At 39.3% G+C, this 57,176-nt stretch overlaps 2 protein-coding genes and 1 non-coding gene across 3 annotated transcripts; 1 reads left to right on the top strand and 2 right to left on the bottom strand.

Moving 5' to 3' along the window:
• Nucleotides 1–3,468: 3,468 nt before the first annotated feature.
• On the top strand, nucleotides 3,469–8,240 carry LOC110885759 (zinc finger protein ZOP1). The gene is made up of 6 exons (XM_022133467.2): nucleotides 3,469–3,670; nucleotides 6,023–6,223; nucleotides 6,377–6,452; nucleotides 7,081–7,176; nucleotides 7,261–7,582; nucleotides 8,035–8,240. Coding segments are annotated over exons 1-6 (705 nt in total). The 5' UTR covers nucleotides 3,469–3,661; the 3' UTR covers nucleotides 8,036–8,240.
• Nucleotides 8,241–15,455: 7,215 nt separating this feature from the next.
• Nucleotides 15,456–16,491, bottom strand: LOC110885760. The gene has a single exon (XM_022133468.2). It carries the CDS (start codon nucleotides 16,424–16,426, stop codon nucleotides 15,686–15,688), a length of 741 nt encoding a protein of 246 aa, XP_021989160.1. The 5' UTR covers nucleotides 16,427–16,491; the 3' UTR covers nucleotides 15,456–15,685.
• A 24,323-nt stretch (nucleotides 16,492–40,814) lies between these two features.
• LOC118483604 lies at nucleotides 40,815–40,918 on the bottom strand. Its single transcript, XR_004870891.1, has one exon. It is a non-coding gene; the product is annotated as a small nucleolar RNA R71 (small nucleolar RNA).
• Between the last annotated feature and the right edge of the window lie 16,258 nt (nucleotides 40,919–57,176).

Genomic DNA, 57,176 nt, shown 5'->3' with positions numbered 1-57,176 from the left:
ATCTTCCCAAGGTGTACTATTACCCAACTCTTGAACTTCGGGGTTAAACCTAACTCTCTTGGTTCGGGGTTTCTTTGTCTCCTGACTCTTTTTAAGTATCGAATCCCTTTTCTCTGGGGAAAGTGGATTCTCATAGTTTGCCTTGCGGACAAAGATTCCTTCTTCTAGATTTACCGGATTTCTAGAAGAAGATGCTACATCTAGTTTGTGGTAGATAGCAGACAACTTTTGTTTACCCATACTGTAACTATCAAATAATCAGTTAATAAAACAAATAATCCCAGAATAACAATTAGTAAAATTAAGTATCGTGGTCCAAAATGATTTAATTTAGGCTTAATCAGTGGCTCGATCAGTGGCTCAATTTAATTATTAGCTCTGATACCACCTTCGCTGTCACGGCTCCCCCACCCACCCTGGACGGAGTCGGGGGATCGCGAGACAGTTCCCGTGGTATTTAATTAATGCGGCAGCGGAAGTCTTTTTATAACAGGATCTTTTATCCGTGAAATATGCTCGTTTAATATATTACACCAAGTTTAAGGGATACATCCCATAATTTACAATAAGTTGATTTCACATAGAAATCTTTATTTTTCAAAACACGTTTTATTCATTTATTTACACTGAGCCACTTCTCTGAGCTTGATAGTGCTTTACTGCACTTTTCCTGGATCACACAGATCACCTGAAACATGTTTGAAAAAGGTTTTGTCAGCGGGAAATACTGAGTGAATCATTCTGTTTTCTAAAACGACCCGTTAGTTATAATTTACAGTATTAAGAGCGATTACAATGTTTCTATCAACCAATTATCAAGAATGGGTATTTGTCACTCGATTCATTTCTGTGACTGTGGTCATACCACTATTGGGTCCCGTTGCCCAAATAGTGACGGTGTACTCACACAGAGTAATAATAACTCACATAGAGTAATATTCACTCACATAGAGTGATAATAACAGTACTGTGCACAATACCCCACATACCAGCTGTAATTTGGTGATTACAAAGACTTAATCCCTGTATTTATAACCTTTGAAAATAATTTGAGGTATTGTAATACTTACTCACAAACTGTGAGAAAACAGTTAAAAAGAAGAATGACTCACATTGCAGATTAACGAGCAATAGATATAAGCCTACTGATTAGCCTTGCTTAAACCTAATTTAACACAATGCACACACACAGGTTAGTAACTAATACAGCAATTACATCAATTCACGAGATTAAACCTTCACAACGATTAATCAGTGCAATACTCGATAATTCAATCGGATTCACAACGAATAACAGAGCATAGTCCGAATTCGAACAGCACTCTAATATTCAAGTCGAAATCACGACGAATAATCAAAGTACAAGCTCAATTGAGCAGCACCCGGACTATCGTTGGATAGTTATAATCGATCGGACGTTGAATCGTAATAGCGATCGAGTTATTACCCTGATTGCGGCAGCGTTTCGATAATTGTGTGTGTGTTGGACTGTTTTGCTTATAACTCGACGTATATTATGAATTTTAACGTCGTTCAAGTGCCAGATTTCAAGTCCCAACCCCTGCTATTTATACTGAAAATTTGTCACCGTCGCGTAGCGCGAGGGGGTACCCCTTTAGGCGTCGCGCTACGCGAGTGACCACCCTATTTTCATAGACTAGGTTTTTGCGTGTGTAGGCTTGCTGAGTCGATAGATTTTTAAAATTCTATTTCGACAGAAAGTTATGATGATAATCGTAGCTAGGGTTTTGCCCCCCCTGAGTTTTAGGGGCCCTGATCCTGATTCTGATTATTCTGGAAATTTTAGGGTTAGTGCAGAATTACTTGGGTTTCTCAATTAGGGTTTCCTTATTACCTAATTACCATCCTAATTATGGATTTTAGTGGCAGTTGTTACACTGAGGTTTGGGTACATTTGCTATTTTCGTTCAAAATGACACTTTTGTACCATTTCGCCCCCCACGTTTGTAACTTGTTGCCATTTTCATCCAAAATGCTTAACTAAGTTACTTTATACTGTCAGATGGGGTATTTTTTAAATTTCTCAATTATAAGGGGGTAACTTGTAAAAAAAATACATACATACATCCATACATATATAGATATTCTCACATATAGGTTTTATGATCGAATTTATCGATAATAGTGTATATCGATCTCAAAACACACATATAGATACTGCAATTAGTCAATTGTATGTGTTGATTGAAAGTTGAAACAGAGAACGCGATGTGATGATGAAGATGAAGATAATTTGAAGGTGAAATGATCGAATTCAGTTATGCGTACATCAATACACAGAAATACAGTTATACACACACATGTCTGAATACACACATATAGATACAGAAGTTAATCAATCGTAACTGAAACAGAGCATACGATAGAAATCATATGAATAGGAAGGTGAAGTGATCGAAATTTAGACCTTTGACGTCAACATGAAGGTATATTTCATCGGGGTTAGGACCGAGATCAACATCATTGACGGACTTGTAAACGAGACCGTCGTCCCTGAAAAGCCCCATTGAATATGTGCTTTTCGTGAAGGAGATTAGTCTGAGAGGGAAAGGAAAAGTAAGTTACCCCCTTATAATTTTGGGAGATTTTAAAAATACCCCATCTGACGGTATAAAGTGACTTGGTTAGGCATTTGGATGAAAATAACAAAAGATTACAAACGTGGGGGTAAAATGGTACAAAAATGTCATTTTAGACGAAAATGGCAAATGCTCCCAAACCTCAGGGACGAAAATGGCAATTTACTCTACAAATTATAATGTGTTATGCAATTACGTGTAGAAAAGTTTTGCATGTTTCCTTAATATTTAATTATTATTTTGGTCCTTAATACTTCAAGCTCGACTTGAATTATTTAATTATTTTTTTACTTACTTACATATATGATTATATACATATAACATAACTATTATTATTTAGTTGTTTTTATCATAATCCTATATACATTAACTTATTATATAATATATATGCTATTGAATAAAAACTATATACTCTTATAAATAATAAATTCACTTAGCGGTTGTTTGTTTACCTTTTAATGGTGCTTTTAATGGTTCAGACCCCTTATTGGTTCAGACTGTTTGTTTTGTAAGCAGATGTCTGAATGGTTCAGACATTTGCCTCTGAATGGATAAGACCTTTAATCTGAATTGGTTAGACATTTGTCTCTGAATGGTTAATTATTATACCAACTCTTACTGGGTTCACCTCTTACTGATTCAGCATTTAATGGTTCAGCCCTCTTACTGATTCAACAATTAACCATTCAGAAGTTGTCAAACAACCTCTTAGTCTTAGTCTCCCGAACTTAATCAAGCTTTATAAATGAAGCTCTTGGCTCAATTTAATGCCCAAATTCTAATTACAAGGAAGTAAATGTGATAAAATATTAAAATGTGTAGATGTGTATAGTCAAAGGACCAATATATGCAAATGACACCATTTTTCGGGGGTTTAAAGGAGAGTTCCATCATGTTAGAAAAACAAAATTCAAGTCCACTAGGGCTCAATTCGATTCATCAAATTCGAGCCCTAAATTGCTACTCTCCTGATCAAAATCTACGCAAATTGTGGAGAAAATCGTGGGCCTTTCAATTTCAAAATTTGCCGGTAACTCAGACAACCGATTCGTCTTGCAACCATGACTGAGGTACCATCTTTATCTCCCGAAACTCATTCTGATTGACTCTTTCTAATTGAATTTGATCTTTTGAAAGTATATTGATTGATTTCACTTAAATTGCAATCTGTTTTATTGAGATTCATCGTCTGAATCACATGCTAATTGTGGTTGATAATGATAGGATAAAACTGTAAAACACCAAGCAACTGAAGAGTAATAATAAATCGTTTCATATTAGTTTAATTTAGTTGGAAGAATCACAAATCAAATGGTTGGATTCAGTAAGAAAAAAAAACATAAGGTGATAAACAGAATATCATGTTGGACTGAAATTATATCTTAAATACTTGATTAATGTGTTAAGGCTTCATAGTTCATACTCAATGCCTACTGTCCACATTTGTTCTCTTATATGTTTGATCACGGATACGTAGGATTAAGGTGAAGGACTTTTAGGGGAGGGTATAGTTGTGGTCTAGCTCTGTGATGTATATCGGGTCACGAACCGTTCACAACAAAGTTATCGATGATTTAGGCATTCAACAAGAACCATGCAAGGGCACTTTGGCCGATTGGGTGTGTTCATTTTAATCCAATTTATTAGCATGTCTAGTCCTTGCTCCACGTGATGCTCCAATTTATTTCTAGTTTATTTTCATTTTTATTTAACCATTTCCATTTAGTATATTTTCATGTCTTTTCGTTATTAAGTCTCTACAGTTATGTTAGTGATTAGAGTAGTGGAGTTATGGGCAGTTTTTATTTCCTTTTCTCATGTAATTGCATGTATTAAAACGGAAGATTGGATGAATGGAAGTTAGTGAGTTTTGAGTAAAGAATTTGTTTTCGTTAATTTTCTCTCAATGGATTTTGAGGTGAATTAATTGTGTCTATGCTAGCTCAATTGTGGCATATTGAGTGGTGTTCTTAGACCCGAATTTATAACCGGAGTGGTGATTTCTGTATCTTCGGTAGTGATTCGCAGCCCTACTGTTGGTTTTGGTGGTGTATCTGTATCCAAAACGAACCGTAGATCTATCTTTTGTTTTACCGTTTTATTTGAACCGGTGATTCGAGGGTCCTACTCCTATCACTCTGTCTTAGGGGCTTAGAGTTTTCCTACATTGTATGTGGACTGTACAGATTGTTGTTTACCTTATGTCTATATGCTGTTATCTATGTGTTTATTTAATCTCTCACCGTTTCTTTGGTTTTTGGTAGCTTCCTGTTTTTATGTTTTTTAGCACTTGTTTGTTTTATGAGTCGGGGTCTCTTTTGAAGCAAGCTCTCTATCCCATTCCTCGGGGATAGGGGTAAGGTTTGCCTACATCCCATTCCCACCCTCCCCGTCCCCAGACGCTAACAATAACTTTGCTACGGGTGGTATTTACTGGGTATGGTTGTTGTTGTCTTGGTTTTAAAAAGCGAGAGGCGCACAAAAGCGACGAGGTCTAAAATTGAGGCGCGAAGCGCAAAGTGCAAAAGCGGTGGGCTTTTCGTACCCAAAGCGCAAGATGTTTATATAATTTTTTTTTATATATCCCATACATATCCCATAGGTTTTTAGCTTCCTTTAACCAAAATATAGCTATAAGTAAGGCTTTTATACCATTTTAATTACATGTACAAGTCAAAAAACCCAAGGTACAACATTTTTATGCATTAAAATGCTTAGGGTACATGAGGCGCGCGCCTCAGGCCAAAAATCCCACAAAAAAACATCAAAAATTGCGCTTTTTTGGCGCTTCCTGTAAAAACACAAGGCGAGAAGGCGAAAAGCCCCAAGACCTGCGCCTTGTTGCGCCTTGCGCCTAGGCGCGCCTAGGGCGCGCTTTTTAAAACCCAGGTTGTTGTTGTATAGAGGTTGCAGTAATTACTGTGATGTGTGCCATGAGTATGTGAGCTTGTGAGCATGCACCCACGTCAAAAGCATCATGACAACGTGGGTTACCATGCATGAGAAGTGTGGGTCAACCAATTATGTCTTCCTTATTATGTTTAGTGTTAGGTTAAGTCTTTCATTTCATTTCATGTCAGTTAATTTAGTCATAGTAGTTAGTGGGTTAGTAGTAGTAGTGGGTCTTTTTATCAATCGAGTTCTTGGTCCGGATGTAGTATAATTAGCCATGAAGTCCCTGCTTTAGATTATGAATGGAAAATATGAAAAGTTAGTCTGTCTCTCTCTATAATTTCTTCTGGCTTCTCGTCTTATTTCTTTTGGCCAACTATTATCGGTTGGAATCACAACATAATGTGTATGTGCTCAATGATCCTGTTATATATGTAATTAAGTTGGAATGTAGTGGTTTATAATTTGTACATCTTATTTCTTTGATATCCTTTACTATGTCACTGACATTCCATTTCTTTGTTTTTCAGTATTGGGTTAGCCAGGGCAAAAAATGGTGCGATTTATGCAAAATTTTCATAAACAATAGTACTTCCAGCATTAGAAATCATGAGCTTGGCCAACGTCACAAAGATAATGTTACCAAGAGGCTTTCTAACATGCGCGATGAGAAAGTTGCCAAAGATAAACAGAAAAAGGAAACTGCCCGTGTTCTCTCACAAATTGAAGAGGTGAGTATGATATCTTGCATGAGGATAATAGTTAGTATTTATATCATATATCATTTCACTTCTTGTGTTGTTTCAGATTATACTTAGCAGTGTGTTGACTACATACAATATCTCACTTTTCTTTTATATTTTGTTTTGATAAATTATGGACAGAAAGCAACTCGTAGTTATCAAAAGGACATATCTACTGCAACTTCATTAGCTGCTCCAGCTAGCAGTGAAGGGACAGGTGATGGCTCTACGTTTGGATGTTAGTGATTAAACTAGTAATTTAAAAATAATAATAATAATAAGGGGCAATTTCATATTTACTTGCATAATTTTATATATGCCCATGCAAAATTATAATTATCATCTATACCCTTACAAAGTAGTGAAATATCATATATACCCAATTCACTAAGAAGACAATTTTACCCTTATTTTTCTAAAACTTTGAAATCTCATATATGACCTTTAACTTCAAAATTATATTTACTCATTTCTAGCTTAATTTATTTAGCTTAAATATTATATATGGATAATGCTATTGTTTATGGGAAAAAAATATAAAAAAAATGGGTAAAAATAAATTTAAGCTTAAAATGTGTTATATAAAAATATGAAGTTAAAAGACGAGCATATATGAAAACTTAAAAGTTAAAAAAATAAGGGTAAAATGGTTATTTATTAGATTGTTTTTAATAAATTGAGTATATTTGATATTTTAACTATTTTCTAAGGGTATATATAATTTTTTTAGTTTTGGTTGGGTATATATGAAATTAATCCTAATAACAATGGTAAAAGAACATACATTCTACGTCATATACCATGGTTATTTTTTTCATTAAAACATGTCATTTTATTTGTGACAGAATGGGAACATGACACTTCATCAGGTTATTACTACTGTAAAAGTAATGGTTGTTACTATGATCCAAACTCTGGCTTCTACTATACCGATGCTTTAGGTACACTCCAACAAAATTGCCACGTGCACTAAATCAATCTTTATTGAACTTCTTTCGATTTTAAGATTCTTGATTTTACAACAGGTAAATGGGTGACACAGGAAGAGGCTTTTGCTGCTGCGGCTAAACATTCTTCCGGGCCCATACAAAAGAAACCCATGTTTGCTAATGCTACACCATCATTGACTTCAACAAGTCAAAATGACTCTAAAGTTCAGCGTTCGACTGTAAACCCCACGCGTTCTGTTAACAAGCCATCATCTCTTGCTATAAACAAGAGAAAACGAGCAGATAACAAACCGAAAGTTATATCTGAGGAGGAAGCAGCTGCACTCAAAGCGAGGGAAGCTGCACGGAAGAGAGTTGAGGAGAGAGAAAAAACTTCTCTTGGTCTCTATAAACGTTGGTATGTAACCACACATTTTCTTTTTTTTTTTCTGCGAAAAACTGACGTTTATTAAATAATTATGTAGAAATGGTAAAACTAGTGGGTTGGTGGTCAAAATGAGTAGTTTTATAATTGATAGCGGTAGACCAGAAACACTTTGTCTAAATTTTTTATACAAGCAGTGTGTCGAACATGATTATTAAATATAACTGTTTTAGTGAATTTCTATTTTTTTTCACGGACTGATATGAAGTTTTACATTAAGTATACACTTTGGGAGACTTTGACCCAATTGACTAGTTCTCTTTAAGCTAACTTTTTTAGTTTGGCCCATTTGAGGTAAAACATTGCCCAAATCAACCTGTATGTTTGTATATAGGTCTAGATTTCCGCCTTTAGAATTCAAGGCTTATATACTACTGGTTTGCCTTTTGATCGGTTTTCTTTGTCTGTTTTGTTTTTTAATACAGAAGTTGTGAGCTGGAAATCTGGTGATTCGGGAAACAAACGGCTTTGCTAATGATGCTGTACTTTTCTGTGACCGATCCTTGTTTTGAATCATGAAGCTAAAAACGAAGACAAATTTGTAAAATGGATTCATTTCATAGATTCACATCGATCTGTTTTATGAAAAATCATAATTATATTTTTCCTATATATTAACGGTCTTATCAAAGAGGCCCCGGATCATGCAGTAACTGACAGTAAGATCCAGAGTTGAAACTTCACTTGAAAGGTGGGGGGTAGGGACCTGGGCTTGGTGATTTGAAGTCCAAATTATTTTGGGCTGTTAAAGACTTATTTGGTCATATAAATCAGCTACCGACCAGACATTATAAAATCCCCCGGACCCCCTCCGGTTGCCCACGATACTAATTTTATTTTATTATTGTACAAGTTTCTATACAAAACAACAAAAAAGTTGGATTTGTTTACCTTACTTTTGCATTGCATTGCATACATACATGAGGTAAAATGTACGGAGTGTATAGGTAGCTCAATGTCCCCTGCATCTCATGAAATTATGTTTCATGTATGTATAAATATTTTGGGGGAAATAAATAGGAGTAAGTGCATGTGTAGTGGTAAGGACTTATAAAGGGGGTTATGTAATAAGTGGCGAAAAACGTAAGAAAGAAGGTTATATAACTTGAGTGTCTAGCGGAAAGTGGGTTATATAACATGTATCTATGCATGTGTGAGAAGAATTATATATATAGAAAGGTTCATTTGAGAAGAAAATTAAATTAAGAAGAAAAAGAACAAAGGGTCCAAATGTAAAACATTAAATAGTTTTTCTCTCAATTCATTTATTATTATCTTTGACCAATATTAGTCATAAACATTATCATCCTCCACACTTAAATTTTTGCTTACACACATCAAAATTTATCCTACGCGTTTTGAAATTTATCCTACACGTATTGAAATTTATCCTACACAACTCGTAATTCATTCTACACACCTCGTAATTTATGCTACACTTTAACTAAGATATATATATTTTTTTGGGTAAAGCTAATATATTTTTTCTTTTTTTGAAAAATATGTTTTTTTGAAAATAAATTACAAATTTAATATAGTTAGCTATTAAAAAGGAAGACTACCAATTAATGATCCATCTAAGTTTACCAATATACCCTTACACTAATATTAAATGCAAAAATTAAATGAAGTAAAATGAAGTATTTTTATTGGTTGAAATTTTTTTTTTTTATTCTTACAAAAAATTTCTTTTCATTTGAACTCTCCACCATATATATATAGGGGAAGGTTCATGCGAGAACCACCTTTATTACGATTTACGAGAACCGCGAGAACCAATGTGAACACAACCTAAAATAGCTAAAATAATCTAACTCCCACCCCCTCCCCCCCGAAAAAACCTAACCCCCCCCCCCCCAAAGCTAAAATGCTAAAAACTAAACCCCCAAAAAACCTAAAAAAAAAATCTAAAAAACACAAAAAAAATGTATTTTTAGTATTTTTTACATTAAAATCGCTACTTTTAGTAGCAAAAAAAAAAAAAAATTTGGCTACTAAAAGTAGCGATTTTTTTTATAAAAAATGTTAAAAAAAAATTGTGTGTTTTTAGCTATTTTTAGGTATTTTTGGTTGTGTTCACATTGGTTCTCGCGGTTCTCGCAATAAAGAGTGGTTCCTAGTGGATCCTTCTCCTATATATATATATATATATATATATATATATATATATATATATATATATATATATATATATAGGGTAAGGTTCATTGGGGAACGCTTAAAAAGTGGGGAACAGCGTGGAACCGACTCAAACGAACTCCGATTGGACTCATTCCAGTGGCGTTGGAACCGGATCGTCGAACCCTAACTAAGATCTCTTAACCCTAAACCCTAAATCCTAACTCATAAACTCTAAACCCTAAAGCTAAAAAATAAGGCTAAAACCTAAGCTAAACCGTAAAATCTAAACTATAAACACTAAAAGCTAAACCCTAAAGGCTAAACCTAAAGCTAAACCCTAAAGCTAAATCCTAAAGCTAAACCCTAAACCCTAAAGCTAAACCCTAAACCTTAAAGCTAAACCCTAAAGCTAAACCATAAAAGCCAAACCCTAATATATTTAGGGTTTAGGGGTTATGATTTAGGGTTTAGGGTTAAGAGATCCTAGTTAGGGTTTGACGAGCCGGTTCCAACGCCGCTGGAATGAGTCCAATCGGAGTTCGTTTGAGTCGGTTCCCCACTGTTCCCCACTTTTTTAGTGTTCCCCAATGAACCTTACACTATATATATATGTGTGTGTGTATGTGTGTGTGTGTTTATGTGTGTGTGTGTGTGAGAGAGAGAGAGAGGGAAACAAAAGTTCACGGCGCTATGAATATCATGCCATGGTCAACCCCCCACCCCCATAACGCCCGGCGGGGCAGTGTTTTGGGGTGCCATAAGACGCTATGGGGGATGGTGGCGCCATATAAGCTGCGACTATAGATGGCCTAAAGGAAGGGTGCAAACGAACCGAGCCGAGTCCGAGCTCAACCAAGCTCGAGCTTGAACTCAATTAACTTATGAGAGCTCGGGCTCGAGCTCGGCTCGATTCGAGCTTTGTTTTCAAAGCTTGAGCTCGGTTCGTTGGCATTTTCTCAAGCTCGGCTCGGGCTTGGCTCGTTTATTATCTATTAATTAATATATTAAATAAAAATAATATAAATAATAGACTTTTTAGACTTGCGAACTCGATAAGTGAAGCTCTGGCTCGTTTACTAAATAAGCTTATTTTTAGGTTCGAGGTCAGTTTGTAAACAAGTTTAAATAAGCTCGGATCGACTCGACTCGTTTACACTAAGGCTCGACGAGCCTAACGAGCTTCACATGTGAGTCTTGAGCTCGGGCTTGATAAACAAACAAGCTTTATTTTAGACTCAAGCTTAGCTCAGGCTTGATAAGACTCGTCTCGTTTCAAGTTTTTTCTCAAGCCGATCTTAAGTAGCTTGCGAGCCGCTCGACTCATTTACATCCGTAGCCTAAAGGTAAAAGCGACCACAATAATGCACATATTTTGTGTGGGTCTCCTTAACAATTGATTGGCACCTAGGAATTTTTAATTATATATGCTCATAGGATCTATAAAAAAAAGGTAACGAGTGCATTGAATTTGTATGTGAGTTTTGAGCTGAATTTTATATATATTTGGCCTATGATATGATTGCATTTAATATAAAGGTAAATAATAATAATAATATATATGCGTGAAGGATCAAAAGAGGAAAAGGAATTTGGCGACCGATGAAGGAGACCGAAACTTAAGACATGCAAATAGCAAGGGCAATGATATATACGTGTGAGCAAATGTACCATATACTTGTATTATCGTGTCATCAACGGAACCACTCTCCATCTACACTAGGCAATAATACTTATACACCAATTCAAAAGAAAACTCAATAAATCTAAACCTTCCCCCCCCCCCCCCCCCCCCAATAAATAATGAATAGTACCACAAAAAGTAGCCAATTCCTTCACAATGGGGTAAGCATTCAATACTAATCTCTATATATTCCCGTTAGACCAATTCAGTTGCATACTATAACGTTAGGACCCAATCCTCACGTCAAGGCTAACAATGTTTTTTCATACAAAAGACCAGAGATGGAACACTAAAGACCGAAACACTACTAACAAGTATTTTGTTGCAACATAGCGTGTGTATGCATGTGTAAATATATGTTCACTTTTTCAATCCTAAATATTTTTACAACATAGAAGATTGTTGAAATGCAATGTTATTTATCTATATTGAAATTCATAAAAAAACTAAATTTCGTTTGTTTATACAATGTATACATGTGCAAGTTGTGTATAGATATATTACCTACATACAACTTACATCTGTTAGGCAAAAGTTAAAATTATGTTAAAGAAAAAACACATGAAGTTAATTTAATGGATTTTATTTATATAACATACACATTTCAATGTAAAAAGTATAGATTTAAAAAATTATTGAACTACTAATAAAAAAACTAACGATTTAGGCTTATTCTCCCTCTTGATCTCGAGCATTCACAATGTAGCCCTTATATTTATGTGAGTGAGTTAGTTATATTATAAGTAATGGTTGTGAATGAAGAAAAGAGAAAATTTATGAGAATGCTACTGTTTCTCTGTAAATATATGGGAAACGCTTTCACCCTTATAAATTCTTTAGTATTTTACATGTGGTTGTGAGTAGGGGAGAGAAAAAAGAGAATGATAAATGTATAAAAAATGTTATTTAATTGAAAAGAAGAGAGAAAAAATAGTGATTTTTAGTATAATTATTTGTGTATCGATAAATAATCCAATATTTATATCAATGCTCTAAAACCTTCTACTAAAATAAACCTGAAATCGATTATCCTTAGCTAAAGCTAAACCTAGCAGTGGTAGGTTGTAATTATATGTGTCAAAAGTTTATATATCACAAAAGATTTTTCTAGTAAAATATATGTAAAAGATATTCAAAAAGCTATGGACATGGAGGATGTTTTGTAGCACTTTCTCTTTAATATTGACTATAATAATGTCATGGTCCCATCTAAGACAATGTTTTTCTATCTTTTCTTTACCTGTTTTCGACTTTTCTTTTCCTATTAAAAATGAAGTTACACAACACTGTTTTGTAATATGCACAAGTGATGAAAATAAAACAGTATACATCCTATGGTTCATTGATCATCCCATCCGGTAGCTCAATCTATCTATTTTTAGAGGCACCCAACATTATCTTTTTCTTTAACTTAAAAGTTACCGATATTAGAGTAGTTAAAACGAATATAAAAAACTAGTTTCTTTATGACCCTAGTTGAACTTGAAACAGATGCGGACCCAAGAATTATTAATGGGGGTGCGGATGAATGGTTCAAACACATTTTCAAGGGGTGCGATTGGGTTTTTTTTTTCCTAAAAAATACACTAATTTTTTTTAAGGGTGCGCCCGCTCACCCAGGCAGACACTTAGGTCCGACCCTGACTTGAAACATGTTGACTAACCAAGTCAAAGCACGTTCCTCGCATAACAACCCAAATCCGTCGGTTGCAAATGATAGAGTACGGCGATTGCTATCGTGGCTCTTTAGATTATAGTCATCAAATGTCGATCATCGGATGTCGGTGTTGATGACCGAAAGTATATGGTCGTACTTAAGTGATTAGATATGAGTTGAGGTTGACGTCGAGGGCCCCTCTACACCCTTGAAATAAATAATTAAAGATAAATAATAATAGAATTGAAAATGGAAGCGTCTTGATTGTAGCTTGCAAGAAGGTACCGTACTAATTAATATCTCATATAGTCATATTTATTATTTCCGCAATTATAAGTTATCATAAATGTGTCAATAAAATTTTCATGCTTTGGTTTATTTTAGGTTTTTTTCTTAACACAGAATAAAATATTTATGGGTTTCAACCTTACTTTTGAGAATGAGTTATCCTTCTATTCACTATTATAAATTTCAAAACACGTTAGTGATATATAGGCGAAACATTACATATGAACCAAACATCTCTCTTCTCTTGTTCACAGTCGATAAGAGATTTACCTAGGGTGTTGCAATCAACAACAAAATAACACCTTCGAGCATCAACAACCAGTTACCTAGAGTATTGAGACTTGAGAGGCTCATGTACGCATGTCAGACCTAGAACGTACTTAAAGTTTACCTGAACTGAACACTATAAGAACTCGAAAACAGTGTCAGACACACCAACTGAGCACGACATGTATATTCATAGCTAAACACAAACACGACCAATTCAACCTTACTTTTTCCATTTAAATAAAAATTTTACAACAAACAATATAAATGTTTATAAATAAATTGTGTCTATATTACAAAATTTAACGTCTAATTCTTTGTTTAACCTTTAAGTTTACTTCTAATTCTTAGTTTAACCTTTAAGTTTTAACATAAAAAACCAACTAGTATGAGGCATGACCGAAAAATAAAATACATCTTAAGATAATATTAATAAAATCAAACACATCAACTAACATGATTGACCAAAGCTCACCCATTTAGATAAGACATGTGTAGTGGTACATATGAATAATGTCTTCATCCTTGAGCGTTTTGCGTCATGTGCTAGTTCAGACAGCAATAGGGTATTATGGGGTGTTTTTCATAAATGGGTGTAGTGGGCATGTGGGCATTGTGGAACATTATGCTAAAAGGGGTGTAATATAATTAAATAAGAAAACTAGCCATCAAATACCGGTGATTGGCCAACACACACTGAACAAGGCGTGGAAAAAAGAACGCCAAAAATTTTTGAAAAAAATGCCCATAGGGCAGTTAAGGCGTGTGGGAGCGTTTTTTGAGAGAAAAAACGTCCAAAAACCCTCACTATGGGTGGTCTAAAGTGTTTGTAAATTTGACCCTAACCTATTTTGATTGAATCTAAGCATACAAATTTCGTGTGAAGTTCGTGTTATAGATTCGTCGTGTTATAAATGTTGTCAGTGATAATAATTATATATCATGTAGATAACGCCAAAGACTTAGAAGATGGTTTTGTAACAATTCCACGTTCAACACAAACACAGTTGACTAGTAATTTCATGGTCCCCATCAACAATGTGGAATAAACATTGACCATCCAATTAAAAAAAAAAAACACACAAACAAAAGAAGGTGGGCTGTAGCCTGGTGTTTCCACACAACAAGATGCCATTTTCCCATTGAATGTTCACACAGGCACAACTCTTAACTTAAAAGAAAAACTCACCAATCAAAGCAATTCAGTCGGTTCAACCGTCTAAGGGGCTGTTTATTTGTCTTTTAATGATTTAGACTGTTTGATTCGCGAGTAGATGTCTGAATGGTTCAGACATTTGCCTCTTAGTGGTTAAGCATTATATTGAGTATGAATGATTAAGACCTCTAATTTGAATTGGTTAGACATTTGCCTCTGAATGGTTAAGTATTATACTGACTTTTAATGGTTCAGACATCTTACTGGTTTAGCACTTAATGGTTCAAACCTCTTACTGGTTCAACACTTAACCATTCAGAAGTTGTCAAACAGCCCCTAAAATCTACAAGATTCAGTTTTAACAGTGTGATCATGAACGTAACTATGTTGTTTATATGTTCTCATTTTCAAAAAACGCAATTGTATATTTATATTGTATTCATGAATCATCTTTATTATTTCGAACTTTTTAAAACAAACCAGTGATTTTGAAAAGCATATACACTCAAATCTTCCGATCGTCAAAACGCCAAAACCAGCATGTCCGACCATCCCACTCAATCCGACGGGTTAGGTTTGTCGTTTCCCAAAAACGTAAGTACCAGTTTAGCTTAGAATTTGTGAAAAATGGTCGCCTAATTTTTATTTCTTTATCATACAACTTAAGTCAGTTAAGTGCATAAAGTACAAAAACATCATGTTTGCTTAAAAAAATTCAAAACCTATTGAAATACATTCCTAAAAAATAAAATAAAAATAGAAAGTTACAAACCCAATTACCATGATTAAACAACACATAAACAAGATCAACATTACAAATTACAACATTCACATTTCACTTCGTATGTATATCATGATGAACAAATAATCAAAAACCTTAACACCATTGATCAATCTTCATCAAACTCATCGTTTTATAACAGAACCAAACCCTCTAGAAATCTCATGAACACTCCCAGCATTCTGATTAAACCTCAAGCAACCCATTAACCCCGATTTATACGGCAAATTCCCCTTCCTCGTCGCGCTTCCTTCCGAAGCACTTCGAAACAGCAACAAGTTCTTAAGGTTCCACTTATTATACCACGTTAAAGACTGCTCCTTCGACTCTCTCCCATTGTTTAAAACATCACCAATCTTAAACGGCGATAGCGACCGCGAAACCTTATGTCTAGCGGTTTTCATCGTCCGTTCACGCCCGCGATGCTGCTGGTGATTTGCCTCGGCTTGATTTTCCCAACATGTTTGTTTTAAAGCCTCAGAGAACGGATCAAACTCCTTGTTTTTATTACTACGTGGGGATAACGCTTCTTTGAAGCGTTGTTTCGGCGATTTTGGAGATTTTGGTGAGTCGTTAGAGACGTGTAGACGAGGAGGTGGTTTTAATGGTTTTATCTTGCCGCAGTCGAAGAGCTCGTCGGCTGCGGAGATGGAGTGGCGCTCGAGATAGCCGAATGCGAATTCAGTGTCAGTTTGTTGGTACTCTTCTGTGTGATCTTGGACGTTTTTTGGGATTCCTGGTTTTTCTTCCCAGGTGAATGGGATGGAGGACTGGGGGCTTGATGGGGCGGTGGCGTACGGAGAAGTGGAGGTGCTGTCGAAGTGGAAGTCGACGGGTGGCGACGGTGGTAGCACCTGTACTTCCATGTAAGGACCGGAGAAGATGGTGGTTGATTATTTGGAGAAAGGTTTGTGCACTATATCATGTAAATATGTAGAAGTGATGGAGAAAGTGGGTAGAAGCTAGAAAGAAGTGGGGCTAAAGTTGTGACTGGCTTCACACTAAGCCGAGCCGAGCCGAGCAGTGGAGCCGACCTGGTGGTATTCAAATGTGTAGGTGTGAAATGGTAGACTTCTTTTTTCTTTGATTAAAAATATTACTAGTTTTTTTTTTATCGCGCGTTGCGATGAAACCGAACAAATGATAATATAAAACAAACGTGATTTGAAAATAAAGAATGTTGTTTAGAAAGCGAAACCATTATAACGATTTAGTTTATCATCATAACGTTTTATGATACAAATAAATACTTTATTTTGAGTACAACTTCGTTTTTAACAAAACTTATAACAGAATGTTAGGGAAAGAAATCAAGCACAACTACGTGCTTAAGTTTTTGAAAAAAAGATATAAACGTAAATTATTAGGGGGATATGGGCGTCCATCACTCATCACTCACTCACAACTTTCAATCAAGTTCCGCCATGTCATCAAACATTATTCCATCACTAGTGATGAATTTTAGTGGAAATGCCCATCACTTGTGATAGAATTCCATCACTCACAACCTTTTTTTTATTTTTAAATTATAAATTAACAATACAACACTAAATTATAAATTATAAATTTCATTTAAATAAAACCTAAATTACATACTAAAAAAAAACTAAACATTGCAAATAAAAAAAACCTAAAAAATCTAAGGCATCTCCCACCCCCACTTTTCACATATCTCGCGTTTTCGTTGAATTACGATCGTCTTAAACGATTCGTCGAGATTGTTGTGCAGCTCTAACAAGATTTTTAAATCATTATTTTTTTCTTTTTCGTTCAAGTGTCGACTATACCACTCCTCGTATTTAATTTTTGCCGCCACAAGTTTTTCTCTTCCTTCGGTGGCTTGGGTTATTTCCATCAATTTAGCCTCTTTGATTTCGGAGATCGACTCCGCCACCGATGTAGGATCGTTGTATGACCCAATTGAGTCGATCAGAAGAATTGTTAATCCGAATCAAAGGCGGAATCAATGACATGGACGCTCGATTCAATATAAATGTCTCGTATATTGATCTAATAATGTTTACAGCACCTGGAGACAATTCGGCAGCACTTCCTTACCGAAAAAATGACTAACTCTGTGATTCCGCTCCAAATGAACGAAACTGCTCTATATATAGGCGTGATGATTTCGCTTGAAATGGATAGGAGCACTTTCAAGCGGAATCATATTAATTATGATTTCGCTTGAAATGACTTCTTGCACTTTCAAGCGGAATCACCACCATTTCCACTAAAATCCGTTTCTCGCACCTCGATCACTGATTATCCTATCCAATACTATTACACGACTTGATACAAGACGAAGTCAATAGACATAGTGCACTAATAGACTCCCCCTTGGATATTGACGAAGTCTTCAGTGTTGAATCTTTATCATGACACATCTTCAATCTTGATTAGTCTTCATGCTCTTCCCAAATTGTCTAACACTGTAAGCATCCATCAATCTTCATCTTTTCTTTACGAGTTTAGAATCTCATCCTGACTCTATCTTTATCAGCTTCTTCAGGCTCCCCCTTTCATCAAGCTTCCGTGCTTTAGGGATCGACACCTAGCTTTCCAGTTACAAGCTCCCCCTTGCTTTGAGCTCGTCTTCAAATTCCCCCTTAGACTATGCTGTCGGGATCGTAGTCTGGACTCTTACCTGCAATACTCATACGTTTATGAGTAACAACATTTTAAACTTCCAGAAATCGTAATCTAGCTATACAAACTTTCTAAATCATTCTCCCTATCAACAATCTTTATGGATTTGGCAGTAATAAGCATCCAAAATCCTCACAGTTAATCATCCAAGTCTAAACTAATGACCTTGGAGATATCACAAACTGTTTTTGATTTTTGTTAAAAACATCAATGTAACACCCCGTGTTTTCGAATGTCAAAGTCAAAGTCAAATCCAAGTCAACTTTGACTTCCTTGACTGTTAATATTTCTTTTTACCTTTTTGTATTATGTGGAGCAAGCGTTGTCTAATGAAATGATCGAATGTTTAATCAGTGCGACCGATTTACGACTGTGAATAGTAGGAAGTAACAATGCGATAAAGTTAATCAATCAATAATCAAACTAATCGATTCAATCAAACTCGAGACTCGAAATATGCGAACCCTGGTATTGTTATACGTGTGTGTGTGCTTTATGTGTTACCTGTGCGTGTTCATTTATATGTTTGGTGTGGTATTCAAGCGAATCAATCGAAAATCAAATCGAAACTCGAAAAGCAATCGAACTCAATCGAAACCGTCATCGAAACGTGACTTATAGAAGATTGTATGTTAGATATAGTAGTTGGGACTGGAAGTAATTTGACTAGGAACCCTATCGTGTTCGTATCATCGTTCATCGAAATCGAAACATCGAAAATCGTTACGAAATACTCAAAGTGTGTCGCGGATCGAACAGGAGACATCCTGATCGAACAGGCCAGCCGATCGGCTAGCATCTTCCTAGCCGATCGAGCAGCCCATTCGATCGGAGCTCCTGGCCGATCGGCTGCCACTTTCCTCTTTTGGAGCCTATAAATAGGGCTGTCATTGTCACACTTTCCATTTTTGGAAAGCTCTGACCGAACCAGCCTTCTTCTTCACCTTTTCTCAGATTTCTCTCAACTCCGGTAAGTTTTCACTCTAATTCTTGTACGATTTTGATCATTGCATGATTCTACACCTTTCTATCTTTCAAAACTCGATTTCTAACCGTGAAATCATCAAGATCTAAGTGTTCTTGGGTGATGTCATCATAGTGTTCTTCAAGAACACCAAACTTTGGCCTCATTCAACCATGAATAGCTTAGATCTGACCGATTTCCACATAAACAAGCTAAGATTCTTACAAATCTTAACATTTTTATGAATAATTTCCAACTTTCTTCAACCTTTTACACTCAAAACCTTAAAACCGGTAGAAACGGAGCTTGAATCGGCTAACTAATCATTCTAACAGTTAAGAGGTTCAAGATTCGGGTTCTATAAACAAGGTTCACCGATTTCGGGTTAAACTCTAAACCGACATTTCGAACCGTTCACCGGCCGGACTTGGGTGATTCCTGTCCGAGTCAAAGGAGCGAGTAGGAATGGAGGATATCATAGTTCAACTCGTTATCAAAACTACCTCGATATGACAACAAGTGATCAAACAGCCAAGTGTTAGACGAAAGGCCGACCAGGTCAGAAATGCTGGCCGAACGGCTAGGCTGTTCGAACTGTTCGATCGAGCGACATTCTGTTGAGAATCACTCTAAGGTTCCCAACCGATTAAGCCGGCCGATCGAACGGACCGTTCGATCGATCGACCTGAAAGGTAAGGACATTTTTGTGTTCTCATATACTACAACGAAAACTTCAAAAGTTCAAATCCTCAAACACAAACACACCATAGGAAGAAACAATCCACTCGAATGGCCCAGCCGATCGAGCCTACCGGCCGATCGAACAGGACTGTCCGATCGGATATACCAGCCGATCGAACAGACCGTTCGATCGAACCTGCTGTTCGATCGACCAGCCTATTCGATCCATTCACACTTGTCTTACTTTTCCACGTTACTCATTGTTGTGCTACCAAACTATTCAGGCTAATCCTACTCTCAGCGCTCCCTTCAATCCATAATCAATCACTGTGAGTATACTCGATCCCTTTTTGCTTTTAGCACTTTTGGGTGTTACATACGTTGCTTATATCAAAACACAAACGATCACACTACTCAAGCTATTTGAACGCTAACCAATATGCATGTATGACGTGACTTAATGAATGCTTGTTGATTGTGTTTACACGTGGAATGCTGTCTGCCTGCCTTAACGACGTAGTACTATAGTTTGGACTCAGCACCCGTTCACACGGTGGTTGTTAAGGACAATTACTTACATGGATTACGGTGGTAATCATGTATTGCGAACCGTCTCGGACGGTCAACCTGCAGTCATTGGTATCGATAGGTCTATGTTGATAATTAACATGCTTCATTTTCCTCTGTGTACGTGTTGGTTATGCGTAAACTATTCGAACTCTATATGCTATTATCAAACTTGTATGCTCACCTTTACATTTTATGTATTGACTTTATTTTAACGTATGTGACAGGTAATTAGGATGCTTATTTGCTAGGAAAGCGAGGCTAGAATAAGTTTCTAGAAGCCCCCAACAAATAGTTGTCTGCCAAGAACAAGCATCTGAGGCATAGTTGTCTGTAGATCTTGTCCTCTGGCATTACAGCCAGAAAGTCAACAGAATAGGGGACTAGAAGCAGATAAACAATTGCTGTAATAATATTTGAATCCGAGTTGTCGGAACGAAATTTCTTGTTTGGATGATTATCTGTAATGACATGTTTGTTTATTCGGGATACGGTATGGGACGTATCTTTAACTGGATTATATAAATAGTTGTTATGGAAACTTCTGAACAATCTGTTTCGCTCAGTGCCGCGCCCCGATGATTCCGCCATCGGTTGGGGTGTGACAGATTGGTATCAGAGCCATAACTATAGGGAATTAGGTTAGACACGACCTAGTCCGGGTCGCTGTTTTAGAGACCTATACTATAGTTAGGAACCAACAGACCCAGTTTATGTGCTTTATCCTGCAATTCTTCACTATCACTGCACCCGAATTTCCAATTTAAGTTAAGCGATTGGTCAGGAATAGATGTGAAAACCGCAAACTCCCGACTAAATCGACTGGCTTATGGGGATTTTACTCCTTCATCTCGACATTTTCGCCAATAAACGAGGAGAATTATACCAAATCAGGTGTGAAACCCCCATTTTGACGAAATTTCTCCTTGAATTTTCTTCAAACAAGGAAGGGATTGCTAAGCCAAGGGGTGAAACCCTAACCTTGGCAGTTTGTTCTGGACTTTATTTATCTCACCAAGGCCTCGACGGACTCCAACGACCTGAACTCACAAGTATGACCTAGGGAACGCGTGTGGAATGCCCAAGAATCGAGGTAGAAACACGACCTCTAGAGTCGAAAATGATGACAAGTCTACTGTGAATAGTCAAATTGCCTTGGGTAGTCGATGTCTAGTAGCCGCAGACAATCTATCTCTCGATTTTATGTGTTTCGATTCTGAGAACCGCAACCGTGTACTCTGATGACTCATTGATTTTATGTGTTTATGTGTGCTTTCACTGCCTTTGTGTTGATATTTTGGGATGTTATTCGATTTTGCTATCATTTCAAACGACACACACGACTCGCATTTGCTGTTCTATCCCAATTCGATCTCCAGTTGCTGCAATCCAGACAATATTATGCTATGTTATGCTATACGACTAAGTTAGGCGAATACGATACTATTCGATATACTATACGAACGACACGCGAGCTTTGAAGGATAGGTTTCTGTTTTCTAACTACTTCTGTGATTGAATGCGTATGTGCTCTACGTGCTTATGTGCTTCTGTGACCTATGTGTTCTATGTGCTTCTGTGCTCCATGATTAGGTATATCTGTGAATCTGTGTGTTTATGTGATACGTGATTCGACGTGATTCTAAGCTTTAGATAGTAGTAGACGTGTGAGGTGAGATTCGATTACATTGTGTTGAGTCCTGTGACGATGTCTATTACAGACCATGTCGTCGTCTGGATCACGTCACCGTCTGACTCGCCAGGAAAAGAGAGACAGACGCCTCGCTGCTATCATCTCCAAGCAAGTGGCGAAAGCCGTGAGTGAGGTGTATGAAAATGCCAGCAAAACGTCTGAAGAATCCCGAGCTGAGAACCCTAAGGATTCAAGCAAGACTGCTTTTAGCTTCAAGCAGTTTAAAGCATGCGGACCGAAGGAGTTCACCGGTGAGGATGGCCCTACCGCCATGTTTCATTGGTTTGACTCAGTCGAAGTCACTCTGCGACAAAGCGGATGCCCCGAAAATCTCCGCACTCTCAATGCTACTGGCGTCTTCCAGTCCCTTGCTCTAGACTGGTGGACTGCTGAACGAAACAAGCGTGGGAATGATGCAGCTTACGAGCTGACATGGGAGGAACTGAAGGCAATCATGATCGACGAATTTTGCCCTCCTCATGAACGCCAAAAGCTGGAGGATGAATTTTGGGTCATCAAGCAGAAGGACGGAGACAACGCTGCTCTCACTGCTCGCTTCAAGCAGCTTAGTATCATCTGTCCGGATCAGGTCAAGACTCCAGAAATGACCATCAAAAAGTATATCCGAGCTCTGCCAGTCTGTGTAGCAGATTTTGTTCATGCCTCCAAGCCAGCAACGATCGAAGAAACCTACCTACTCGCCGCTGAGATAAATGACAAGCGAGTTAAGTCTGGGTTTTGGGATAAGCAAACCAAGTCTCTGCACCAAGCTACCGCAACGCCCACCGACTCATCTGCTCAACCCTCCAAGTCGTCAAGAAGAAAGAAGAAGCACAACAACAACAGCTCCAGCAACAAGAGCTGTGCTGCTGCAACCACCGTTGCTCCTCTTCAAGCTGTACCAGTTCAACAGCAGCAGCACCAGCGCTCAGCTCCAGTGATCAATGCACCGCCAGCGAAGCGTTCATACACAGGCCCTCACCCACTCTGCCCGACATGCTCTTATCATCACCCGGTGGGTCTAGCCTGTCGTTTTTGCGCTCACTGTAACCTTTACGGTCATTTCACTGCGAACTGTCGCTATGGTCCCCGTCAAGCCCCAGTTCAAGCTACTGTCAACCAAGCTCTACTTCCCGCCCCTCAAGGCCAACAAGCAGCTCAAGCTCCTGCAGCCAACGCTCGAGTCTGCTTTGCATGTGGTGACCCTAACCACTTTGCAAACAGGTGCCCGAACAGGGTGGCTAAGCAAGAGCCCCAGCAGCAACAACCACAACAGCAGCCTCAGCAACAGCAGCAAGCAGCCCATGCCCGAACCTTCAACATCAATGCCCGTCAGGCTCAGGCGGATAACAACGTGGTTAATGGTACGTTCCTTGTGAATGGTATTTATGCATCATGTTTGTTTGATACTGGAGCCGATAACTGCTTTGTGTCGTTTGAATTCGAGAAGCTCCTTAGTCGTAAGCGCTCTTATCTGTCCTCGTCATTCGAAGTCGAAGTCGCTACGGGAAGAACTTTTGCCATTAATTCAGTACTCCGTGATTGTACTCTCGAACTCAACAATCACATTTTCCCAATCGACCTTATTCCAATGCAACTCGGAAGCTTTGATGTCATAATAGGCATGGACTTTCTTCGTGAGAACCATGCTGAAGTTGTGTGCTTCGAAAAGATGATTCGATTCTCGCTCGTGAATGGTGATCTATTGTGTGTGTACGGTGAAACAGCGTCGAAAGGTCTCAAGCTCATGTCTTGTATTCAAGCCAGCAAGTATCTTCGCAAGGAATACCGAGCCTTCTTGACCAACATTGTAGTAGCGGAGAAGGAAAAGAAAAAGAAAGTTGAAGTCAAAGACGTTCCAGTGGTTCGTGAATTTCCTCAGGTGTTCCCTGACGATCTTCCCGGACTACCACCAAGTCGTGATATCGACTTCCGCATCGACCTCATTCCTGGAGCTAACCCCGTTGCCAAAGCCCCTTACCGACTCGCACCTTCCGAAATGAGGGAACTCTCGAACCAACTCCAGGAATTACTCGAAAAAGGCTTTATTCGCTCAAGCACCTCTCCTTGGGGCGCGCCAGTCCTTTTCGTCAAAAAGAAGGATGGATCGTTCTGGATGTGCATCGATTATCAGGAATTGAATAAGCTAACCATCAAGAACCGATACCCCTTGCCCCGAATCGACGATTTGTTTGATCAACTACAAGGTGCAGCATGCTTCTCTAAGATCGATCTGCGTTCACGATATCATCAGCTACGGATTCAAGAGGAAGACATTCCTAAAACCGCTTTTCGAACCCGTTATGGCCATTACGAATTTGTTGTTATGCCCTTTGGTCTAACCAACGCACCCGCGGTTTTTATGGATCTGATGAATCGCGTGTGTAACCCTTACCTTGACCGTTTCGTCATCGTGTTCATCGATGATGTCTTGATTTATTCCAAAACGAAAACCGAACACGCGCAACATCTACATTTGGTTCTCGAGTTACTCCAGGGGAACCAACTCTACGCCAAATTCTCCAAGTGCGAATTCTGGTTGGAAGAGGTTCAGTTTCTGGGTCACATCGTGAATAGTCAGGGTATCCATGTCGATCCTGCGAAGATTGAAGCTGTCAAAAGCTGGATTACACCTAAGAACCCGTCAGAAGTTCGCTCTTTTCTCGGACTAGCGGGCTATTATCGACGATTCATTGAAGGATTCTCCAAGATCGCTGTGCCACTTAGCGCTCTTACTCATAAGGACAAGCCTTTTGTGTGGGGAAACGCACAAGAGACTGCCTTTCAAACCCTCAAGCATATGCTGTGCAACGCTCCGATTCTTACGCTGCCCGACGGAAGCGACAACTTCATTGTCTACTGTGATGCTTCTAACCTTGGTCTCGGCTGTGTCCTCATGCAGCGAGACAAGGTTATAGCCTACGCATCTCGTCAGCTCAAGATCCACGAGAAGAACTATATAACCCATGACCTCGAGCTAGGTGCGGTTGTCTTTGCATTGAAGATTTGGCGACACTACCTGTATGGCACTAGGTGTACGGTCTACACTGATCACAGGAGTCTACAACACATCTTTAATCAGAGAGAGCTTAATATGCGTCAACGCCGATGGGTAGAACTTCTTAACGATTACGACTGTGAGATTCGTTATCACCCATGCAAGGCGAATGTGGTTGTCGACGCGCTCAGCAGAAAGAGTTACGTGCTCAGTACCCGAAACATCCAAGCCCAGCACAACCTCGAAACCCTTATCCGCGAAGCTCAACATGCTTGCTTTAACGAGCGTACATTGAAGAGAGAGAGAATCTATCACGATGGAGCTCAGTTAGTAAGCAAATCAGATGGGATATTCTACTATCTGGATCGAATTTGGATCCCTAAGCGGACCGAATTGCGAAAGATTATCATGAATGAAGCCCACAACTCCCGGTATTCTATTCATCCCGGCGCGGATAAGATGTACCAGGACCTACGCTACAAGTACTGGTGGCTGGGCATGAAGCGAGATATCGCCCTATACGTTGGAAGTTGTTTAACTTGCGCAAGAGTCAAGGCTGAACATCAAAGACCTTCTGGCTTACTCGAACAACCGCCGATACCTATATGGAAGTGGGAGAGTATAGCTATGGATTTCATAACAAAACTCCCGCCCACGCCATCAGGTCACGACAGTATTTGGGTTATAGTCGATCGTCTAACGAAATCAGCCCACTTTTTGCCGATACGAGAAGACTACAGGGTGGAACGACTAGCCCAAATCTACACCGACGAGATCATTTGTAATCATGGTACGCCTCGTGACATCATTTCAGACCGTGACGCTCGGTTTACTTCGCGATTGTGGGAAACGTTTCAAGCGGCCCTTGGTACGTCGCTTAATCTGAGTACTGCATTCCATCCTCAAACCGACGGACAGACTGAAAGAACGATCCGTACTCTTGAAGACATGCTCCGAGCGTGTGTCATAGATTTTGGCGGTAGTTGGAACAAACACCTGCCATTGGTGGAATTCTCGTACAATAACAGCTATCATGCCAGCATCCAAATGGCACCTTTCGAGGCTTTGTATGGTAGGAGATGTCGATCGCCTATTGTGTGGCACGAGATCGGTCACACGCAACTAACCGGTCCCGAGATTCTACAAGAAACGACTGAGAAAATCCACCAGATTCGAGACAACTTGATAAAAGCTCGGAACAGACAGAAAAGTTACGCCGATAAAAGACGCATGCCCCTTGAATTTGAAGTTGGTGACTACGTACTCCTAAAGGTATCACCTTGAAAGGGTGTAGTCCGATTCGGCAAGAAAGGGAAACTAGCGCCTCGATATGTTGGACCTTTTAGGATTCTGGAAAGAATCGGAAAAGTCGCCTACAGACTCAAATTACCGGAGGAACTCAGTAACGTCCACCCGACTTTCCACGTCTCTAACCTCCGAAAATGCCTTGCTGATCATGATCTAATCGTACCGCTCGACGATATTCAGGTCAACGAAACATTACACTTCGTGGAAAAGCCTGTCGAAATCATGGATCGCCAAACCAAGCAACTCAGGCGCTCTCGCATCCCGATCGTGAAGGTCCGATGGGAAGGCAAACGAGGCACGGAGTTCACTTGGGAACTCGAAAGCGACATGAAGGCCAAGTACCCGTAGTTGTTTAAATAAATAGATCTGAAGCATCAAATTGGTAAATCACGGCGTTGTGTAGCCTTCGACCTAATTTCGGGACGAAATTCCCTAAACAAGGGGAGGCTGTAACCCCCCGTGTTTTCGAATGTCAAAGTCAAATCCAAGTCAACTTTGACTTCCTTGACTGTTAATATTTCTTTTTACCTTTTTGTATTATGTGGAGTAAGTGTTGTCTAATGAAATGATCGAATGTTTAATCAGTGCGACCGATTTACGACTGTGAATGGTAGGAAGTAACAATGCGATAAAGTTAATCAATCAATAATCAAGCTAATCGATTCAATCAAACCCGAGACTCGAAATATGCGAACCCTGGTATTGTTATACGTGTGTGTGTGCTTTATGTGTTACCTATGCGTGTTCATTTATATGTTTGGTGTGGTATTCAAGCGAATCAATCGAAAATCAAATCGAAACTCGAAAAGCAATCGAACTCAATCGAAACCGTCATCGAAACGTGACTTATAGAAGATTGTATGTTAGATATAGTAGTTGGGACTGAAAGTAATTTGACTAGGAACCCTATCGTATTCGTATCATCGTTCATCGAAATAGAAACATCGAAAATCGTCACGAAATACTCAAAGTGTGTCGCGGATCGAACAGGAGACATCCTGATCGAACAGGCCAGCCGATCGGCTAGCATCTTCCTAGCCGATCGAGCAGCCCATTCGATCGGAGCTCCTGGCCGATCGGCTGCCACTTTCCTCTTTTGGAGCCTATAAATAGGGCTGTCATTGTCACACTTTCCATTTTTGGAAAGCTCTGACCGAACCAGCCTTCTTCTTCACCTTTTCTCATATTTCTCTCAACTCCGGTAAGTTTTCACTCTAATTCTTGTACGATTTTGATCATTGCATGATTCTACACCTTTCTATCTTTCAAAACTCGATTTCTAACCGTGAAATCATCAAGATCTAAGTGTTCTTGGGTGATGTCATCATAGTGTTCTTCAAGAACACCAAACTTTGGCCTCATTCAACCATGAATAGCTTAGATCTGACCGATTTCCACATAAACAAGTTAAGATTCTTACAAATCTTAACATTTTTATGAATAATTTCCAACTTTCTTCAACCTTTTACACTCAAAACCTTAAAACCGGTAGAAACGGAGCTTGAATCGGCTAACTAATCATTCTAACAGTTAAGAGGTTCAAGATTCGGGTTCTATAAACAAGGTTCACCGATTTCGGGTTAAACTCTAAACCGACATTTCGAACCGTTCACCGGCCGGACTTGGGTGATTCCTGTCCGAGTCAAAGGAGCGAGTAGGAACGGAGGATATCATAGTTCAACTCGTTATCAAAACTACCTCGATATGACAACAAGTGATCAAACAGCCAAGTGTTAGACGAAAGGCCGACCAGGTCAGAAATGCTGGCCGAACGGCTAGGCTGTTCGAACAGCCCAGCCGATCGGACATGCCAGCCGATCGACCGGTCCAGCCGATCGGCTAGCACATGGTCCCACACTTTTCGAGTTTCATGAAGTATGCTATTGACGAAGTGATGTTCGATCGAATACGCTACTCGATTGGTAAACATTACTCTTCGGATCATGAGATACTATGCTTCAACACTTAATCGTTTTCACAACTCGTTCGTAGTAGGGAATGCCAGCCGATCGAACAGACTGTTCGATCGAGCGACATTCTGTTGAGAATCACTCTAAGGTTCCCAACCGATTAAGCCGGCCGATCGAACGGACCGTTCGATCGATCGACCTGAAAGGTAAGGACATTTTTGTGTTCTCATATACTACAACGAAAACTTCAAAAGTTCAAATCCTCAAACACAAACACACCATAGGAAGAAACAATGCACTCGAATGGCCCAGCCGATCGAGCCTACCGGCCGATCGAACAGGACTGTCCGATCGGATATACCAGCCGATCAAACAGACCGTTCGATCGAACCTGCCGTTCGATCGACCAGCCTATTCGATCCATTCACACTTGTCTTACTTTTCCACGTTACTCATTGTTGTGCTACCAAACTATTCAGGCTAATCCTACTCTCAGTGCTCCCTTCAATCCATAATCAATCACTGTGAGTATACTCGATCCCTTTTTGCTTTTAGCACTTTTGGGTGTTACATACGTTGCTTATATCAAAACACAAACGATCACACTACTCAAGCTATTTGAACGCTAACCAATATGCATGTATGACGTGACATAATGAATGCTTGTTGATTGCGTTTACACGTGGAATGCTGTCTACCTGCCTTAACGACGTAGTACTATAGTTTGGACTCAGCACCCGTTCACACGGTGGTTGTTAAGGACAATTACTTACATGGATTACGGTGGTAATCATGTATTGCGAACCGTCTCGGACGGTCAACCAGCAGTCATTGGTATCGATAGGTCCATGTCGATAATTAACATGCTTCATTTTCCTCTGCCAAGAACAAGCATCTGAGGCATAGTTGTTTGTAGATCTTGTCCTCTGGCATTACAGCCAGAAAGTCAACAGAATAGGGGACTAGAAGCAGATAAACAATTGCTGTAATAATATTTGAATCCGAGTTGTCGGAACGGAATTTCTTGTTTGGATGATTATCTGTAATGACATGTTTGTTTATTCGGGATACGGTATGGGACGTATCTTTAACTGGATTATATAAATAGTTGTTATGGAAACTTCTGAACAATCTGTTTTGCTCAGTGCCGCGCCCCGATGATTCTGCCATCGGTTGGGGTGTGACAATCAAGTTTCAAATTAATGAACTTGTTTTATTTTCAGAAACACAATCAGCTTACTTAGATTTAAACTCAGCATTTCAGACATCGGTTGTCGAAAATAAAGCAGAATCAAAAATCTTTTTGTATTTTCTAAAATGTAAAACAATAAAGAAATATTTACAAACATATTTATAGACAATATTTTTGTTTGAGTATGCGTCAGAGGATCATATCAGTTTTTGACAAGTCACAAGTACCGTTGAGCTTAGATACACATTAAGAATTAAACAATTCACTTAGATTGTCAATATACTGATCCACTTAAATTTTCATACAAACTTCAACTGATTCAGGATACGAATTAGGTGTTTTAAGAACTTAAACTCATTCATGTGTCCCACCTCTTGAATATACTCCCGTATCCAGATCCCAATATTCAGTCTTACAGGTGAGTATACCTAGATGATATCTGTAAGGGGTTAAATTGCGAAACCGTGAGAGCTCAGGTCAGAACTTCCGTTCAGCAGAGAGATGACGGTTCGACTTTAGGTGTGTCCCCTTTAGAGGATCTTTTCTTCAACAGCAATGATTATCAATTTTGTTGTTTCATCATTTTTGCTGAGGGCGACGCTATATTTCAAGCAAGCAGAAAGTATTATACGGGGACTAGGTCAGAACTTCCATTCAGCAGAAGTCCCGGAATAATACCCCAGATATCACTGAGTATAAAGACCTAGTATCTCAGAAAGAGGGATCCTTCAAACGAGATTTCAGGGGACCTATATATCCAAGTAGTGTTCCCCACGAAATAAGCAAAATTCAAACTTGCTTAGGTTTATATCCTGAAAAAGTTTATTAAATGTATAAAAACCTATCGGCATATCATCAGTGAGACTGTTTAACTCTTTTTAATCATTACATTTCTTTAGCATACTATAACTGTCTACTGATGTACTATCATTTCCTCTTTTTACACAAAAACTCAAATTTTGAATTTTATCATGTTTTTGGCTTTTTCAAATTTTATAATGTTTTTGGATTTTCTGACAATTTTTCTCCCCCTAAAATGCAAAATCATTAAAAGAAAATTTGACAAACTGATACTGATAGCTTTGTCTCGTCATCCATTTTCTGCTAACTGTGCTCTGTTTTACAGAAAATCTAACATAAAGTACCCCCATGATTTACAACCCATTGATTTTCGACAGTTTGAAAACCGTTTTTCAATCTTGTGAAAGTAATCATGTTTGTTCCACCGTGAGGGTTTCGGCATATTCAATCAACATATATTTTTGAATTTTCTATTTTTGACAAAAATTAAAACAAACCTATTTTTGGTTTTTCATTTTTCAAATTTTTAGGGTTTTTGAAATATCGTTTATTTATGTATAGAAAAACAAATAAACTCCCTGTTTCAACCAAACCAGGGTCCAGTAGCAACCTCTTCCTCCTTTGCATGCGCCAGGCTGCTCCAGTTTCCATTTTCACATTCTTCATTTTTCTTGAGCACCTTCACATTCAACTAACTCAATTACTTGAACAATTTAGCCCAGGTCTGTTGGACCTTAGGCTTTTCAACACAATATGTATCATGCAATTTCGGAAAATCTTTGTCATCAAAGACTTTTTCATCTTTAATGTCAACCTTCTCATCTTTTACCAAAGTTACTTGCTTCTTAACACTCCATGTTTGACCTTTTGGAGTGCCACGTTTGTAAAAATGTGAATCTTTTTGAACCTTTTGATTTTGAACAACAATTTTTGGTTTCCAAAACTCTTGGGGTTTTTTCATATCAACTGATGTTTTCCAACTTTGTGTTGTTCTTAATCTGGGTGTGTGAGAATTCCAGGTCTGTCTTGAATCGAACCTGTTCGGGTTTGATTTCCAATTTTGATTCGAAGCAAACTTGTTTGTGTTGTACCTCCAAGTTTGTTTTGAATCAAATCTGGTGGACCTTTGTTTCACATCCTCAGATTTCTGTTGTTGAACATCATCAGACATCTTTTTCATCTCAACATCAACATGTTTCAGCTTTGGACACTTGCGTGCAAGATGTCCAATTTGATCACATTTGAAACATGTTCTCATGGACACATCTTTGACCTGTGGTTGTTGTTTTTTCTTTTGAGCTAAGAACTCGTCATTAGACTGTCGTCTAAATTTTAGTTCTTTCTCTTCTTCTGTCATTGTTCCACGAACAAAACTCATTTTTACCTGATAATTTGGCACCTCATTTTTCTTCCAATTTTGTTTCTTTTTATAACCCAACCCAGCCTTCATGTTTTTCTTCTTGAAACCAGGTTTGTTATAAAAAGTTTTGTGACCTTTTCCAGCAAACTTTGAAATCTCAGATTTTTCAATTTCAACCATTTTGAAAACTTTGTCAATCTTTTCTGAAATCACATTCTGAATTGGGAATACAACATCAAAAAATAATTTGTCTGATCCAATCATGGTATAAACCAATCCTTTTGAATCATCATTCAAATTTTTCTCGGATTTTGTGTTTTTCAGATATCCATCATGAAAATTACCTTCATTTTCATCCCGTGATTCAGATTTACCTGTATCAACCGACTCTTCTTTCAACACACTTTCAACGACTTTACCTACCAGCTCTGAATCATGAGAATCTTCATATTTGGAATAGGTTATGTCAATGTTGTCTGGTAGTTGATCTACTAGGTTGAAATCTTTTTCGACCTTTTCTTCATCATAAAATGCAAACTTTTCCGGTGGTGGAACTTGATGAAACTCTGAGCCAATGCCTTTCTTGTTTTGCTCAGACTCACCATCTCCCGGTTTTATATTGAAAATTCTTTCAAGCACATATGACGACACGTGATAACTTTTTAACTTGTTGTTGTCCTGTTCTAAATCAACAATCTGTCGTTTTAGCTTAGCAACATCCTCAATATAGGAATTAACAACACCTTGTTTTATCTCATACATTCGTTTAAGCTCTTTAGTTGTTTCAGACAGATAATTCATTCTTGATTGAACAAATTTCATTTCATCTTTCACTTTTTCATATGACTCTTTTGTAATGTGATATGCCAATTTCATTGAGTCATATTCTTTCTTCATTTCTTGACAAACAATTTCCTTTTGATCACATTCTTCAGTCTTTTTTAAAACATTTTCTTTCAAAACTTCATTTTTTTTCTAATTTTTTACATTTTTCTGAAAATTTTTCATCATTTTCTTTTAAAACTTTTTCTTTTTCTAGCATTTCTTTGCATTTTTCTTTGAAAATGTTTTCAATATTTGTGAATTCAAGATCTCTTGTTCTGAACATCTCATCTTTTTCAGTACAAGCTTTGCATGTTTCCATGCATTTCTTGCATTGTTCAGTCGGTTTTAAGATTTTAGAATCAGAATTTACCTCAGTGATTGGCACCTCGGTGTTTGTTGCAATCTCTGTCTGCTTCTGATCAGCAACATTCTGCTTTTCCTCAACACTAACTTCATCACCAGCATCACCAGCTTCCAAAATCTCATTCTTTACCTCAGTCAAACTTTTAATTTTCTTCTCTTCTTCTACAATCTGCTGTTCTTCATTAACAACTTTCTCAACTTCTACATTCACAACAACTTCTTCTTTCACTTCTTCAACATTCACAGTTTCGACTTTCACATCTTCAGCAACCTTCTTCAATTCTTCAACCATACACTCAACATTCTTCTTCATTCTCTCTTCATCCCTTTTTCTCAGACACGATGTCATGGCATATCTAATTTCCTTTTCATGCCTTTTTGCATATGTGTCATCTTTCAACACATTTCTATAGTATTCGGCTCTTGAAGGAATTATGAGAAGAACATCTTCAAAGATTATGTCTTCCTTCGGAACAACTGGTTCACCTTCTCTGTTGAAGTAGCACTCTCCCTTTTTATCCCATCTCTTATTGCTGACAGCACTCTCATATTCTTCTTGCATTTCATCCATTCTCTTCAAGGCAATGTTTCTTTCGCGATAAGTTTTCTCATTCAAAATTTCTTCTCTGGTTTTCTCTTTAACTACAGCTGTGTCTTTTTCTCCTTTGTTTTCCTCTTTAATTTCAGCAACTAAAGCAAACTGTCTTTTCTCTGTTATAGCTTTGCCATGAGCTGTTTTTTCGAACATTTTCCAATGGATCTTCTTCTGGACAAATTGTGCTCCAGTCAAAACCTTCGTCATCTTGAATTACAAAACAAGCTCTTGATTTGGGTTTATCTTCAATCATTTTTGGCTCTTCTCTGCTTCGGTGGTAGATCGCCTTTCGGTAGTAATCATCATTGAACAGATGTTCATTTCCACCAACTGCAGAATTAGTGCATTCTCTCTTGAAATGACCTTTCTGCTTACTTTGAAGCAGGTCACTTTGGACTTGTCGAATCCAAGCTTCGTTGACGCACCACCTAACGATTGTTTCCCAGTAATTTCCATATATCTTTGAGCTCTGCGGATGCAACTAGCTAAACACCAGCGGATGTCAATGAGTTCCATCTCTTCCGGATCAATCTTGTCGTAGTCTTCTTTGGTTAACTCTGAGTTTCCAATTTTGCCAACTTCAAGACCTTCATATGATTCCAGAATAGATGCAAGAAAACTCATTTGCTGTTTAGCTGCGTTGATGCTCATTGCTGGAGAATTTTTCAACTTAAGAGCAATGTTGCACAATAGCTCCTCTGCTTCTTCAGAACTAGCTTTTGAAGCCGATGAATGATAACCCGGATTGTAATTTGATGAGCTTTTCTCTGGTTCTTTTGTCCTCTCACCACTGAATGCTGTCTTTGGTGAACTATCAACTTTCATCGAAGGTAAACTACCTTTGTAGTACAGACCAACATTCTGTTGATGCGAAGAACTGCTCATCTTGTTCTGTTTCTGTAATTCAAGCTCATGAGTTTCAATCTTCTCAAATAATGTATCAAGAGAAATTGTTTCATACAAAGCATCATTTTTCAATATAAAAACAAACGTTTTCCACTGATCTGCTCGTGGTAACGCCTCAATCACTTTGTCAATAATTTCCTCTCTTGTTTTCACAATCTCAAATCTCTCAAGTTCAATTTTTAAATGGCAAAACCTCTCAATCATTTGCCTCACTGTCTCTCCTTTTAAACTATCAAATAGATCGAATTCTTTCTTTAGCAAAGCAATTTTGTTCTTTTTAATCTGTTTACCCCCCTCAGCTTTAACTCTTAAAGCTTCCCAAACAGATTTCGATGACCCATCATGGTTAAGCAAAGCAAAAATATCATTTCTAATTGCCGACTGGATCAAAGCAATCATTCTCTATTCAGCTGCAAATTCGGATTTATCTTCTTTGGATAACTTCTTGAATGGAAGATCTTCTCCTTTATCATCCTTTGGTCTTTCATATCCAAATTCCATACAGAACCAGCTTTCATGCGCATACGCTTTTGCCCAGTTGAGAAACCGTTCTTTCCACCAAGTATAATCCTCAATGCTTTCCAGAGTTGGTGGCTTTGAGTGTGTTCCGTAGAAATTATCATGCTTGATGTTCTCATTAATTTCTTTTGTGACGGTTTTTGGTGTAACAGTTATAATCTCAGAAGATTCAGATGTGAACGCATTGAAGAACGTATTGTAGAATTCTTCAGCCATGGCTTGAAGTTCTTGAATAACCTGGAGATAAACAAACAAACAAACAAACAAACACAATTAGTACAAATAATATCAAATTATCTGAAACAGACTGACACTCGTTTGACGTGAAATGATCTTGACACGAAAAATCCTTTTTCAAGCGAAATAAGGATTTCAAGCGGAAACACTTTTGAAGCGAAATCACTTGGATGACACTGCAAGCGAAATCACAACTATTCTTCAAGCGAAATACTGATTCAAGCGAGATCAGAATGATAACTTCAAGCGAAATACTACTTGAAGCGGAATCTGATTGACTTTCAAGCGAAATAGCAGATTTGAAGCGGAATCATGTTCTATTTTCGAGCGGAATAACCACTTGAAGCAGTATCAGCTGAATTTTTCAAGCGAAATCTGTTTGTTCGTTCAAGCGGAATAACCTTTTTGTCCAGTTTTTGTCATTTTTAATCTGTATTTCGGTCTCAAACTCTCAAGGCTTTGTTAAAATTCTGTTTTGCATGTTCGGTGAAAAATTCAATCCATTTTGACCATGAAATCTTGTCCAGTTTGAAAAAGAAGGTGTAGAAGTCAGAAAACTGATGCAATTGAGCTAAACTCTTCTTCCTGAGCTTTGATACCACTTGTAGGATCGTTGTATGACCCGATTGAGTCGATCAGAAGAATTGTTAATCCGAATCAAAGGCGGAATCAATGACACAGACGCTCGATTCAATATAAATGTCTCGTATATTGATCTAATAATGTTTACATCACCTGGAGACAATTCGGCAGCACTTCGTTACCGAAACAATGACTAACTCTGTGATTCCGCTCCAAATGAACGGAACTGCTCTATATATAGGCGTGATGATTTCGCTTGAAATGGATAGGAGGACTTTCAAGCGGAATCATATTAATTATGATTTCGCTTGAAATGACTTCTTGCACTTTCAAGCGGAATCACCACCATTTCCACTAAAATCTGTTTCTCGCACCTCGATCACTGATTATCCTATCCAATACTATTACATGACTTGATACAAGACGAAGTCAATAGACATAGTGCACTAACAACCGATTCCTTTCCTTTACTTGACAAATCACCACTTTTCTTGCGGCGCGACCTTGTCGGTGTATCGTCTTGAATGGGTTCCTCAACGAGGTCGTCGTTCAAATTTATTTGGGGCAAGTTATCCGACGCGGAAGCCGTGTAGTTCCCCGACTCGGAGGTCTTTGATCTTTTGAGACCTCCTCTTTTTTTTGGAGTCGTCGGCCCACCCAAGTTGACCAAATCAACCGGTACCCAATTCGGGTGATGTCTCACAAGATCCCATGCCGCCAAACGTGGAAAACTCCTCTTTTTGTATAGTCGGCAATAGTCGTCGATGGCGGTTTTCAAGATAGTCGCCTAGCTCGCTCCACTTTGTGGATTTCGATTCTACAAAAACAAAAAAATATTTGAAAACAATTTTTCTGTTTTTTTATGAGCCATGACTCGTCTCCAAAACAAGTCTTTTCTTTGCTCGTTGGAATGTTTCTTGTTTTCAGAGGTATGCAAGTACGCCTTGACCAAGGCGACCTCCTCCTCGCTCCTCCATAGTCTCTGAGCGGATGTCGGGACAACTTCAACTTCTTGAACGTCTTCATCGTCTTCTTCTTCTACTTCTTGAACGTCATCATCATCTTCATCCTCATCAAGATTTTGTTGCGGTTCGTGGTACGCAGGTGCAAACTATTGGATGAGGGTGTCATCTTCAAGTGGGTCGACATGGTGGGGTTGGGTTTGAAAGTTTGGAAACAGTTGAGGTTGAAATGGTGGAACAAACGGTTGGTTTTGATATGGTTGTGATTGAAAGGGTGGAAATTGTTGTGTTTGAAAGGGTGGATTGGGTTTGAAAATGTCGGATTTGGTCGGGTTCGTCTTGCAACCTAAAGCGCGCCGGCTCGCCAAGATTCGCTCGAACCTTGGGTCGTACGGGATTTTTCTTCAAACCCGAACCTCTCTTGCTTAAACCTTCCAACTTCGTATTTTTGGTGTTTGTATTTTGTGGTGTTTGAAAGAATGTTGAAAGAAAGTTCGGTAAATATAATTTATATTGTGGGTGTATATATATTTGGTAAAAAAAACGGTAACATGGCAACGGTCAAAACTGTCACACCCCAACTGATGGCGGAAACATCGGAGTGAAATGAAATAGATTGCAAGAGACTTCATAACACTGTTTGTGACAAGTATTTAAACAATAAATTTTCATTCCATTTCTAAAGAGTCAATTACAAGGATTTGAAACAAATACAACATAAATAATGAAATACAATATAATAAGAGTACAATTTAAAGTGTGTATCTAAGCATCCTACTAGATTCCATGCATCGCCAACATCATCGTTAAACCTGCAACATATTTTAAAAGTGTAGTTCAATACAAAAGTATTGGTAAGCATACAAGTTTGGTGCTTAGTACATAAGTATAAAAATGATAAGGAACAATCCATATGGCAAACCTAGTTATCAAGATTAACGTATTAAACTGGCATGCGATTAACAAGCCAACCCTCTGTTTACGCAAGTATGAATGAATAAACCTAACGTGACCTCTCATTCACGGGCGGTGCATTACTCCTATAGCTCTATACATGTTAAGTGGAGGCTTGTACGAAGCTAATGACAAGTTCATCACATAAGAATCACCCAGAAAACACGAATCAAGCATAACAAATAGTAAGCATGTATTGGATTGTTTGTTTATGTATTTGCATAAGAATATGTATAATAAGTGTGTTTTGTATATAAAACATGTTACACCCAAAAGTGCAAAAACGGTAAAATGGGTCAAGTATACTCACAAAATTGCTAAGTCTTCCGATTATCTGGGTGTTGACGAGTGTAAGAGATTAGGAAGTTGAATGTGTTCGATTTGGAGTTTAAAAGATGTTTACATATGGTTTAAGGATTTGGAGTTTGAGGACATGAAAATAAACATATGAAAAGTAATCACCTAGTCACATAATACTTGTTTGACACTATGAAACCCCAAGGGTTAGAATGTTTTCATGGGTTCAAATATGTGACAACTCGTACTTCTGGACCTATCTTTGTATTTAATGTAACGTGTATGAACTTGATGTATAAGAATTTATACATCTTTTAAACGTCAAATACGCCCCGTTTATGCGAAAACTCTTTGTATTTTCATTGATTTTGGTACTCATTTGAGTTGTTTGTGAAAATACAGGTCCGGGCTTCGGCCCGGTGATGAAACGGAAGCTTTTGGAGCAAAATAGAGCTAAAATGGTGCATTCCAGCAAACTGCCAGATATGGCACTACCGTGCCAAACAGTGGCACGACCGTGCCAAGCCCTCCGACATCGGCACTCTCAGCCAGCACTAGCATCTATCAGCCAAATCGTCAAAATTCAGGGGAGCACTACCGTGCCAAACAGTGGCACGACCGTGCCAGGCCAAAATCAACTCCTGATCAGCTTGTTTCCGAGAACGATGCGTCTGTTACCGAGCACTACCGGCTCGCACGACCAGAGGATCTCCGAGCACGGTCGTGCGACCTCGGGAACATTTGAGCGGGATTTTTCCAGAAATGGTTGCAAACAAGATTGACAGACGAAAAGTGACTCTGACACTTGCCAAGCACGACCGTGCCAAAAGGTGGCATGGTAGTGCCAAACGCCCAACAGTTTAAATACGAGTTTCTAGCTCATTTGCAAGGGAGTTGGAGCATTTTGGTGACTTTTTCTCTCAAGAATCTGGTCTTGGAAGCTTGTTGGAGCCAAGAGGAAGCCTTGAAGAGGATTAAATCACTTGAAGATCTACTCAAACACCATTTAAATCTTGTCTTTAATTTGGTTAGCTTACTACATTATGAACAATTTATGTTTCTTTGTGCTTGATTTGGTATTCATGAGCCTTATGGGCTAAACACTTGTGTTGTCTAAACTATGTTGAAGCTTATGAACATATGATAATATGGAAGTAGATGTGATGATTGTTCTTGTTAATCTTCATGTTGTCACTTAGTTTTGTTGTTGGAATTCTTATGCATGCTTAAAGTTCTTGTTCTTGAATGTTTGCTCATAAGTATTTACATGTTGTGTTGGAAAGCCCATGTAGAGATTATGATTATTGAATCTTGTTAACTTGTTAGTATGATTCATAGCATGAAACTAGGAATGGTGAGTGCTAATGTGATATGAACAATGATTTGAGCTTGTGTGTGAATTCTTGCATCTAGATTTGGAAAGATCAAAAGTATGTTTATATGAATTCTATAGTTTGTGTTCATGTTTTGTTGATGATTTAGGCCAAAGTTGTTAGCTAGCATGACCATGCTTGTGGTTCATATCAAGAACATGATGATAGTGCCAACTACTTGAAACCAAGTTAGGGTGATTAGTGTGTTGTTCATATTAGTTTTCCCTAATTTGTAGAGTTAGGAGTTTTGACAAACAAATAACTCATGATTAAAAGATTAACATCAACTTAGCAAGTGAGCTTAAAAGAATAATTTTTAGGTGATTAGAATGTTAATTCATTTTTAATTTTCCTAAGAATTATAAACTAGGAAGCCTTGATTGGGGACTTAGTTAAATCTAGAACTTGCATCATCACAAATCTTCCACCTTGTTGTCATATGTTTGTTAGTGGAAACTTAGTTTAGGCAACCTTTTCTTAGATATTGTTCTTGTTAGAATTTTTAGTAGTTTACTTATTTGCATGATAAGTTAGAAAAATCAACCCAACATTTGAAAAGGCTTTAAAGTAGCAAAAGTTTAGTATCGAGACACCGCATCCACGGATTGATATCCGGTTCTTGCCGATTAGCTATATTACCACCCGACGGGTACACTTGCCCTTTGTGTGTGTAGTTAGTTCCTAGGTGAAAAACCATTTTTAAAACTAAATTGTGTGAAGAAAAACTTAATTAAAAATATATATAATTCACGCACATCAAGTTTTTGGCGCCGTTGCCGGGGATGCGGTCTTCTTGAAAACGATTCGAGTTACTTATTTAGCCATTGTGAAAAGTGTACAAAGTTTTTGTCTACTTGTTTTATTTGTCTTTGCTTGATTATTTGAAATATATATATATATATATATATGATTATTTGCTAGTTGATTTTTGTTTTTGTATATATTTTGTGCATTGTGCTCCTTATTCCCTACAGGTCGTGCATGTCCTCAACCCCTGCTGCTGATATCGTTGAGCCTTCATCGGAGCCGGAGCGCGATCTTCACCGGAGACTGCGGGAGCGGTTTCGCGTGGTAGCTGAGACGATTGAGACAGACACAGCAGACGACGACACCTTCTACGAGGTTCGGGTAGACATGGCGGACGCGGAAGAGAATAGGATCTTGAATGAAATTGGAAAACCGTCACTCGATGGTTTGCCTGCGAGCATCAATGCACCGACAATCGACAATAATAATTTCGAAATCAAGGCTGGCACCATATCGATGTTGCAGAATGCGGTGCAGTTTTATGGCAAGGATCACGAGGATCCTAGTGTTCACATCGCGGGGTTTCTAGAGGTTTGTGCCACATTTAGGATTCGTGATGCATCAGCGGATGCTATCCGCCTTTGGCTCTTTCCGTTTTCCTTACGGGATGGAGCCAAGGAGTGGCTTCTTTCACTTCCAGCTGGATCTATCACTACGTGGAATCAATTAGCTGAGAAGTTCCTTCAGAAATATTTCCCTCCAGAGAAAACTGTTCGGTTGAGAACCAAGATTCTGAACTTTCGTCAGGACGAGGACGAATCCCTTTACGAGGCATGGGAGCGTTTCAAAGAGCTTATGAGAAAGGTCCCACATCACGGGTTGCCCAAGTGGCAACAGTGTCAGATCTTCTACCATGGTTTGGACAGTCAGGGACAGATGATGATTGATACATACTCGGGTGGTGATATCGGCACGAAAAATGCCACCGAGGCATTTGAGATTCTTGAAAAGTGTGCCGTGAAAAACCGGACGCAACAGCCCCCGAGGGGAAAGAGTTCTCGGCAGGGAGTTCATCATGTGGACGACTACACAGCCATGACAGCACGTATGGATGCCTTGTCTTCGAAATTTGATCGAGTGATGGAAATGCACTCGAGTGGTTCTTCGAGTGGGGGAGCATATCAGGTAGGTGATTTTCCGACGGGAGAGATGTCACACGAGCATGTTGATTTCATGGGAAACCAATACCGTCCTCAAAACAATCCCTACAGCAATACTTATAATCCGGGGTGGAAGAATCATCCAAACTTTAGTTGGAAGCCCGATGCTTCTAACCAACATCCACCAGGATTTGCTCCACGTCCCACAGCTCCGACCCATGGAGCATATGGTCCACCTCGTCCTCAGCAGCCGCCTCCTTCTAGTGATCCTAGTGTGCATGATATGCTTAGTCAAATCTTAGCTGGTCAAAACACTCAAAAAGCGGAGAATGAGAAGCGTTTTAGGGAGTATGACGGTCGTTTCACGAGGCACGAGAGTGAGTTGAAAAGCCAAAAGGCTTCCATGCAGGCCATTGAGAACCAAGTTGGCCAGATTGCCAAGATGTTGTCAGCGAGACAACAGGGGGGCCTTCCGAGCAACACAGAGCCAAATCCAAATGCTACAGCAAAGGCCATCACGTTGAGAAGCGGCAAGACCGCTCAAGCCATCCCTCCGGCTGTTTCAGAAAAGCCAGTCGATGACGAGGAGGTTGATGAGGAGATTGAGGCTGAGTCTCCGGGTGAGGTGCAACAGAGGCGAGTCCCAGCAAGTACCGCACGACCCAAGGAGCCAGTGAGAGAGTATGTCCCTCCCGTTCCATATCCGGGGAGGTTGAAGAAGCAGAAAATGGAAGAACACTATGGTAAATTCCTCGAGCTTTTTAAGCAACTTCATATAAATTTACCATTTGTCGAGGCACTTGCTCAAATGCCTAAGTATGCCAAGTTTCTGAAGGATATCCTATCCAACAAAAAGAAACTTGAGGAGCTTTCGCAAGTGACCTTGAATGAAGAGTGTTCAGCGGTTCTTCAGAACAAACTACCGAAGAAAATGAATGATCCTGGGAGTTTCACTATCCCGTGTTTGATCGGTAGTTTGTCGGTTAGCAATGCGTTGGCTGATCTTGGAGCTAGCATAAACCTCATGCCATATGCGGTTTTTGCTAAGCTAGACTTGGGAGAGCCTAAGCCGACTCGTATGAGCATTCAGCTAGCCGACCGTTCAGTGAAGTACCCTCGAGGCATAGTTGAGAATATGCTGGTGAAAATCGACAAGTTTGTCTTTCCTGTCGATTTCATGATTCTGGACATGGATGAGGATAAAAACGTTCCCCTTATCTTAGGTCGCCCATTCCTAGCCACTGCGAGAGCCTTGATTGATGTCTGCACTGGTAGACTTACTCTCAGAGTTGATGATGAGGAGGTTACCTTTGATATAGGGAAATCCATGCAACACTCACAGAGTCAGGATGATACACTCTACTTCATTGAGACTATCGATACTTATGTGAGTGATCATCTTCATGCTACATTCGAGGAGGATGTTATGGACACACAGCTGCTTGGAGGGGAGACTTTTGGTTCACCTAGTGTGGACCGAATGGTTGAGGAGGTGACCTGTCTGATAGGTCACGCATCTCCCCCGTGTCCCGAGGTATTTGAGGTTGTGGATCGCGTGACTGAGCCTAAAGCACGCCCTTCTATTGAGGATCCACCTTCGGTTGAGCTTAAGGAGCTCCCAGATCATTTGGAGTATGCTTTCTTGGAGGGTGAGACTCATCTGCCCGTTATCATTTCTGCTGGGTTGTCGAAGGAAGAAAAGGATCGATTGCTTGAAGTCCTGAAGCAGCACAAGAAGGCGATTGCTTGGAAGATTATGGATATAAAAGGGATCAATCCATCCTTTTGTACCCATAAGATCTTGATGGAGGAGGACTTTAGACCTGTAGTACAGCATCAGAGGCGTTTGAACCCCAACATGCAGGAGGTTGTGAAGAAAGAGGTCATCAAACTACTTGATGCAGCTTTGATATACCCGATCTCTGATTCACCGTGGGTTAGCCCTGTACAGGTAGTCCCGAAGAAAGGAGGCATGACAGTGGTGACCAATGAGAAAAACGAGTTGATTCCTACTCGTACTGTCACCGGATGGAGAGTTTGCATTGACTACCGCAAACTCAATGATGCCACAAGGAAGGATCATTTCCCACTCCCTTTCATTGATCAGATGTTGGAGAGGTTGTCGGGAAGGATGTACTACTGCTTCCTCGATGGTTTTTCAGGATATTTTCAGATTCCCATCTCTCCTGAGGATCAGGAGAAGACGACATTCACATGTCCCTATGGCACATTCGCCTACCGGCGGATGCCCTTTGGACTGTGCAATGCCCCGGCCACATTTCAGAGATGTATGGTGGCCATTTTTCACGACATGATCGAGGACTCCATGGAGGTTTTCATGGATGATTTTTCTGTGTTTGGAAGTTCTTTTGATCAGTGTCTCGGGAATCTGAAAAGGATGTTGGCTAGATGTGAAGAAGCCAACCTTGTGTTAAACTGGGAGAAATGCCACTTCATGGTGAAGGAGGGCATTGTGCTTGGGCACAAGATTTCACAGGCGGGGCTCGAGGTTGACCGAGCCAAAGTCGAGACTATTTCAAAGCTCCCGCCTCCTACATCCGTGAAATCTATTAGGAGTTTTCTGGGTCATGCAGGTTTCTACCGGCGATTCATAAAGGACTTTTCCAAAATCGCCCATCCCATGACTCAGCTCCTCGAGAAGGATGCCCAGTTTGTTTTCTCCGATGAATGCCTTCGGGCATTTGAGTTGTTGAAGGAGAAGTTGGTGAATGCCCCGATCATGGTTGCTCCCGACTGGGAGCTGCCATTTGAGTTGATGTGTGATGCGAGTGATTTCGCAGTCGGGGCTGTCTTGGGTCAAAGGAAAGATAAACACTTCCACCCGATTTACTATGCGAGCAAGACCTTGAATGACGCTCAGGAGCACTACACCACGACAGAGAAAGAGCTCCTAGCTGTGGTCTTTGCTTTCGATAAGTTTCGGTCATATCTTGTCCTTTCCAAGACCATTGTGTACACGGATCATGCAGCTCTTCGGTATCTTTTTAGCAAGCAGGATGCTAAACCGAGACTGATACGTTGGATTTTGCTGCTGCAAGAGTTTGACATCGAAATCCGTGATAAAAAAGGGGCTGAGAATTTGGCAGCCGATCATCTGTCTCGACTTGAGCATTCCGAGGAAAAGGAAACTCGTGGGCCTAGCATCAATGACAATTTCCCCCACGAGTTCCTCATGAGGATCGAGACTAGTGATGATTCCCCATGGTTTGCTGACTTTGCAAACTACTTAGCTAGTGGCATCCTGATCAAGGGGATGACCCACCAACAGAAGCGAAAGTTTTTTGCGGATGTCAAGCATTACTTCTGGGATGACCCTTACTTATTTAGGGTAGGAGCGGATCGGATGATCCGGCGATGCGTGTATGGTGACGAGGCGAGGGATATTTTACGCCACTGTCACGAGGGACCCACGGGAGGCCACCACGGAGCGAACAACACGGCGAGGAAAGTGTTTGATACCGGATTCTTTTGGCCGACTATTTTCCGTGATGCCCATGAGTGGGTGAGGTCCTGTGATGCTTGCTAGAGGGCGAGCAACATTTCTGCACGCCATGAGATGCCACAAAACGGCATCCAAGTTTGTGAGGTTTTTGACGTATGGGGGCTAGACTTCATGGGCCCCTTTCCGACCTCTTTTGGCAACCGTTACATCCTAGTCGCTGTTGATTACGTTTCAAAGTGGGCTGAAGCACAGGCTTTGCCCACTAACGATGCGAGGGTAGTGGTGCGATTTTTGAAAAAGCTGTTTGCTCGCTTTGGTGCCCCGAAGGCACTGATTAGTGACCGTGGGACGCATTTCTGTAATGCTCAGCTTGAGAAAGCATTGTCCCGATATGGTGTGCAACATCGATTCTCTACACCGTATCATCCACAGACGAGCGGACAGGTCGAGGTCACTAATCGGGGTATCAAGCGGATTTTGGAGAAAACGGTTAATTCTAGCCGTAAGGATTGGTCCGAGAAATTGGACGATGCACTGTGGGCTTTTCGGACAACCTACAAGACTCCTTTAGGCACCACACCGTTTAAATTGGTCTATGGGAAGTCTTGTCATTTGCCTGTTGAACTCGAGCACAAAGCATACTGGGCTTTGAAGACAGTTAATCTTGACATGGCTGCTGCGGGTGAGAACAGGTTTGTGCAGATTCACGAGATTGAGGAGCTTAGGCACGATGCGTATGAAAGCTCCAAGCTGTACAAGGAACGTACTAAGACGCTCCATGATGCCCGCTTGAAGGACAAGAAAGAATTCCGAGTGGGTGATCGTGTGTTGTTGTACAATTCACGTCTTAAGTTGTTTCCTGGCAAGCTAAAATCTCGGTGGTCGGGTCCCTACACTGTACGATCAGTGTTTCCTTACGGGACCGTGGAGATAGGCCATGAGGATGGCCGGTTGTTTAAAGTCAACGGGCATAGGTTAAAGGCTTATGTTGGAGGGCCCGTTGACCCGAGTGAGGAGGTTGTTACCCTCCACCCCAGGAACAAATGAATTCGGGGTGGTGAGTCTAGCTGAAGACTCGTAAATAAACTTAGCATATTCTGTGTATATTATCTTGTTATTATTTTTGTGTGTGGTTATCCTTTTATTTTTCAGGTTGCGGTTCGTTCTGGTCGCGAGGGATGTTAGAGCTTGTTGCCGGCTCGCAGGTATGTTAGTTCGGTTCTTTTTCTTGGTAGGAGATGCTTCGTGAGTGCCCCGGGTTCAAGGAGTTTATAAAGGGAGATGTCCATTTTCTACACCCTCAAAAAAAAAAAAAAATCGAAAATAATGCACCACCATCAAAATTCTGGCACTACCAGAAAGTGTCAGCCCCTTTTGCAGCCAATAATAGAACCATCTTTGAATAAAACCAACCACCACCATAAATTCTTCATAAAACCTTCATCTTCTTCCTTGAACCCATTCAAAGCACTCACGGATTCTTGCATCTCCTAGCTTCCTCCAAGAATTTCTTTCATTCCAACATCATTCCAGGTACGGATTCATCCTTTTCTAGTTAAATTCAAGTGTTTTGTTGATATGTTCTTCTTGTTCTTCATAGTTAGTTTCTTTAGGTTTTTAGGGCTTGGTCTAAATCACCCGATTCAAGCCCGTTTTTAGTGTTTTTTGTGATGATTTGAACCACAAGTGACCGATCTATAAAACCCCTAAGCAAATCTGTGAAAAAAATGGAGTTTCGGGGCCGATTTGAGGCTGTCGTTTTTCTGGGTTCCGTGTCGCACGGTCGTGCTCCACCAGGGCACCGTCGTGATCTTCATAACTTCATACGGATCTTCATAAATCAGCCCAGAAATCCGACGCGCACGATAGTGCCTTCATATGGCACGGTCGTGCTCTTCATAAGATCAGTCAAATCGCCCAGAAATTTTTAACAGATTGCTAGTTCTTCATAAATTGTTCCGGAAACCCAGGTGGCATGAGGGTGCCGTTTTACGGCACGATCGTGCTGTACGTTAAATCGCTGAACCTGTTCCCGGAGATCGGTCAGGCACGAGGGTGCCAATGGGTGGCACTACCGTGCTTCTCGCAAAATTGGTTCAAATCCGAGCCGTTTACGGCCGAGCACGATGGTGCCGTGGGATGGCACGGTCGTGCTCCTGGGGAATAAAACCCCAGACTTCATAAAATTCCCAGAAAACTTCATAAACTCACTGTTTTGCAGGTCCCGCACGGTAGTGCTATATGGTGGCACGACCGTGCCATATTATCCAGTCCCGAAATTTTTGCTTGTTTGTTTTGGTTGCTGATTAATCTTGTCTCAATCTTGCAGATGGATCACCCCTACTTGCAGTTCTCAAACAATGCCAGGGAAGGGTATTGTATCCCGAAAGTGGAACGATTGTGGGCCCGACGACACCTTATCGAGCCCATGAGGAAGCTGCAGTTGGTGGATTTGGATTTGCTCGGACAGTCCGAGAGGTTCGATGATCTGATGACTCCCCCGTGGTCTCGTCTTTTTGAGATCGCGGAACCGCAATACGTGGAGCTGGTTATCGAGTTTTTCGCATCATTCCGATTCACTTTCCCATGTCCGGATGTCTACGACAAAAAGGTTGGTGTTAAATACCGGTTGGGAAGGAAATGGCATCACCAATCAATAAGTCGATTCGGGACGGTGTTGGGGTTGTACGAAGACGATGAAATAGACTCGGAATTGTTTCACGGGAGCCTACAGGATTGGGAGCCGGATGCAAACAAGGCAGCCTTTTGGGAGGAGATTACTGTGCCGGGTCGGATTTGGGACCCTCGTAGAGCCAAAGCTACATGGATACTTGACCCGCTTCATAGAGTTATCGAGCGCGCCATCTTTCACGTGATTGGAGGTCGGGGTGATAGCACAGGGAACATCACCACCCGTGACCTCTTTCACCTATACTGCATCATCTCTGGTTCAAACTGCAACCTAGCGGTCAGCGTTGCAGAGTCGATATTTCGAGGCGTTGGTTCGACACCCACGTCACGGATTTGTGGAGGAGCCTTTGCAACTAAGCTTGCCAAATTTTATCGGGTTCGGTTAGACCACCTAACCGAGGCCTGCGACTACGGCCTTCTCGACTTGCAATAGCTGAACTCGATGCATCTTACCAGGAAAGTGAACGGGATTCCGAAGCTCGTTGACCGAATGGGAAGGATTTGGGACCCGCTACCTGTAGTTGAGGAGGGTGGTGGTGATGGTGGTGATGGTGGTGATGATGGTGATGGCGGCGATCATGATGTGCATATGCACGATATCCCGGTTCAGGGCCAGCATGGGGGCGCTGGGGGAGCGGACCCCCACATGCAGGTTGGACATGTGATTCACGGGTTTGATAGCCCGAATTGGGATAACGTGTATGGTGGCTTTGGTGGTGGAGGTTATGCACAGGGTGGTTATGGCGCCTACGGTCCTTCCGAGCCGTCATCGTTGGACCTCTGGAGGCGGATGGACGGACTGGCATTGGACCAAGAAGAAGTGAGGCGAGATGCGGGTCTCATACGCGCGGAGCAACACCGGCAGGGCAACTATTTGGAGGAGTTGCACGAGCAGCACCGACGAAGCATGGATTGGTTGTTCAGTTCGCAGCAGCATATCGCGAACTCACTCAACCATCCATACACACAGCCGCCTCCGCATTTTGCGCGTAGATCCAGGTTTGATCGCAGGGACGAAACCGGTCCTTCGGGATCCGGTGGGAGGTTTTAGTCCCGCCCTCATCTCGTATTTGTATTACTATTTCGTGTTTGAGGGATGTGCCATTTTCCATCGTACGTACATCCCTCCGTTTTAGGTGTTAGTTTTTATCGCTTTATTAGTGGGTTAAATTAATAAACAAAGGCAAGGGAAGAAATGGGTTGGGTAAACTTCCTATGTGTTTGATCTTGTTTGCTACATGTGCAGTGTTGGGTTAAATGAGGTGTTGGCTTGGTGGAAGGGTTGGTAGTTCGTTGTGGATGCTCCTAGTTGCTTCATCTTGTTCCGCTTCTAGCTTCATGTTTCAGGGGAGTTTTCGTGTTCCCGCCTTCCTTTAGTTGTATTGAATTCGCAATTCTTTTGCTTATTCAATTTTTTGTTGTACATCGAGGGCGATGTACAATTCAAGTGTGGGGAGGTGGTCTATCGCTTGAGCTTTGTCGTTGTCATATATATATATATATATATATATATATATATATATATATATAAAATAATAATAATAATAATAAATAAAATAATAATGCAAAGCTCTCTTTTAACAATTTTTATGGCATATAAATCAAATCAACATAAGTATCTAAATAAGCACCAAAATTTTTGATAAATAAAATTGGGTTGACACAAAAAGGGGGTTCACTCGTGTAAAAAAAAAAAAAACCGTTAAGTAACTTGTTTTTTGTATAAAATCGAGCATGAGAAATCAAGCGATTGACCTACTTGTTTGCCTTGCATATTTACCCAATACGCCCGTTTCCGTGAGTTATTTTTGAGCCTTGTAGCTTTAGATTATTTTTGCTCATGTTTTTGCGGGCAAAGATTGAGTGAGCCGGATAATTTTTGCGATTTAGAACTTGTGTTAGGCATGCATTTCGAGGCCACAAAGCGAGAATACATGCATAGAAGTGATTGAGGCATTAGGAAACCTTTTCATTTTAGCCATTTTCATTCACCTCCCTACCCGAATTATTCCCCTAGTTAAACCAATTTGAGCCTATCCCGTTCGTTTCTTAAAATCCCCAAAACATTAGCCACTTAGCCAAATTAGCCTTTTATATTTTTAGCCCATTTTTGGTTGGAAGCCCGGTTCGGTTATGATTAACTTGTAGCTTTTGTATAGTTCTTCTTAGTTGTTATATTCCTCATGTTCAAGAGTTTTTAGCTAGGTAGACGTACTTAGTTCTCTCCAAAGCATGGGTTAGTTCTTGTAAAAAAAAAAAGAAATATAGTTGAAAAAGCCTTATCAAATGGCTTTGTTAGAGCGATTTTGGGAGCGAAAAGAAATACTTGTTGGTTAGCTCTCGGTTAGTTACTATTTAGTTGTATAGTTTTATTTTTCTTATGCTTTAAGTTAGTCAAACCGTCGGGTTACAACCGTTTTAGCCACTTTTCAAAATCCACTTCCATACCCCTAGCCCAAGCCAAGTTACAACCCAACCAAGACCTCATGATTTATGCTATATTTTCGCCGAGTGATTAGATTTGATCCTTCCACAAGCTTATGATATCGCATAGTTATCGTCTTGGCATCGAGTGTTCTAAACATACTCCATGAATTGTATGTGCACCTATATTAAGCCGAGTGTGTGTGAACATTGTGAGGATGCTTGGTGAATTGGTAGGGATTTCTAAGATGGACCATTGCTCATAAACTTATTTTACATATCTCTTTTCGGTTGTTTCTTTATATTGAGCACTCCTTGATTGTTTTGACCCGAGTTATTTGTTTGTGCTTATGAAATGCTAGTTGAGATGATTGCCATTTAGAGAGTTTCGTTGATTTTAGGTTGCTTGAGGACAAGCAAAGTTCAAGTGTGGGGATGTTTGATGTATAAGAATTTATACATCTTTTAAACGTCAAATACGCCCCGTTTATGCGAAAACTCTTTGTATTTTCATTGATTTTGGTACTCATTTGAGTTGTTTGTGAAAATACAGGTCCGGGCTTCGGCACGGTGATGAAACGGAAGCTTTTGGAGCAAAATAGAGCTAAAATGGTGCATTCCAGCAAACTGCCAGATATGGCACTACCGTGCCAAACAGTGGCACGACCGTGCCAAGCCCTCCGACATCGGCACTCTCAGCCAGCACTAGCATCTATCAGCCAAATCGTCAAAATTCAGGGGAGCACTACCGTGCCAAACAGTGGCACGACCGTGCCAGGCCAAAATCAACTCCTGATCAGCTTGTTTCCGAGAACGATGCGTCTGTTACCGAGCACTACCGGCTCGCACGACCAGAGGATCTCCGAGCACGGTCGTGCGACCTCGGGAACATTTGAGCGGGATTTTTCCAGAAATGGTAGCAAACAAGATTGACAGACGAAAAGTGACTCTGACACTTGCCAAGCACGACCGTGCCAAAAGGTGGCATGGTAGTGCCAAACGCCCAGCAGTTTAAATACGAGTTTCTAGCTCATTTGCAAGGGAGTTGGAGCATTTTGGTGACTTTTTCTCTCAAGAATCTGGTCTTGGAAGCTTGTTGGAGCCAAGAGGAAGCCTTGAAGAGGATTAAATCACTTGAAGATCTACTCAAACACCATTTAAATCTTGTCTTTAATTTGGTTAGCTTACTACATTATGAACAATTTATGTTTCTTTGTGCTTGATTTGGTATTCATGAGCCTTATGGGCTAAACACTTGTGTTGTCTAAACTATGTTGAAGCTTATGAACATATGATAATATGGAAGTAGATGTGATGATTGTTCTTGTTAATCTTCATGTTGTCACTTAGTTTTGTTGTTGGAATTCTTATGCATGCTTAAAGTTCTTGTTCTTGAATGTTTGCTCATAAGTATTTACATGTTGTGTTGGAAAGCCCATGTAGAGATTATGATTATTGAATCTTGTTAACTTGTTAGTATGATTCATAGCATGAAACTAGGAATGGTGAGTGCTAATGTGATATGAACAATGATTTGAGCTTGTGTGTGAATTCTTGCATCTAGATTTGGAAAGATCAAAAGTATGTTTATATGAATTCTATAGTTTGTGTTCATGTTTTGTTGATGATTTAGGCCAAAGTTGTTAGCTAGCATGACCATGCTTGTGGTTCATATCAAGAACATGATGATAGTGCCAACTACTTGAAACCAAGTTAGGGTGATTAGTGTGTTGTTCATATTAGTTTTCCCTAATTTGTAGAGTTAGGAGTTTTGACAAACAAATAACTCATGATTAAAAGATTAACATCAACTTAGCAAGTGAGCTTAAAAGAATAATTTTTAGGTGATTAGAATGTTAATTCATTTTTAATTTTCCTAAGAATTATAAACTAGGAAGCCTTGATTGGGGACTTAGTTAAATCTAGAACTTGCATCATCACAAATCTTCCACCTTGTTGTCATATGTTTGTTAGTGGAAACTTAGTTTAGGAAACCTTTTCTTAGATATTGTTCTTGTTAGAATTTTTAGTAGTTTACTTATTTGCATGATAAGTTAGAAAAATCAACCCAACATTTGAAAAGGCTTTAAAGTAGCAAAAGTTTAGTATCGAGACACCGCATCCACGGATTGATATCCGGTTCTTGCCGATTAGCTATATTACCACCCGACGGGTACACTTGCCCTTTGTGTGTGTAGTTAGTTCCTAGGTGAAAAACCATTTTTAAAACTAAATTTGTGTGAAGAAAAACTTAATTAAAAATATATATAATTCACGCACATCAGAACTCTATGTGGCAAGTTGATATGTTAGTTTTAATGAATAAGTGCTACGTGTTATGTGATTTTGTGTAACGTATGTATGTAATGTAATCGCACAAGCCCATTCGGGCCACACTATTTGTACTCGAAACCCAAGGGCAACCCATGAAGTGTTCGGCCCACTCCCTTAGCTCGCACAACACCTAGGGTGTTAGTATAAATCCTACACTTCAACAAATGACACAAAGTTTAGTAAACCCTAAATCTCTCATCTCTCTCCCTCTCAAAGCCGATGGCAACACACCCCTCTTCATCGAAGCTTTTGTGTTCGGATCAATCTTTGTTCTCTTCTCTAACCGGTTAGTGTTTTAACTACCGATTGTATGTTACATGACGTTGTGATCTATATGTTCTACATGATGAGTTAGGGATGATATGTGATTGATTGTGATGTAAACTGTTAAGGTTTGGTGTTCAAATAATCGGCGCACATATGTAGTATATACGGATCAATATAGGGTTTGATGATGCTATGATTTGAAAGATGATCTAGAACCGAATGTATGTAAATCGGCTGTGATGTGTTTGAACTCGGATGATATGTGTAAATCCTAGTGTTTAATCCAATTGAATGTTATGATAGGTTGTTGTCATGATTTGGATGATTAATTAGGGTTTATATGAATTAAATGATGATTGCTTGATTTGATCGAGAATTGCATGATTTGAAACTGTTAGTTTTGTTGATTGATAAATTACATAAATGGAAACCATGTAACTGATTGCCATGATTTCGGGATAACTAAAACTGATCGCACAAGTCCCTTAGTCGCACAAGAGCTGAACACACAAGCTCTTGGATCGCACAAGGGCATTCACACAAGACAGTCGCACAAGATTGGTGCAACTGTTTAAGCACATTGTACAAGCTAGAACTGCATGATCGCACAAGACAAGTGGATCGCACAAGGTGGTGCCGATCGCACAAGTCTTGGGCCATACACATCTGACGAATCTTATTATGCTGTTGGGCCTTAAAGCCCAATATCCAGTCGCACAAGAGGTTCCGAGTCGCACAAGGCCAAATGGATTGCACAAGTTGAATAATGTTTATTGTTGGGCCGTATGCATGTTGGATTGCTTATATTATTTGGGTCGGGTATGTTTGGATCGCACAACCCGTTGTGAGTCGCACAAGGATGTGCTGGACGCACAACAGGTTGGGCCGGGTACAATTGGGCTTCAAGTGAAGAATCGCACAAGGCTGTTGGGCCATTAGACTTGTGCGAGCCCAATCGTTTGAGTCGCACAAGTCCGGATGTGATATATACGTGACTGTTAACGTGTTGAATGTGACAACTGGAAAAAATAATGGTAATTCTGTACAACTTAAACACTTGATTTAACGTTAATTTCTCTCTTTACGATTTAATTATTGCATGATTAGGTCGTATAAGTTCTAGCAATCATAGGACATGGTTAAGAATGCTAAACAATATTAACACAATCGCTATGTCGCGAGTAAACCGCAAACTATGTCCTAATATGTTGGCAAAATGCTGAAAACACTATTCACCTGAGCACACTATTCATGCCAGCAAATTCCGAAACTGTCGAAACGAGCAACGAAGGGCACAGACGCTCTTAGTAGATGGAATACGAATATAAATCCCTAATTAGGGACGCTAAACATTTAAAACACCTTAACTTTCCGGTGAACGCTTACAATTGCACTTTGTCCGCTCTGCGCCAGAATATAACCAAAATAAATTTTCCGCGACGCCAGAACCTATTATTTTAAGGTTCGTAGGACTTGTAAATAATACTTTACATCATAAATAAGCTTGGGGATATCAATGGGATACCCGAAACATTTACTCCCGGTGTCACGCCGCAACTTTCACACATTGCCCTAGTCGAGCCGATAGGTGGATAAATTATATTCCTACCATCCAATTTCCTAAACCAAAAAGCTAGCGAACTAGTTAGCGATATTTTGGCGTCGTAAACGCCTTGAATAGACGCCATAACTTCAGTGGTAAATTAAAACCATCGTTCCTGGTATTAAACTACGACCTTCGTATATCACCCGATATCGAACCGGTGAGCGAACTAGTAGTATTTTTACCATCCGAAATTTATACTCACTAAGCTAGTAAACTAATTAGACTTTGTTTATAACCTTAAATTATCATTAACCCCTATTTTCTTTAATTACCTAAATATCTAATTTAACATATTAATATATATATATATATATATATATATATAACAAAAAAAAGAGAATAAAAAAAATATAAAAATCATGTGGCCATACCTTTGAAATCGTTCAAACATGTCCCCCCTCAATTAACCCTATTAGCCTACTTTGAATAGTATTAGAGGCATGGCTTGAAAGATTGTTTATTTACCAAAGATCTCATGAACATTTAAAAAAAAAGGAATTATAACACTATCACAATCATACTTTTTACAACACTTTCAATTCACCACAACCTCCCAATTCCTCCTTCAAACCTTCGGCCAAAACAAACAACCATACAACACTTATTTTCACTTCTTGAACATCACATTTTAAGCTTATAAACCCCCTTTGAAGACCATCTAAGCATCATTAAGGCATGGAGCATCATTAGGAATTCATTTGGAGCTTAATCTCTTCTTAATCATCTTAAAGACACTTGCAAAGTTGTAAGCCACTAACTTATCATTTTTAAGTTTGTTATTACATATAGATTACAAAAGTACTTGTTGATCATCTTGAGGATTAAGAAAAATTTAACTTAAAACCCTAAACCAAAACTTAACAACTTACTAAATGTGAAGTATGATGTGATTGTTATGTGTTATAGAGTTGTATGATCTTGCTTATCTTGGTTAAAATAAGTTGTTTAAACTTATAATTTAAGTTGAGCATGTTGTTTATTTAGTGTAGTAACTTAAATAAGTGATGATCTTGTTATATTAGGCTTAAAAATATGATTTAAACAACTAGATGTTTAAATCAAGAAAGATCATCACCCTTAAACTCATGAGCTTTATATATATATATGCTTAAACTTGAAAGATTAAAGATTTAAAGGACTAAACTTGATGATTAAGGACTAATAAGTGTGAATTTTTACTAAAAACAAGTGATTTAATAAATGGTTATGAAAACTACACTTAAAAGTCTTGGATTTCAAGACATAAAAGTGTTGGATTTTTTTTATAAACTTTATATATATAAGTGCTCATGATTTAAGAAAATAGTAGTAGAAATTTGTTTACTTAAAGTTGTATCTTGAGGAGATTAATACATTGATGATGATTTGGAAATTTAAAAAAAATGGTTTTTAAACATGTATTAAATACATGGGAAAAATGCCATAGTTTAGGGAAACTATGACGAAATTTTATAAATATCTAATCGCGATTAAAATGAGATTAACGGGGTGATTAGCATGGTTAATCGTGATTAGTAACTTTAATTTCGATTAACGACCTTAATCGTGATTAGACGAACCCTAATGACGATGGTTAAGTCTTAACCATCCAAGAGTTTATATAAACACAAAAAGATATTTTTTTTTTACATAAAAGTGGGTAAAGTTTTTTTTTTAAATAAAACAATAAATATAATTTTTGGAAAATTATATATACATATGCTAAATACTCTATTGGTGTATATTACTTGTGTAATGTATGTATGTATTAGTAGTAGGAGAAATACATACCAAAAATAATACATAGAATCCTTGCAAAATATACACTTACACCACGACGAAAACCTCATGAATACTTGCGAATATAACAACGGTCGCGAACCTTCACGCTTACTAAAAAAATACACTGGTGTGATACCAAAACTCAAGGCGCGAACATCGGACGACGAATCTCAAACAACGGACATCCGATGACACCTTTTGCTTTATCGACGAAACGATCAATTTCAACACAAAAGATTATATAAACCAAACGTTATGACAAGTGTAAAATAAAATATTTTAGGCACTTAACATACAATACCAACAACGAAAAGCCGGAGAGTTTAATGCAAATAACACTAAGTATAGTTATAAAAGTCCTAGTATAATTAGTAAAAGGTTACCAAAAATGCATAAACATAAATATTGGGCTAAACAACTAATATGGGCTTAAAATAACATACGTATTGGGCTAGGCCCAACATCTTGAATACATGGGCAAAGGCCCATTCCATAAAAACGAAATAAGCCCAAAACACTAAATCGTGGGCTAAGCCCAAAGTAAAATACATGTATAAGTTTTATAAATATATAAAAAAAGTACATTATAAATACGGTATACCTACATGTAGAATACGGTATACCTACACGTATAAATACGGTATACCCACGCGTATAATACAGTATACCTACACGTATTATACGATATCCCTACGCGCATAATACGGTATACCTACACGTATAAATACCGTACCCGTACACGTATAAAGCCCACAAATACAAGTATACATACGGTATATGTATATGTATAAAAGACTCTAGTATACGATGATATACTCACATACACTTGTTGAAGTGTACTCTCTCACTAAGGTTGTATACATACGACAACGTATTTCGACATTAAAAATAAATATTTTCAACACTTTTGTCGAATAAAGACATACACTTATATTTGTGTAACGAATATAAAGTCTTGAACCAAAGCATACACCTGAAACAAATGCCAACATATTACTAAAAATACGCAAGCGTTCCAAAAACAAAATGAAAACAATAAACGTTCAAGATGAGCAACGAGTACAAGGTCTAGGAAGGACCGGTGTGTCTAATGAGTTAGAACCCTTGTAGGTTGACTCGCGTTTATGGAACACGTTGATTGAATATATCTCTCTCAGGAACGCAAAGCTGTGAGTTCATGTCCCCCTTTTCTCTTAACTGTTTTCGGATTTATAACTCTCGGGGGGTGGAATACATGTCTCAATGGTATGGTTTAGCTAGGGAATGAACTGTTAGATCATGTGAGCGAATAGTAATCTCTCTTAAGTGCCATTAATCTTGTATAAGACCGAAGGCAAAAGTGGTAGATCTATCGGGTGTAGCGAGCCCCACTCTTGGGTCCTTGTGTGGCCCATGTAGTGCTTTTGTTGTTCTGACCGGGTGGACCGGAG

This window comes from Helianthus annuus, chromosome 10, assembly GCF_002127325.2.
Source record: "Helianthus annuus cultivar XRQ/B chromosome 10, HanXRQr2.0-SUNRISE, whole genome shotgun sequence".
Taxonomy (NCBI): domain Eukaryota; kingdom Viridiplantae; phylum Streptophyta; class Magnoliopsida; order Asterales; family Asteraceae; genus Helianthus; species Helianthus annuus.
The sequence above is the reverse complement of the archived record's forward strand: the minus strand, read 5'-3'. Positions and strand labels throughout refer to the sequence as shown.

Excerpts from the sequence above, each read along its gene's own strand:
- LOC110885759 (XM_022133467.2), top strand. Across the intron at positions 6,453-7,080 it reads AGCTAGCAGTGAAGGGACAG|AATGGGAACATGACACTTCA; the intron begins GTGATGGCTCTA and ends TATTTGTGACAG. Across the intron at positions 7,177-7,260 it reads CTACTATACCGATGCTTTAG|GTAAATGGGTGACACAGGAA; the intron begins GTACACTCCAAC and ends ATTTTACAACAG.
- LOC110885760 (XM_022133468.2), bottom strand. The coding sequence starts at position 16,426 with ATGGAAGTACAGGTGCTACCACCGTCGCCACCCGTCGACTTCCACTTC.